This window comes from Solanum pennellii, chromosome 11 (genome assembly GCF_001406875.1).
Source record: "Solanum pennellii chromosome 11, SPENNV200".
In the NCBI taxonomy this organism is placed as follows: Eukaryota; Viridiplantae; Streptophyta; class Magnoliopsida; order Solanales; family Solanaceae; genus Solanum; species Solanum pennellii.
In genome coordinates, this window is record NC_028647.1 from 62,232,561 (window position 1) to 62,302,071 (window position 69,511).

At 35.1% G+C, this 69,511-nt stretch overlaps 7 protein-coding genes across 12 annotated transcripts in view; 6 read left to right on the top strand and 1 right to left on the bottom strand.

Moving 5' to 3' along the window:
- The window catches only part of LOC107004835 (UDP-D-apiose/UDP-D-xylose synthase 2), a 4,998-nt gene extending 3,011 nt beyond the window's left edge, over positions 1–1,987 (top strand). The window contains exons 4-9 of the mRNA XM_015203210.2: positions 492–606; positions 690–823; positions 921–1,022; positions 1,106–1,198; positions 1,308–1,443; positions 1,531–1,987. Coding sequence (XP_015058696.1) covers positions 492–606; positions 690–823; positions 921–1,022; positions 1,106–1,198; positions 1,308–1,443; positions 1,531–1,643 — 693 coding nt within the window. The 3' untranslated portion in view covers positions 1,644–1,987. The remainder of the gene's footprint in view (positions 1–491; positions 607–689; positions 824–920; positions 1,023–1,105; positions 1,199–1,307; positions 1,444–1,530) is intronic.
- Positions 1,988–4,852: 2,865 nt separating this feature from the next.
- On the top strand, positions 4,853–11,816 carry LOC107005161 (BTB/POZ domain-containing protein At3g44820). Of its 2 annotated transcripts, XM_015203672.2 has the most exons (4): positions 4,853–5,426; positions 6,505–6,574; positions 8,870–10,081; positions 10,694–11,816. In XM_015203672.2, exons 1-4 carry the CDS (start codon positions 5,377–5,379, stop codon positions 11,255–11,257), a joined length of 1,896 nt encoding a protein of 631 aa, XP_015059158.1. In that variant the 5' UTR covers positions 4,853–5,376; the 3' UTR covers positions 11,258–11,816. The 2 variants fall into 2 exon arrangements, with proteins under 2 accessions (XP_015059158.1, XP_027768880.1); XM_027913079.1 differs by lacking the exons at positions 4,853–5,426; positions 6,505–6,574 and adding an exon at positions 6,606–6,829.
- A 1,614-nt stretch (positions 11,817–13,430) lies between these two features.
- Positions 13,431–19,136, top strand: LOC107003233 (protein RETICULATA-RELATED 1, chloroplastic). Its single transcript, XM_015201531.2, has 7 exons — positions 13,431–13,942; positions 14,506–14,604; positions 15,169–15,389; positions 16,071–16,140; positions 16,446–16,525; positions 17,265–17,329; positions 18,569–19,136. The coding sequence occupies exons 1-7, from the start codon at positions 13,520–13,522 to the stop codon at positions 18,760–18,762; spliced, it is 1,152 nt and encodes a 383-aa protein (XP_015057017.1). The 5' UTR covers positions 13,431–13,519; the 3' UTR covers positions 18,763–19,136.
- A 4,586-nt stretch (positions 19,137–23,722) lies between these two features.
- Positions 23,723–41,869, top strand: LOC107004770 (AP-2 complex subunit alpha-1-like). 3 transcript variants are annotated; one of them, XM_027912953.1, is made up of 28 exons: positions 23,723–24,170; positions 30,035–30,166; positions 31,038–31,163; positions 31,264–31,326; positions 31,424–31,521; positions 31,603–31,810; positions 32,070–32,141; positions 32,275–32,367; positions 32,889–32,990; positions 33,096–33,193; positions 33,557–33,638; positions 33,745–33,833; positions 34,315–34,420; positions 34,506–34,571; positions 37,250–37,315; positions 37,630–37,670; positions 37,756–37,860; positions 37,972–38,092; positions 38,288–38,467; positions 38,562–38,807; positions 39,435–39,515; positions 39,601–39,765; positions 39,847–39,933; positions 40,162–40,287; positions 40,467–40,547; positions 40,645–40,716; positions 41,130–41,209; positions 41,302–41,869. In XM_027912953.1, the coding sequence occupies exons 1-28, from the start codon at positions 24,039–24,041 to the stop codon at positions 41,444–41,446; spliced, it is 3,063 nt and encodes a 1,020-aa protein (XP_027768754.1). In that variant the 5' UTR covers positions 23,723–24,038; the 3' UTR covers positions 41,447–41,869. The 3 variants fall into 3 exon arrangements, with proteins under 3 accessions (XP_027768754.1, XP_015058609.1, XP_027768755.1); XM_015203123.2 differs by lacking the exon at positions 37,630–37,670 and having other exon boundaries at positions 37,250–37,356; XM_027912954.1 differs by lacking the exons at positions 23,723–24,170; positions 30,035–30,166; positions 31,038–31,163; positions 31,264–31,326; positions 37,630–37,670 and having other exon boundaries at positions 31,418–31,521; positions 31,608–31,810; positions 37,250–37,356.
- LOC114074876 lies at positions 35,433–36,283 on the top strand. The gene is made up of 2 exons (XM_027912955.1): positions 35,433–35,521; positions 35,597–36,283. The coding sequence occupies exons 1-2, from the start codon at positions 35,468–35,470 to the stop codon at positions 36,125–36,127; spliced, it is 585 nt and encodes a 194-aa protein (XP_027768756.1). The 5' UTR covers positions 35,433–35,467; the 3' UTR covers positions 36,128–36,283.
- Positions 41,870–42,755: 886 nt separating the features above from the next.
- Positions 42,756–56,052, bottom strand: LOC107004681 (DDT domain-containing protein PTM-like). Its single transcript, XM_015202984.2, has 10 exons — positions 55,859–56,052; positions 54,748–55,723; positions 52,754–53,458; positions 51,425–52,592; positions 45,997–46,291; positions 45,715–45,839; positions 45,135–45,592; positions 45,027–45,055; positions 44,458–44,919; positions 42,756–44,352 (listed from the first exon to the last, which is right to left on the bottom strand). The coding sequence occupies exons 2-10, from the start codon at positions 55,572–55,574 to the stop codon at positions 43,310–43,312; spliced, it is 5,112 nt and encodes a 1,703-aa protein (XP_015058470.1). The 5' UTR covers positions 55,575–55,723; positions 55,859–56,052; the 3' UTR covers positions 42,756–43,309.
- A 6,213-nt stretch (positions 56,053–62,265) lies between these two features.
- The window catches only part of LOC107002900 (DNA repair protein RAD5A), a 10,073-nt gene continuing 2,827 nt past the window's right edge, over positions 62,266–69,511 (top strand). For 2 of the 3 annotated variants that reach the window (XR_003575284.1, XM_015201105.2), the window contains exons 1-14: positions 62,267–63,076; positions 64,329–64,462; positions 64,576–64,711; positions 64,906–64,959; positions 65,126–65,275; positions 65,352–65,503; positions 65,573–65,657; positions 65,755–66,027; positions 66,189–66,335; positions 66,461–66,616; positions 67,592–67,659; positions 68,281–68,403; positions 68,531–68,630; positions 68,731–68,843. Coding sequence is in view for 2 of the 3 variants with exons in the window: in XM_015201105.2 (XP_015056591.1) it covers positions 62,414–63,076; positions 64,329–64,462; positions 64,576–64,711; positions 64,906–64,959; positions 65,126–65,275; positions 65,352–65,503; positions 65,573–65,657; positions 65,755–66,027; positions 66,189–66,335; positions 66,461–66,616; positions 67,592–67,659; positions 68,281–68,403; positions 68,531–68,630; positions 68,731–68,843 (2,354 nt within the window). In the remaining variant the exon portion in view is untranslated. Of the gene's footprint in view, positions 63,077–64,328; positions 64,463–64,575; positions 64,712–64,905; positions 64,960–65,125; positions 65,276–65,351; positions 65,504–65,572; positions 65,658–65,754; positions 66,028–66,188; positions 66,336–66,460; positions 66,617–67,591; positions 67,660–68,280; positions 68,404–68,530; positions 68,631–68,730; positions 68,844–69,511 lie in introns of all 3 variants that reach the window. The other variant, XM_015201107.2, reaches the window with a different exon arrangement.

Genomic DNA, 69,511 nt, shown 5'->3' on the forward strand with positions numbered 1-69,511 from the left:
TTTAAGATGTCTGTGATACGAAGTTGTGGACTTGTGGTCCACTTCAGATTTTAGTGCTCTGTACATTTTGTCCTGGCTTCCTCCCCACACTACACCCACAGACCAAAAAGAGAGAAACAAGATCTCTCTGTTCTCCAAACTCCAGGGTAAGTGTTCATGAGATTTCTCTATATGTACGATGTGTGTGCTTATGTCATATTGATTACTGAAAAGTTGGGCATTGATAAATATTTGCTGTGGTAGTTGATAAGTTGGTGCATGGTGAGCCCTAATAGCAATTTGATCTCATCTCCATTCGAAAGTAGGACATTGTTCATTAATTCTAAATGGTATGCTTTGAAGTTGAACGGAGAAATCAATGAGAGTTTTGTTTAGTCCACACTCCACACTCTGTTTAGCTGCTGTTGTGGAATCATGGAGAATGTCATTATTTACCATTTACTTTACATTGTTCGCCTTTGGAAATATTTTAACTCTTTGACTTTTACTAGGATCCTGCTTATTATGTGCTTAAGGAAGACACCTCCCCTTGCATCTTTGGACCAATTGAGAAGCAGCGGTGGTCCTATGCATGTGCAAAACAGTTGATTGAGAGGCTGGTCTATGGTATGGGAAATTTTATTTTATCTGTCTGTTTCATAGTTGAATCTCTTACCATATACTTTACATGTCGTGTGTTATATTTACAGCTGAGGGTGCGGAGAATGGCTTAGAGTTCACTATTGTAAGGCCATTTAACTGGATTGGTCCTAGGATGGATTTTATTCCCGGCATTGATGGTCCTAGTGAAGGTGTTCCAAGAGTATTAGCTTGCTTTAGTAATGTATGTGTACTTTTATCTTTGGTTGACCTTAAAACCTGTATCGGATGTTCACTTGTGAGTCTTCATGTTTTCATCTTCTAATATTCCCTCTTCTCAGAACCTTTTAAGACGTGAGCCTTTGAAACTTGTGGATGGGGGAGAATCTCAAAGGACCTTCATATATATCAAAGATGCTATTGAAGCTGTTCTTCTAATGATCGTGAGTTTTGACCTCCTTATCCCTTTATGTTTGTTTTCAGAAATGCATTAGGATTTATGTTGATTCAAGTAAACACAATGCAGGAAAATCCTGCCAGAGCCAATGGCCATATCTTTAATGTTGGTAACCCTAACAATGAAGTTACTGTCAGGCAGCTGGCTGAAATGATGACTAAGGTGAAATAATCTTTCAATGTCTTTCTCCTACGCCTACTCCTTTGTCCTAAATTTCATGCATCATATTGTCGATACCATGTTTTTTCTCAACTCCATTGGATAATAACAGGTGTATGCAAAGGTGAGTGGAGAGTCTTCTATTGAAACACCCACCATTGATGTAAGTTCTAAAGAATTTTATGGTGAGGGGTATGATGACAGTGACAAGAGGATTCCGGACATGACCATAATCAACAGGCAGCTTGGTATTAACCTGTTTCTTCGTCTATTGACTATTTTAATACTTGCAGAAGTTGAGAATAATCTGACTGTTAAATTGTGTGATGGACCAGGTTGGAACCCAAAGACTTCCCTATGGGACTTGCTAGAATCCACACTCACATACCAACACAGGACATACGCCGAGGCTGTCAAGCAGGCCATGTCTAAAACAACAGCAAATTGATTGTTCGCTGCTTGTTGGCAGGTCTTTCAATATCTTGTTACGATTCTCCTGAGTAAAAATCTACATAGTCCTTCACCTCATACACGTAATTTTACGTCCCTTCTGTAATCAATCATGTATTCTATTTTGTGACAGCATATTTATTAAGAAATTTGTGTCATAGGCTGGGTGTATTATGTCACTAGAGCTTCAAAATAGTTATCGGGGTATTAGATAAAGGAAAAGCTGTCCTGTTCTTATAAGATCTGTTGTCGTCTATATATTTATTCCTATGTATGGAAACATCTTGTATCATTTTGATCGACCTGTTGATGGGGCTATAAATTTTCCTATTTAATCATTTATGTGATTGTTCATTCTTTACTTGTACTGATTTGTCATTTATGCTGGATTCCAAATTTTTATGACATGATTGCTGTTCCAGAAGTCAACCTGATGCCCTGCACTATGTTATAATTCTCCTAAAATATCGAGTGCATTAACTACAAAGAAGTGTTGCATGATTGCATCACAAGTTTGGAACTTTGATAACATAGCAATACTGTCATATACCAACTAGAGTTGTGATAAGAGTGGGAAGTAGTCTTTTGTAGTTATCTTTGGGTTCGAGTCTTCTTGGATATGAAGTTCTTTGTTAGACGTCTTGGGTTTAAATGTTCCGGGTATGAAGTTGCCCTTTGTTAGTTCTTGGATTTGAGTCCTTCGGGATATAGAATTGCTTTTCTTAGAGAGTGTTTTACTCCACAATGCGAGATATATTGGGTGCAATTCAAATTTAATCTGGCCGAATGGGGAAGAGACATCGGATGGAAAATAATACTCCCTCCGTTTAAAAAAAATGAATTTTTTTTTTTTAAAAAAAGAATGATGTCTTCTTTTTTTGGTTAACAATTTTCCACGTGGCATGTTTAAGGCCATAAAATTGAAGGACAATTTTGTACATTTGACATAACTTTAATTTAGGATCATATGATCAAAAAATTTCTTTATTTTTTTAAACTCCGTGTCAAATCAAAATAGACATTTCTTTATGAAACGGAGGAAATAATAAAAAAAGCAATAACGTCATATGTAGTACTCTGGAAACAACAGTCATTAGTCTCAGAGGTGATGGCACATTTAAGTTTATGGGTTGGTAGAGCCCATTACCAAAATATCTCAATCATTTTCCGAACTATTTAATTTCAAAGATTATAAGTTCATGCTATGATTTTGAAATAATTTAATCCATAAATCAAATAACCTTTTATAGAACTATTATTATTTGGAGAGCATTTATGTATAACAAAACATGTAACCAAAAAGGGAATTTTCAAGAGATTGTGTTTAACTGAATTTTATTTTTAATATTATAAACTTATAACTATCTCGAGTTATTTTTGTGTCCTTTTAATTTTATTTTACATATATATAGATCACTTTATACATGGTCATCATAGTTTGATTCTTCTTATGGTCGCAAAGTGCAAATATTTTTTTAAAAAAAAAACGTTTATACATTAAGACGGTGAGAGAACTTATGTTACACATTTGAAATGTATTCTAATATTATAAAATTACAATTATATAAAATTGTTTTTATGCCTTATTTTTAATATATATAGATATGTCCCTCATATATTCGCTTGCAATTTAATCTTCAATCGCGAATGCACTAGCAAATTGTTTCATAGCATATATTAGACTAATCGAATGTGGTGCAAATATAAATTTTTGGAGAAGAGGTAAAAATTATTCTTGAGAATAATAATAATTTAACATTCACAATACTATTCATAAATAGATAGACATTTTTTATTTTATACTGTGATTAATTAATTATTAATAGATTAATTAATTTTACTATTTTACCGTTTGTTCATAATAAAATATAAATTCTTAGATTTTCAAAACTTTGTATAAACTTTTAAAGGTCATATTAATTGTAAAGACAAATGAGAAAAAAATTTAATTATTTTTATTCTAATTAATTAAGTAATTAATTAATATAAAACAAATATTTTTACTACTCTTCTAATTAATTAATTAATATAAAATAATTTTTTTTCATTAATATGAAACGAAAGAAATATTTATTTCATAGTATGAGATGAATATCACTACCCACATGACATGCCACTTAAACTCTCTTAAATATACTTTTGTCTTCCAACCTTTATTGATGTGTAGTTAATTAATGATTTTAATTTAATGTCCTAAAATTATTATTTTTTCTATCTTGTACACAAAGCAAAGCACCAAAGTAATAAAAGGCAAAAAGAAACAAAACGCATTCGAACATTAAATGATTGTAGTAACGCTTTTAAATGCGATTTTTTTTTAATTAAATTATAATATAAATTTAAATTTCAATATAAATATTACGATATGTATCGAATTTTAATATGAATGTTCAAATAGATAAAAATAAAAGTGTAGCTCCTCACAGAACCCGAAGCCACATACATTCTCATTGGATCCATGTGTTTTTCGATTAAAACCCAAAACGCACTCCACCTGTTCGACAAAAAGCGTCAACCAAAACTCAAACAATCATATTTCCCCTTTCTTCATCATTAGCCATGTCTTCTTGTCTCCATATCCTTCTAGATTATCCTTCTTCGCCGGCCTGTAAAACCCCTTTGTCTCTTTTTCCCTTTTTCTACGTCCATTTGTATGATCTATAGTGGTATATAGTGTGTACTTGTACATGTAGTGCCGGGTAATGTAAATGTAAAAAAGATAGTACTAGTCAAAAACCCAAATGAATATTGTAATGGGTTTTTGCTGAAAGGAAGAATCTTTGGTGGAATTTGCTTCTTTCTTTTTTTTTCAAGCTGGTTGCTTGTTGGGTTTATTGTGGGTTCTCTTTACACATATGCCACAAGTATATAATATATACTGTATATATAAAAGTAATGTATTGTATATTATGGACCATACCTGTTGCTTTGCTGTGCTGTTTCATTAGTTGGGGGTTGTTGTGACCAGTGAATTTTGTTTTCTTTTAGATTACACAAGAAGAGAAAATGGTGAGGGGTTAATAAGCTTTTCTCTCCTTTTTTGGGTTTTCCACCCAGTGTTCTATAGCTGTATTGAGGCTTGACTAAATCCGAATTCGCAACTGCAAGTCTTATACCTGTTGCTGTGCTGTTTCCTTTGTTGGGGTTGTTGTTGTGAGCAGTGAATTCAGTTTTCCTTAGAAACACAAGAAGAGAAGGGTGGGTTTGGGGTGAGGGGGTAAAAAGCCTTTATTTTTTTTGGGTTTTCTGTCCTGTGTCCAGTAACCGCATTGGGGTCTTACTAAAAGTATTATATTTGAGCGCGTATTATATTTGAGGTGAGCGCTCGCTAACAAAGACGACACCGTATCCAGGGGCTCGAACCCAAACCCAGACATCCCTTATTGGTAGGGGGTTAAGAAGCTTAGCTGTAAGAGAGGGGGGGACCAATGATTATGATTTTCTTTTTGGTGTCTAATTAATTGAGTGGATTCTTATGACCCCTTAAGGTTTGACTCATGTTGGACTTCATTTATGTGGCTCCCATGTTTGGTGATTTTGCTTTTTTCCTTTGATGGGGGTTTGTATAATTTGGTAATTAATTGCCAGCATCATATAGGTTCAGATGCTTTCAATTGAATTCAGTAGAATTTGTGTCGGAGGAAAAAGGTGTGTAAGTTGTGTTGGAGAAAATACAAATTGAGTGAAGGGGTGAGAAACAAAGTTGTTGTGTTCTGGAGTTTGGATCATTGATGGCACCCGCTGCAAAGGTTACTGGATTCTACCGTGAGGGAAATGACTGGTATGTTACATTATTCCTTTTGATATGTTTTTACTTAAAGCGAGGTCTATCAGGAACAACCCCTTTACCTTTGGAAGGTAGGCGTAACGCTACGCAAACGCCACCCTCCCCAAACCCTACTTGTGGATTACGCCGCGTATGTTGTTGTTGTGTTGTGCCTGTTTTTATTTCTTTTGATATGTTTTTACTTGAGCCGAGGATTTATTGGAAACAACCTCTCTACTTTCAGAAGGTAGGCGTAAGGTTGCGTACACCCCACCCTCAAATCCTACTTGTGGATTATACGGGTTATGTTGTTGTTCCTGCATTGATTTCTTTTGATATGCTATTGCTAGAGCGAGGGTCCATTGGAAACGACGTCTCTACCTTCACAAGGTAGGGATAAGGCTGCTTACACCCTCACCGTCCCCAAACCACACTTGTGGGATTACAGTAGATATCTTGTTGTGTTGTAAATTTGTTTTAGGGCTAAAAGGACAGAATTCTGCATCCGGCATAGATATTGTTGAAGAGCTGAACGTTGGCTCTTGCTTATAAGCTTACTTCCCAATTTGGTGATGTGCTTAAGATTTTGAGGCAATATTGGGTCAATTTTGATGGTAATATTGAGGGAGGGAGCTATCTATTTTCTTGCCAGGAGGATGTTTATGTTTTTGGCTACCAATCTATTTAGTTTCAATGCCAGTTGAAATTTAACTGTATATCAATACCAAAAGATCTGTTGGCTCGGTTTAAGTTCGATTGGAGTCTCATTCACATTTTGTTATATTTGTGAAATCTTCAATGGTTCGAATTCGGTGGTTAATGGGTCTGCCCCTCTACTCTTCTCTACTTAATTGCCAGGCCTTTGTATGTGGCAATATTCGAACACGTTATCACAAGTTGTTCTCTTACCACTAGAGTCCTAGACCAAAGCCCGGGGGGGTGGGGGGGTGGGGTGAGTCTCATTCATCTTTCAGAATGAAAACATCATGATGTTTATTAACTCCGAAAGTTTTGATTGTAGATTTGGATAAGTTGGAATTATTTAGCTGCGCTTCTTTTTCTTTCTTGATTCATAATTTGATGCACATGACAGGTTTTGCAATGCAAGTTTGGTCAGTGATTTTACGTTAGTTGTGGACGGAGTAAACTTCCACCTTCACAAGGTACTTATTCTTCTTTAAATTTTTAAAATTAAGGGATATGCAACTTAGCATGTGACCTTTTGTGCTAGGCAATTTTGAGGTGAAGTGTTTTCTCATTTCCTTTATCATGCATTTAAATAAACCATGTTTATAATGGAGATGTTGCATTCCAACTTTTTTAATGTTTTTTGCTGTAAGTTCTTAAGTTATATAGAACTCAGTTCAAGAAGCAGATTGCTCAATATTGGCAAATGCTGAAGGAATAATACTATGAGGGTTAGTATTTATGAGAGATGACAATTTTCTACTTTTGAGTTATGCCCTGTTAGATTGTTACATAGCTATTATACCATTAATTTTTCTTTTTGTTGAAATGGCACCTGATGAACATAGAGTTTATAGTCTTTCCTTTTTCCTTGTGAACCACTCAGTCGAATTGCGACCCATTGTCAATATCAAACGTAGCCCTACCTTACTGAAGTAGATTCAATAAGTACAAAATGGAGTATCATACTTCAAAAATAATGCCGTTTTTATTGCTTCCTACTTGAGAAAAACATGGCAGTGCTTGTTCAAGAATGAGTTAATGTTTTTACAATTTACTTTAAAGCCTACATGTGTTTCGTGCATGGTACAATGGTTATCACCGTTTGCTAGTTTTTTTGAGAAAGTTAACATATCACCATTTGCTAGTTTGAATGCGATGGGTTTCTCATCTTTCCAAAAGAGATGGTTATTGTAGGTGTTAATCCAGCCTGGTTGATGAATCCATTCAACTGGAGTCCTGAAAGATTGGGCCTCGGTTTATATGGGATAAGAGAATCCATATGACTCATTTTAGGCCTTTAGATTGCTACTTGGACACATCTTTTGAAGCATCATTCCCTCTGTTATAAAAACATAGTCTAATTTTACCTTTTGAATTGTCCCTAACAAATATATACTCCCTAAATTTGAATATTCTTTTAAAAATAATTAGTAACTACATATTGTAGGCTATTACGGGAGTTATAGGAGATGCTCGTTTCTATGTTCAAAGTTATAGACTTATTTAAATGAACTTCCTTTGAGAATCCATTAATCCAATTTGCTTTGGACCATCACTTTCTGAGTTATCATCTACTGTGTTGGTATATTTTTTATGGAATAGCTACAAGCAAATGAGTTTGAGTAATAGGTCTTGGGTAAGGGTTAATGGACATGGTGGTAAGAATTTATGAGGTTGTTCAAAATTATTTCTTGTTTAGTAATAATAATCCAGTACTGTCATGATGTTTAATGGATATGTTGGCAATATATAATGGGGCTTGAGAATAGTTCTTCTATAGTAATGATATTCTGAAAAGTATCATAAACTTCATGGATTATGTAATACTCCCTCTGTATATGACTTATTTTCCTTTTCAGTCTGTCCCAAAAAGAATGACACATTTCTATCTAGTAACAATTTAACTATTAATATACCTATTTTACCCATAATATAATGATTTATAGCCATACAAATATCTATGACTTATTTTAGACCACAAATTTCAAAAGTCTTTATTTTTTTCCTTTAAATTCCTTGCCAAGTCAAAATAACTCATAAATTGGGACGGAGGGAGTAGTACTTTATTCTAAACATGTTGGCATATGGTCAGAATGATGAGAATTATATTTAGGTTATTCATGACATCTAATACTGTTTGGAAATTGTTACTTCCAGCATCTGAAATATCTAAATTTTCTGATAATTCCTCTTGATGTGCACTAATTGTGAGAAAGAAATTATTGTATTGGCTAATTATCTCCTTTTTTTTTTTTTTTCATAAAGAGTAGTTTTAATACCTTTGCTGTTCATTTATTCATTTTCATCATGTCCTTTTCAATTCTTGCCTTTTTTTGATTAGTACTCAAAATTCGAAGTATGAAGTGACTCCCCGATGCTTTACTGGAAGAACCGAAATAAACTGGAATGCTAATGTTTGTGGCAACTCAGTTTCATCTAACAGAAGTTCTCATTAAACTTATGCAAGCTCCTGTTAAGAAGTGATGTGTGTGAAATCAGTGATCTATGGAAGATGACTATGGTGTCAAATCTTCAAAATAACTGTACTCTTCTCAAGGGTGATTTTGCATGCGCTTGCTTTGATTTTTCCTCGCAATTATTTATGTTTGTCTTTGACACTTTTTATTTTAATGTTGTTTCTTGTCATGCATCCTATAATGATCAAGTATTGCTGACTTTATATGGAATCCCCAACTCACCTTTTTACAGCAAATTTAACTTCTCTATATCAAGTCTTGTCTAATAGCCAAAAAATGCTGTTTATCCAGTTTCCACTTATGTCGAGATGTGGAAGGATTGACAAAATACTAGGAGCAGTTCAAGGTCCACATGAAGGGACTTTCCTGACAACTTTAGAAGACTTCCCTGGTGGAAGTGACATATTTTTAGTCACAGTTAAATTCTGCTACGGTATTCGAATAGAATATACCCCAAGGAACATAGTTATGATTTATTGTGCAGCAGATTACTTGGAGATGACAGAGGACTATGGTGAAGATAATTTACTGTTTAAGGCAGATGCTTACTTTCATAAGAATATTCTGAAGAATTGGAAAGATTGCATATTAGCTCTCCAAAGTTGTGATTCTGTCATACCAAGAGCAGACAAGCTAGAGATCATTAGTAAATGCTCGCATGCTCTCTCTGTGATGGTCTGCACAGATCCTAGTTTATTTGGATGGCCTATGTTGTTGTATGGCTGTTTACAGAGCCCTGGAGGTAGTATATTGTGGAATGGAATTAACACCGGTGCTAGAATCCAAACCATTGAATCTGACTGGTGGTTCGAAGACATCTCATATCTTTCTGTGCCATTATTTCAGAGACTAATTCGAACAATGGAAGTCAGAGGTATTAGACATGAAAATTTAGCAGGTGCTATGATGTACTACTGTAGGAAGTACCTTCCAGGACTTGGCCGGTGGCAGAGTGGGCAAATTGGTAAAACTAGAACAGTTGCTAGTTTCAGTATGACACCAGCTGCTGTCAATCAGAAAGTTCTTCTTGAAAGTGTTGCGAAACAGCTTCCTGAATTGAAGGGCAAGTCTTTTTGCCGTTTCTTGTTGGGACTTCTGCGAGTTGCCTTGATACTTGGTGTGCAGCACACATGCCTGGACTCGTTGGAGAGGAGAATAGGAATGCAGTTGGACTTAGCATCCCTAGATGGTTTGCTGATACCTTCCTACTCAGATTCTGATACACTATATAACACTGACTGTGTTGAACGAATGATTCATCATTTTATATCTTCTGAATCTGGGATCACTGCAATACCTAATCCATCTTCATTTGAGATAGGAACATCACCATCATCCCGCCCTTTAAGGAGAGTGGCGAAGTTGGTTGACAGCTATATTGCAGAAGTTGCATCTGATGTGAACCTAAAGCCGGAAAAAGTGCGTTCACTTGCTGAAGCTCTCCCAGAATCTTCAAGATCTCTGCATGATGGGCTATATAGAGCTCTAGATATATACTTCAAGGTTTGATTCGGTCCCTGATATTTCACTGTGTGCTTAGTGATGATATAGCTGATTTTTTGGACCAGGGAATCTTAGTAGCTTAATTGGTTGGCTACCTGAACTCTCACCGTGTTGGTGAGAGTTTGAATCCCCACCTTGTAATCCCCTTCCCATTTCCCCATCCCCTTCCCCCAAATTTTTTTTGGACTTCTTTTTAAGCTGATTGTTTGGATTAATTTATTTACCTGCTAGTTAACTGTCACATGATAGTTAGTCATTTCATTCTATTCCATCGATGTCTGCCTTTTTATATTTCATAGCATGTCAATTGCATATCCATTGTTGAAGACGGACTTAAATAGGAAAGAGTCTTTCATTTCTGAGGGTAGGCCTCTAGTAAAAAGTGAATGCATCTCGGAAAGCTGCTTAGTCTTTTTTATGCTAAATGATTTTCTAGCTTATTTCTTCTGCTCTCTTTTATGCCATATGTGTAGTCTCAACATGTATTCACCTTTTATATCTTTTTGCTTTGTTTGTTTTATGCTTCATCACTGACCTAGAGCTTAATTACTTCCAACTCTGCACTGTGGAACCTTGGTACACTTTTAATGGATTGAAATGAAAATTGTATAGGCGCATCCTTGGCTTTCAGCAAAAGAGAAGGAGCAGCTTTGCAACATCCTTGACTGTCAGAAGCTCTCTATTGATGCTTGCGCCCATGCATCCCAGAATGACAGATTGCCTCTTCGAGTTGTTCTCCAAGTTCTTTTCTTCGGGCAATTGCAGCTGAGAACAGCTGTAGCTGGTCGCTTCCAAGTCTTGGATACAGAGAGTGGTCCTGCAGCTCCCGTCACTGGCCCTAGTGACATGGCAGGTCAAATTGTACAAAGAGACGGATGGGTGACAGTCGTGCGTGAGAACCAGGGTCTAAAGGTGGACTTGGAAAGAATGAAGTCCAGGGTTGGTGAACTTGAAGAAGAATTCAGCAAAATCAAACAAGAGATGAGAAAGGTCACAAAGTCACATAGTTACCTCAGTTCTCCGCGCTTTCTTGCCCGAAAGTTTGGATGCAAGCTCCTTAACCGATCCTCGGATACTCAACCAGATGTGGTTGAAAGCACAGGTCCAACCCCAAGAGCATCAGTTGAGCAACCGAGAAGCTCAAGACACCGTAAAAGCTCCTCTTTGATTTCATGACGAGAAGACTCAGGTTTGATGTCTATTCCCCCTCCACACCAGAATTCTCGCCACTACATGTTTTGAATAGATTCATCCCTTGGTAATTCAGGGCACCTATATATCCCTTTGAGAAACCATTTCGAATTCATTTCATAAGATACAACTGTCCTGCTTGGCTGGCTGATTATATTTAGTACGTCGGTTGGACAACAACAAAAACAAAACAAAAATACTTATCCATCGGAACGATGGACTCCTGATGGAAGAAGATGAGAAGAAACCAAATTTATGGTTCAATCTCATGTATCTTGACATAAACATAGAATTCAGCTGATACTAGTAAATTTCTGTTCCTTTTCTAGGAACAATATAATGGGACTCTGTTGTCCACATTTCTCTCTTATACATGTACAGCTTCATGAAGAGTTTGTAAAGCTATATGATGAAGGTATTCATGTTTTAGTTTCAAAAGTATACTAGCTGTAAAATGGAGGTCTGGTGGTGCTAATTATATCTTTAGAAATTTTTGCATAAAGCTCTACATTCATTATCTTCAAGTTGTGTGGAATTCTTCTAATTGTTTGTACCAATTGGTTACATATCAAGTTTTGTTATATTTTCATACTATTCCTACTACACTGGTTATGAGATTGGTCTATATTGATTAGCAATATTGGTTTGTGAATAGTTCTAGAGTGAAATGGGGTAGTGAGTTTTGACTTGAGTTGGAGAAGTTAAATTAACTACGAGAACAATGTTGATGTATGCATTATTTTTGCTAATACATTCTATATAAAACGACCCTTTAGTGACTTAAAGTGATTTCGAGTCAAAAATTGTAATACGAAGGAGATGTTTGAGTCGAACTTTTAGTGGATGATAAAGTTAAGACTTTTTTCAATAAATCCACACCTTTTCCTATTATGAAATGATAAATATATAGATATTTAAGCAAATGTTATGATTATGAATGTTTTGGTTACAAGTAAAATATGCAATATGAAAATGAGATAATAGTTAAAAATACATCTGAACTATTATTTTTTTGCGAGTTTATATTTAAATTATTAAGTGTTTTGATTTTTATCTGTACTATTATCAATTATTTATCAAAACATATTTCGAAGCTGATTAGACCAGTGCATGAAATCATCAAAATACACTCGTCCATAAAATTTCATCCACATGACAATTTACTCATTAATTCCGAGGCATGTTTTGATAAATAGTTAGTCTAGGTGAAAGTTGCAAACACATTATAGTTCTCATATTTAGTCATTATCTCTAACTTTATTTAATTATCTCTAGAATGGCTTTTGATATTATTTTCAAACAAAAAAATAACATTCGCTATGCATAATAATATACTAATCAAAATATGGTTTGATATATAATTTAGATAACAAACACAAACATCTTATAATTTGGATTGAATAAAACTCTAAAAGAAATAAATTATGCTCATATTTTTACCATTATCTCTATATACAAAATTAGGTGGGTCATGCACACTTCACTAATTTAACTCTCCAAAGTTGTTGCAATTTCTCTAGTACTATTATTAAAAAGTTCCTTATTATCAAACGTACTTTATTATCTCATATACTATTATTATTTATACGTTTAATATTATTAATTTAAATTTTTTGCATTTTATATTTAAATACGTGTACTTTTACTACAACATTCCAAAAATAGAGAAAGATAGCGAGATTCGTTTGTATTCAATAACATGCGAATCACTATAAATACATACTAGATACATGAGAGAGTGACGAAGGAGATTAGATAGAGATGAGTGATACATGTAAAATCATTTGAATATATTGTATCGAAAATAAAATACGCTTTATTTGATTCATGCATTCAGAATACATGCATCTAGATACAGGGGCAGACTCACGTTGGGTTCAGGGTGTTCACCCGAACATCCTCGACAAAAAAATACAAGATATATATAAGGTAAATCTTTTGTATTTCTGTAGATGCATATTCATGCATTTTTTATTTTAAAAACGTTGCCAAAACTGTGGTAAAAAATTCAAAGGGCTCATTTCGAAAGACTTATTTACACGTTTATATTTTTATTTTTTAAATCTCCTGAACAAAAATTTTAAATCTATCACTGTCTGGATGTATGAGCCCTTAATTAGACTCCTCGAAAAATAACTGAATTTAAATTAGTCGAACTCGATGACAAAATAAATAAAAGAATTTCTGTCTTACGTTGTTGCTCCTACTATAAACTTGAAAGTGAATCTTGGCTCATTTCATCAAACAATGGCTCTGCTTCAATCATCACTTTCTCATATATCAAATCTTTCGATTTCTTCAAACAAAACCCAAATTCCACAATTCAAATGCTTAAATCTCTCAAAGTTTGTATCTTTACAACAATCGATTATGAAAACTGATCGATTTTTCAGAATTACATGTACTGGACAAGAATCCATCGTTAGAACTGTTGACGGAGGTGATGGGGGTAACGGAAAAGGTGGGTTTCCATCTGACAACAACGGCGGCGGAGATGACGGTGACGGCGGTGGTGATTATGAAGAAAAAGAGTTTGGGCCGATAGTGAAGTTTGATGAGGTGGTTAAAGAGGCTGAAAAATTGGGGGCGAAATTGCCTATTGATATGTTGGAAGCTGCTAAAACTACAGGGATTCGGAGATTGATTCTTAGTCGTTACTTGGATATGCAGGTGAAAGAAATGTAGTGGCTTCTTTTAATTTGTTTGTGTGGTTTTGATTTGACGTAGAGTTTAAGAAAGTACAAAAGATTTTTGCATTTTATGTTGTTAAACGTAAGATATAGTAAGCTCCTGTTGATTTTGAAATTGAAACTTGAAATTTTGAGTTTTGGGAATTTGAAGTTGTATTTGGATATGATAAAACTTGTGAAGTTTTGTGAGTGGAAGTTCAAAAATCCAAAATTAGCTAGTTTTGGGTACTTGGAAATATTTGACGATCGAATTCCATGGCCGAACAGATATTTGAAGATAAGTTTTCAAAATCTATGAATGCATTCTAGCTTAGAATAGATCAAAATGTCTTTAAAGCTTGTGGTCTTAGAGATGTAACGTGGAAAGTTAGAACTAAACAGTTGTCAAAAAGGGAAGAGATGTTCTTTTTTAAATGAACTAAAAGAGAGAGTAAGATAAATAAATTGAAATGGAGGGAGTACTAATTATGGTGCAAAGTGTTAAATTTTTTTTGATATATGTGATGTACTGGTTGCATTTTGAATTGGTATTTTGACATTCAGGGTTCAGCTTGGCCGCTGGGATTCTTAATGAGACATTGCTCAATGCTGAGAAATCGAATGCTTGCTGATCCGTCGTTTTTGTTTAAAGTCGGAACAGAGGTTAGTTTGATAATCTGGAGCTATATTTCTTTTAATTGTTGAAAATACTGAAATTGAGAGGTAGTTATGCCAGTACTTTATTATGGTTGATCACTAATGTCATGAGGAGTTTGGTAATTGGTATTATCAATTGAGTAGCGTGCCACAAATATTACGCTCAAGCTAGCTCGAACACTAAACTTTAAAAAAATGCCAAAATATTTCTTCTCTTTAAGAGTAATGATTGTGAAATGTGTTTGACTTGCATTTTTACCATATAGGGTACAAACCTACTAAGTAGCCACTGTGATCTGAGGTGTGCATGAATCACGTACAAAGCTTGTAATAAGTGATTATGGAATCAGTTGCTCTCTTTTACTAAGCTGTGGGGACAATCATGCTTATAGATTTTCAAGGAAAAACATTCTAAGTCGAGGAATGAGTTGTGGAAAATGGATTAATAAATTGTTTAACTGACGGGTAACTTTATACATCAGTTAAAGAACTGGTAGCTAACAAGCTTGATTGTTATAGAGCTTAAACCTGATAAGACTGGCAGTTTATGCGTAATCTGATGTATTGCAGATTGTCATCGACTCCTGTTGTGCAACATTTGCAGAGGTTCAGAAAAGGGGAAAGGATTTCTGGGCAGAGTTTGAGTTGTATGCGGCAGATCTTCTTGTTGGAATTGTTGTTGACATTGCATTGGTAGGCATGTTGGCTCCTTATGTCCGAATACGCAAGCAGTCTGTTTCAAGCAGCTCTTTTGGACGCTTTCGACATGCTTGTGGAGCTCTTCCCAGCAGGTGACTGATTTATTTTGTGCACCTTCATTTCTACAGCATTCTCTGTTTTCTTTGGCTTTCAAGTCATGTATGACTCCAACTTTGTGCTTTCTGTTCTCATGATTTTGAGGATGTCATACAACATCTAGTGCGTACACTAATTGCGTCAGAGTGACAACTGTCATGTTCTTCTGAGAGAGTTCAGTAAGCTAGATACAGAAAGTAATTATATGTTCATGAAATTGTTTCACTTCGTCTGTGCTGAAAACTCTCTGCTCATGCAGATGAACTTGATTGAGGTTGACCATCAGAGACTTAATGCTTCTTTTGCGTATAGTTTCTTCTCCTGACCATTAAGATTATTGTGGAAAGCTACACCATTTTAGGACTAAAACATGTTATGAAAAGTGAACAAGCTTCGTAGAAATGGACCTGGTTATGGCTATTATGGCATTCTTCTTAAAAAGTGTTAGCTGCCTTAAGTGCATGCCAGAACTTTGATTTTTGAAACTTCTCTTGTTCACTTGGGTTAGAAGTCAGATGATTTTATGTACCACAAGGGTGTGAGGTTCTATGTGAAAACTGGGAATAACACGATCAGCGCATCCTCTTTTTTTTTGTGGGTTAAGTTTGACGTCTGCTATGACAACTGGTAATAGTAGTGTTTCTGGTCCTGATTTCTGAATATCCATTTTTGTGCAGTGTTTTTGAAGCTGAGAGGCCGGGGTGTAAATTTACATTGCAGCAGCGTATTTCGACGTTTTTTTACAAGGTAAAAATATAATTGAACTTCTTTGTCAGTTTCAAAAAAATAAATAATTTGAAATTCTTTGTCAGTTTCGAAATTTTTTTTTGAACTTCTTTGCTATCTTTTAGATGATCTTGGTACTTCCGGACTACAGATGATAGATATTGGATGCGAGAATTTGTTTCTACGTGAATCCTTTTTCAAAGTCCTGATTCATAATCTGTTATTTTGGTTCCATTTGATTTGTTGTTCCCCAAGTATTGAGTCCCTGTAGCTCTGAAGCAGTTACTTTTTAGTGTTATAACCTATTTTACTTTCATGATTACCAGGGATTTTTGTATGGCTCAGTTGGATTTGGGTGCGGCCTTGTTGGTCAGGGCATTGCAAATTTGATAATGATTGCTAAGAGGTATGTTTGTGAAACACTCTCGTTCACTTGAATTGTCAATACTGTACACCTCCAACTCTCACTCAGCCATATTCAAGCTACAGTTATTGAGTGTTTCTTTCCCTTTGAAAGTCGCGCTTATTCGAGCCTTTTGGCCAGTTGCATCAAACGAATTTAGAGTTTCTTTGCTCTTCTGAATTATATCCTGTCACATTTACATACCAATTAGATCAATCCTAGAATTGGCTGGCCTTCTTTTTGTTTTTGTTTTGTGGCAGCTGAAAGCTACTTGACAAGAATTTTTCACTATTGCCGGCTGCTTTATAGCTATGCTCTTTCTTCTTAGTTTCCTTTTTTTTGGGCTACATTTTCTTTATTCATTTTTAGGTGGATCTCCGATATCTTTGAAGTTGGATTTCATGCAATGATATCTGCATTTAGTTTCTTTCATATTCTTCTTAACATGGATGTTATTGTAACTTTGTGGACTCTTTATCATGATTTCATGCTATTTTCCCTATGAGTACAGTATATAGAATACCTAAACATGGATCTTGTGTGTGCACAACTTCTCAAAATGTAGCTATTGGAATGTGTACATCTTTATTCACTCCAATGTACACATTTTTTTTATCTTCAATATGTGATGCTTAGTTTTTGTTTCTGATCGCCATGAAATCAGCTGCGCGTGTATTCAGCTAAATGGTGTGCTATTCATTCTCGTAATGGTTGATATTTGATATTCTTATGTGTCTAACAGGAGCATCAAGAAGTCAGAAGAGGACATACCTGTCCCTCCTTTAATAGGAAGTGCTGCACTCTGGGGTATGTGCTATTGCTTTTGAATTGTTATTTGTACCTTTGAATCTATGTAGCTAAATAATTATAGAGCAAAGGGCAGACTCGAACCCACCGTTCCTATTAAGAAGCTAAATAATGAATTCATATTTTTAAGGAGGGTTATTTAATACGATATACTTTTGATGGATTCACCTTTATGAGAGTGGAGCGGGGAGCTCCTATTAGGCCTAAGTCTTTAGAGCTTTCATGAATAACCAGACATATGCATTAAGGAAAGCACACGACCTATTCACGCAACATCGCGTTGAACAACAAAATTATGAGGGTCAAAATGTGATTTGAATTTGGGATACCAGACCTATTGCATTCAGACCATACAAATCTAGCAAGTCTTACTATATTAGTTCTTACTCTTTATTGTTAAAAATCTTTTAAAATATGCGGGTGTTTGTTGGCAAAATAATAGTGGTATTTCAATAGAACTTGGACAAATAGCTTCTATATAAAGGAACTTGCCCAAGTGTCTTTCACAATATGACCACATAGACAAGTTGCAACCACGCAAAGAATCAATTCTCAATGACATTCAATCCGTCATCGTATGACACATGGCATGACTAGAACCATCTTCCATCCCTATGTATATCCCCATATTTCTTCGTTAAAACATCAATAATTAGTCACTCCGTTACACCTACCATCTTTCATAACTTGCTTGATTTATTATTTAAATTTTGTTGTTCGTTCTCCCTAAGTAGAGAAAGGCTTGTTTAATCCCGGAAAAACTTTCACATAGGTGAAATAGTTTCGTAGTTCATTGCATGATTCATGCCCTACTTATATCTGCATTATTCTGTTATCCCAATAATACAAATTAAATTTTTTTAAGAAATATGAATTATATTCTGTCTGGTGTTTTTTGTTAGTTGGGTTCTTTATATGATAACCTCTGTGCTCATGAAGATTTGAAGCTGTAGTGTCAAAAGAAAACTGAATTATTGGTGAAGAGTAAATGACAAATTAATGGATAAATTTGTGTTGTGGTGGGACTTGAACATTTTACCTCACATCATATAGTTTTGAAAGGAGAAAAAGTAAAAAGTCCATAATGGACCATAGTTATGCAATCTTGAGTTAATTTGATTGACATGAATATTATTACAATTATTCCAAAGTGCTTTCTGCTGTCAATTCTGCATTTCTTGTAGCCTTTCTCTACCTTTTGCTTGAAATGACTCTTTCTCTTCCTCCATTTTCATTCAGGATTCTTTCTGGCAGTCTCTTCGAATACCCGATACCAAATTATAAACGGATTAGAGCGTTTAGTTGAAGCATCGCCTGTGGCCAAACGCGTTCCCCCTGTTGCCTTGGCCTTCACCGTGGGTGTACGATTTGCTAACAATATTTATGGAGGTATGCAGTTTGTGGAATGGGCTAAGCTAAGTGGGGTGCAATAAGAAAATGTGTTGCAAGGAATAAGAATTCCAATGCTGTTCAATTAGATAATAGGAGTAGTTCAGTAGAAAGGAAAAGATAGTTTATTATGCAAGGATTACCTAGCAAATACAGATGTTAGAAGCCTATTGAAATTATTGTATTCTACTGTTCTACATTGCTCGAACTCTTCAAAAATACTGTTATACTCATGTCGGATCCTCTAAAAATCCACTACTTGGGAAGCTTCGACACACACATGGCAGATATTTTTGAACAGTCTGAGCAACATAGAGTACTGATAGTCTTAGTCATTTCTCTTGTTTGATTGGTACTCAAAAGTGTCACTTTATTGGAGAAGTTATATTATCATTAATATTTATTTGAGCTTTGTAAATGAAAATATTATTTAGGTGGGGTGTATTTTTTTTTCTTCCTATAATGAGTTTTAGGTCGTAAAGATTTAAATTAGTCAGATTTCAAAGCAGATAGCAAACACCAAGTGAGAAATTATTTCGGAGTAATTTAGACACTATTGTTGATGTAATACAAAACAGAAAACAACAAAGGAAAAAAAAGGAATAATCCAGTTGTTAATGCTTATTAAAGTTGTCTTTTGAGGATAACAGAAAATTACAGCCTGTCTCAAACCTAATCCTATGGAGCAAAATAACTTAGTTTTATTTTCTATAAATTTTAATTCACTTACTATTGAGTATTATTATTTTTGTGTAATTATCTTTAAAATAAACTTAATAATACTTTCTTCGTTTGATATTGTCTGTCATGGTTTTTATTTTTAGAGTTAAATTATAAAAACTTTGACTAATAATTTAAGATATTTTTTAATCATATTAATATACAAAAAATTGTAATTTATAGTACTTTTCATATAGTTTTAGAATATCTAATTTTTTTATTCAAAATATCTAATTAATGTGATCTAATTTACCTATAAAAATTAGTCAAATTGACTTTTGATAAGCGTAACATGATAAATAATTTCGGGCGGAGGGAGTATTAAAATGTTTAGTGCACGATAATTAAAGAACATTTAGGGACTTTGCTTTAGGTAAATTTGTCTTTATGTGATTTATATGTCAAGAGTTTGAACCGTGAAAGCAATCATAAATGTTTATACTAGGATAGATCGTTACTTCACATCCTTTAGAGTGTGACCTTTTTGGAGTTTTACTTGTTTGTCTGAAAATCGATATAACTAAATTTGTCACGAGATCAAAAACACATGAATCGATTAACCAGAAATTAAAAAGATAAATTCATTATTAAATAAACTTATTAAGAATAATAGTGTACTAGAACAAAGAAGATCAGATGTTGCTTTGTGTTGTTAATTTCGGAATCAAAGGAATTTGTATGTATTCTATCGTGGGTGTCTGAATTAGCTTATTTTAAGTTATTTTCTTTTTTATGTTTTATTGGTTTTTGAGAAAAAGTTAGCCCGAAAAAATATAAAACAAAAGTCAAAAGTTTAGTATCTTCAACTTATAAGTTATTTTTAAAAGCCAATCCAAACTCCTCGATAAATATAAAGTAAAAGAAGATTTGGAGTGCAAGAATGTCAAATGTATTGTTTAGTATTGTCAAGAATCAATTCTAACTATTTATAGACAACAAATAAAACATGTCACATCGGGGTGAATTAAAAAATTAAATTTTTCGAAGCGGATCAATCTTCTCATCCAATAGAAACTATACACTTTGAAATACAATTTATAGGAAAACTTACATAAATATACTATAATAAAAAATATTTATTATTTATAAATAACATTTTTTTTCATTGACCACTTTTAGTTCATTTATAATACAAGTTTAATACATATTACAAAAATAAATTTATTATCCAAATATAATACAAGTTTTAATGATAGATAATATATTTATCAAACATTTTAATACACTTATAATACAATGTGATAATTTTTTACTAAACAAATATAATATGTTTCAAAAATAATTATAATTCAAATATATTGCATACATAATTTACTTTTAATACATATTACAGATTTATCACAATATTGCTATAAATGATAATAAACAAAAAGTATTACTAAAATTAGTAATTATTTTTAAAAATATATTAATTTATGTAATTTTTCCTTATGTATGACAACTATAAATCTCTAGTGATTCATAGGATCTCATGTGAAATTTATGTCCTTTTGTTTCTTCTAGCACATCGTTGAGTGTCTTTTCTTATCTCTTAAATATATTACTACAATCTTAAATATATTATATAACGTAAAAACTGAAATTAAAAATAATTACTAGGAAGAAAAGTTGCACTTCTTGAAACGCTTCACACTTCATAGTGTTAGAGTCTACCAAAACTCTCTGATACTTTTTAAATTTTAAGATTCAAATAAATTTATTTTTGATAATAAATTTTTCATAAAATTTAAATTATTAATTATTGTAATTTATAATACGTAATTTATAAATATATAAATTTTATCTCAAAAAAATTAGAGATTTCATACGCTAATTTCTGATCAAACTTAAATTGTTTGACTATAAAAAAAATATCAGATAAATAAATTAAAACAAACAGAGCATATATTTAAAAATATATATATATGTAGAGAATCGTCTTCTTACCCATAACCGACGGCTTTTTTCAAATTTCCTCCATTTCTCTCTCCACCTATACATACACAATTACACATCCATATATATATATATCTATACATTCCGTCGATTCTCATATTATGTTCTTCACAAAACACATAAAACTGCGCCGGATTCTTAAATCGGAGTGTTGCTGAGGATCGATCAATCATCGATTGATCGATCTGAACAGAGCAGAGCAGAACAGAGATGGCGTTATCCGGCATGAGAGGTTTATCGGTGTTCATCAGCAGCATTCGCAATTGCCAGAACAAAGAACTAGAGCGCCTTTGCGTAGATAAAGAGCTCGGCAATCTTCGTACTCGATTTAAAAACGAAAAGGTACGAGTATACGATTCATCTGAACTCGTTACTTTTAAATCGCTACATAATTTTAAAAATCAGCTTTAGCTTTTTTTTTTAGTTTCATATATGAAGTAGAGTTTTGTAGCGAAATTATTTAAATCATTTACAAAACTCATACTTATAATAGTTTACTTGTTACGTGAATTTTCTATTATGAATTATTTATTAAAACACAGGAAGTTTTATTTACTCGTTCTGTCTTATTTTATGTGACACTTTTCATTTTTTGAGAGTTAATTTTGATCGCGCATTGTATATGAAATTTTAAAAAATGAAATAGATATATTTGTAAACTACTTATAAAGAATATTATAAGTCGCAATAATTGATAATTCAAAATGTGTCTATGAAAAACTTATGGTCAAAGATAGATTTATTTGAATCTCGAAATGCGAAAAGTGCTACATATATTACTTTCTTCGTCCCATTTTATATGACACTTTCTTTTTCGAGAAGCAAACAGTTTAACTTTGATCGGCTATTTGCGTATGAAATTTTCAATTTTTTTGAAATGAAATTTATGTATTTGTAAACTACGTAAAGAGTGTTATAAGTAGCAATAATTGATAATTCAAAATGCTAAAATGATCTATGAGAAACTTATTATCAAAGATAAACTTATTTGAATCTCGAAATGTGAAAAGTGTTACATAATTTTAGACGAAGGAAATAGTATTTTAGCTAAGAATATTTTATTTAAATTGAATGATAATTGACAAGAGAAGGTCACATGAAGGGTGAATTGATTAAAAAGAGGTAGTAATTGAAGTTTTTTAACTTTAAAATGATGATTATCTACCTAATTACTCGTGAAAACATAATTATGAAATCTCTTTAGCACTTTGAGTCCCTCAAATTTAAACATAATTTTGATTTTAGCTCTTATATGCTTTAGTTAAGTAGTACTAATATTTACTAACTTTTAATTAATTGGTATGTGCATTTGATTTTGAATATATCTTTTTGGATTAACCTTCATCAATTTGATGAAATTATTAAATAATGAACCATTTAATTTTTAATATATTGTGTTAAATTTGAATTGTTGTTTTATATTTGATATTTTACATGGTTTTATTAAATAAAGGAAACAATGACCCACATTTTAATTAAAAATTAAAATTTAGGTATGCTTAAACAATTATCACAAGGACTAAAAATTGAAATATATTAACAATCGAGACATCAAATGTGCAATATATCCATCTTTATTTAAACATGGTTAATTGATAACTTTTTAAAATAGATTTTTACGATCAACATAAAGAGTTTATATTTTCACTACTTACATTCGCGTACGCTTATAAAATATAATAATCTTTTTGAATCTATAATTTAAGGTTATTTTTTATAGAGTCTAGACAAGTAAAAGCATTACAAAAAAATTCAAAAGAAAAGAAAATAACTTCAGAGAAGAAGTCAAGACAAAGTATGCTAAAGAAAACATGACAAAACATATTAAAATAGAAATAATCATTACAATAAAATTATTCTATGACCAATATATATACAGTAACACCGATGAAATAATAAGAAACTCTCAAAGTAATATTATAACTATGAAAAAATAGGCGAGACAATTTTCACCTACCTAACCATCTCTCTGTTCTAATTCGTATTCTGTGTAACCTTGTCTATACGCCTAAGTAAGCTAAAACTGCATCGTATCTTAGGAAGTTGGAATTGTATCATGTCTTCGATCTATCAATCTCTACCTCTCATATAATCATACATAGCCCGATCTCTACATCGGAGCATGCATACATATCTTGTCATCTCAATTCGCTTTTTGTATTTAATTTTATCCTCTATGAATGTCACTCTTACCTTATTCGAAATATCTTATTTTTTATTTAAATGGAGTAAATATTTTATTGTATCTTTTAAAGTCATTTATTTCGAAGCAACATTTTATTTTATTTTTAAAAGGAAAAGATAGAAACTCAAATAAATAGTGTTATGGTTTGTGTTCAATTCAATTCAATAAAAAAAATTAAACTAAAAATTAAAAGTCGTCTTCGTCCCAACTGGACGTCGGCTTTTCCAAATTTTCTCAGTCCACTTTCTCTCTCTAGATCAGACCTCTTTATCTCTCTACCTATACATACATATCCATATATCTATACATTTCGTCAAATTCCCAATTACGCTATCCATGAAACACGTAGAACCGCCATTTTCGTTCACAATTTGAACCTCGATCTTCGATTTTGAACCGTCGGATCAAAGCAAACCGGAGGTGCTGAGTATCTACGGGGAGATACAGTGAAAGAGACTTCTCGGCTGGATCTGAACGGAAATGGCGTTATCTGGCATGAGAGGATTGTCGGTGTTCATCAGCGACGTTCGTAATTGTCAGAACAAAGAACTGGAACGCCTTCGTGTTGATAAAGAGCTCGGCAACATTCGAACTCGCTTTAAGAACGAAAAGGTTATCAACTTTTTTTTTTTTGATAATTGCAACTCTGTTAGGTGTTAGCAGGATATTACAAGATGTTTAATGTGAGTAATGGTTTTGTTAGGAAATGGAAATGGAAAAATTTGAATTTGACGTTAGTGAAGTGTGATTGAGTTTGTGCTATTTCTACATTCGGTTCCGGCTTTGCTAGCTATACTAGATGCTTCAGTCATCACATTAGTTGGTTATTGTTATTGCTCTTCTCTGAATGATGTGTCCTCCTTACTTCTGTATTTTTCTTTTAGCTAGCTGCTCTGATGTTTGTTACTTGAGCTGAGGGTTTTCCGGAAATATCCTCTCTACCTCCTCGAGGTAGGGGCAAGTTTCGATACACCCTACCCTCCCCAGACCTCGTTTTTGGGACTACACTGGGTTTGTTTTTGTTGCTAACTATACTAGCAGGTTTTCTTGGTTGGGGGATGCCGGGATGGTATGCTAGGATTCGGTTGGACGTCCAGTAGTGATATCTTTAACAGAGTAGTTAAGTAAAGACTAACCTGCAGTAATTAAACCTGTTCTTGTGAACTGGTCTTTGACATAGTAGGTGGTTACTGCCAAGTTGAATACATTGTGAGAAACTGGTGGGGTAACTCAGTTATGAGACCAATCCTTGTAAAGCTCGCATCTTCTTGATGCCTTTAAATGAATCTGCTTACGTCATCCAAAAGAAAATCACAGTTATGAGACCAAGTTCATTTGCACCAAAAAAAAAAGGAGAAACCAATTAGTAGATACTTACGCTACATTCTTAGTTCATTTTTATGTGATGTGTTTAACTGAAAGAGTTTAAGATATTAATTCTACTTATACATATTTATAAGTGAGTATAATGAAATATTTAAGTTGTGGTTGAAAGTTAATAAGATAGAGAAAACATCATATGAAAGTTTACCATTTGAATTGTTTATGGGATCCGTAATCGGAGAGAAAATCACCCGTTTGATTGAACACGCTGCCAATCAAAATTTACCTCTTATGATAGTGTGTGCTTCTTGGGGAACGTGCATGCTTAATGTATTTGGTTTCTTGAAAATTCTGAAATTTGTGTAGAAAATGACCGTCAAATTAACAATAATAAAATTACAATGTCAAACATTTTGGATGTCCCGAAAAGGAAAGGATGCCATACAAATTGGGTCAATAGGAGTACTTTTAGGCAAACAACGTGAAGTTCTGGTTACTAAAAAAATATAGCAGTTTCAAGGTGGCACATATTTCAAGCTCTGTTAGATACCGTCAAGGGACCTGTCATAGTGGCAGTGATGGTATTCCAGAGAGGTGCTCAATTGTTGAAGGCATTGAAGTATGATTGAAAATGATTTGTGGTTGTTGACGATCCGACTGGTTTTAATATTCTTAGATTTTTATTAGGATATTCTGAAGTAATACAAAGTGTATACAACCAGGATGGTATTACCTTGTTTTCTACAATCCATTGATGCAAGGTGATGTTGTTTCTAGGCGTAATTAATTTGTTAAGGTGTAGGTCTTTTTCTTTTCTTCTTTTCCTTTTTTGCTTTTTGAAACAAGACCATCTTTTGGAAAGATAAGTGGATAGGAAACAGGAGTTTGCAGGAGTCTTTACTGACTTGTATGTTCTTGCTCAACACCAAAATTGGACAGTGTCAGAGATGTGGTGTCCTCAAGGGTGGGAGTTGTTATTCAGAAAATGCTGAATGATTGGGAAATTCCCAGCTGAACTCTACCAGCTCCTGGAATCTTTCAAAGGAATGCAAGGGGGAGTAGACTGCTTGTGGATAATTGCAAGGGTCTCTACGTGGTGAGTGAAGGATATAAGATTATGAATGTTCCAGAACTTCAGATCTCTAATTGGCCTTGGTATCATATATGGAGGGTAACGATACCTTACAAGGCTGCTTATTTCACATGGTTGTTAGCCAATGAGGCTGTGTTGACACATGAAAGAAAATGTGATAAAGAAAGGAATAATTTTATGGTCATGTTAGGGATGAGGTTGAGACTGTTGGTCATCTATTTCTATCCTGCAAAATCACAGATCAGTAATGGAGGATTTTTATCAATCTCAAAGGCATCTCGTGGACAATGCCTAGAAAGATTGTTGATACTCTATTTAGCTGGGAGGAAGCTTGAATTGGGGCAAAGGGATAGAAACAAATGGTGGATCGATCCCGCCCTTGTATGGTGGATTATCTGGAAAGAAAGAAATGTAAGATATTTTGAGGATAGAAGTAACACAATACAAAAGAATAAACTCAACTGTATTATGTTGTTTTGTTTTTGGTCTGACTCTGTAGATACAAAGACAATTCGAGAAGTTTTTGATTCCTGCTAGGATTATAATCTTTTCAGTTTTCTGTTTTTGTTTTCTTTTATTCTTATTTTTTTCTTGTAAATTGGGGTTTGAAGTACTGGGCTATGATACAAACTTCATTACCTGTTAAAAAAAATTTTAGAACCTAGATCACCAACTTTTAGAACTGTACATCAGATCAAAAATTTAAAGGAAGATCTAAAATGGTCAGAATTTGGTTGTTTTGTGAAGCTTTATCCATGCCATTTCGTTATGTCACTGTTAATTGGGGCTAGGTGAAAAGAGGGAATGAATCATTTGAATGGAGTTGCTGTAGACATTGGATTATCCATCAGTGTCAGCCGGTGATAGAGTGATAATACATCTCAATTATCTCTGTTCCAATGAGACGGGGATTTGATGGGAGTGAGAAATGTCTTTTGCTCTAGACTATTAAGTTCATATAACATTTACTTTATGAGACTGGTCACATTGTATTCCTCACTGTTAAGGACATGTTGAGGACCCAAATGAATGGTAAAGAAAAGAAAGATACTTACCGTGATCTTAAGAGGTGTACAATCTGTTATGCTTCCTCTACACAGTGTTCTTTACACCAAATATAAAAAGATGCATTCAATTCCATTAAACTTTGTGAATAAAATTGGATCTATGTTAAATACGCTTCCCATCTCTCCCTCCACAAAGTCCACCAAATATAGGCAGAAACTATTTTCCACCATTTCTTCTGGCTCTTACTTTCCCCCTTCTGATCTAGCAGCTCATCAGGTTTGTTGTATGCCCATTTTACCTCTATAAGGCTAATGAAGAGTTACCAAATCAGTGTAGTTACTTTTCATGGAGGAACAGGTGGCTGTTTGTCTCGTCTGCTTCTTTGCAAAGTCGCATTTGGATGCTATTATAAATCTCTTTTTTTTTTGTAAGACTTCATGTGTGAAATAGACTTTCCTGACCGCCAACCAGGCAAACCATTTTACCTTGGTTGGTGCCAAATTCTTCCAAATGCTTATCCAAGGACCTATTTCTCCTAAATTGTTCATTTAGTTCCCTTTTGTTGGCCCTTTTAGCTGATAAGGATCCATCTTTCGTCTCTTCACCTGATTGTGTCAAGTTCGGAAGAAGTTCCAGGAAGCTACCCACTCTCCCCACTCAATCATTCAAGTATCTTCTAAAGGTGATGTCCCATACCTGAGGAGTCCGATACTCATCCAGTGGCATACAGAGAACAAGACAAGAAAAAAATCCATCAATGGTTCCTGACCATTCCAATCATCTCTCCAGAAAAAGAATCCCTCTACCATTGCCCACCTTGTAACAGATATTCTCAGACAAAGTTGGCCATGATGCCCTGACAGACCTCATACACCAACTCCATAATTGTTGGAGACTATATTAGTGCACGTGTGGTTTGTTTAGCATACTTACACTGAATCACTTCCCTCCAAAATGTTTGATCTTCACCATTGTATCTCCAAAGCCATTTCATCAATAGGTCAGTAAGCTAGTGTTCTGTAACTTCACATTTCTAATGCGCAGTCCATCATGCTCTCTGCTTAGTTGAGCAGATTTCCAGTTAACAAGATAATATTCTTTGCTCTATTTAGTACCCTTCCATAAGAAGTCTCTTCTCAATTGATCCAGTTTCTTAACTACCTTAGTCGGCATAGGAAATACAGACATGTTTAAGTTGGGAGGGACTCTTACACAGGATAATTCTAAATGAACATCCTCAGAGACAAGTATTGTTACTTCCATTTTGCTAAAAAGAAAAAGTCCAGTTTTCTCTACAATGCCAACCCATATTTCTAATGCCTGGTGTTAAGAGCCCAAAGGCATGCTAAGATAAACTTTTGGAAAATTTCCACCCTGCATCCCAAAATGTTAGCGAGAGCATGAACCTGTATTTCTTTTTTCATTGGAAATTGACTGCTCTCCCTGCAGTTCCCACTCAAACCAGATGTTGTTTCAAATACTAATAGGGTCATCCTAATATATCTTCCTTTTTAAAAAAATGGAAAATTATTTTATGGCATTAAGGGTATGTTGGTCACCTCCAAAAGAGAGCAATTTCAAGCTTCCTATAAATCTACAATCTGATCTGCATCTTCTATACAAAGTTGTTTACACTAAAGAAGTAAAGATTCAATACAATTCCATTTTAAATTCCATTTTACTTTATATATGGATCTGGACCTATCTTTAAAGCATCTTCCATTTCTTTCCTTCCATATTGACCACCATATATTAGGATCATCCTAATATATCTGATCTGGTAGTTCTTGCTTTCTAGAAATCATTGTATCATCTGCATAAAGTAGGTGACAGATTTCCAACTCCTCTCTTTCTCTGTTGCCAATCTTGAAGCCTTTTAATCACCTGTTCGGAATTGCAATCCTCATCATGTTGTTAAAACCATCCATAGAGCTTCACCCTGCCCCTGTCCCCTTCCTGATGGGAAAAAACCCATTCCATGTCAACCTGATTTCCAACTCCTCTCTTTCCCTGTTGCCAATCTTGAAGCCTTTTAATCGCCTGTTCTGAATTGCGATCCTCATCATGTTGTTAAAACCACCCATAGAGCATCACCCTGCCTGCGTCCCCTTCCTGATGGAAAAAAACCATTCCATTTCAACCATCTATCATCAAACCCTGTCAAGTATGCTAAGTAGGAAGTCCTAGTTTAAATGGTCGTATGCTTTTTCTGTGTCTGGCTTGCACATAACTCCTGGAACATCCCCTCTCAACTTGGAATCCACATATTTACTGGCTATCGGTGCTAAATGTATGTTGTGTCTCCCCTTCATATACGCCATATGATGGTTGTTCACTAGCTTGCTCACTATCCTTTTCAACCTTTATAGTGCTTAACTATTAAAAAAAAAATTAGTTTAGACACAGTATGAGCTGCAGGTATTTGGTGCTCTTCCATACGCTGCTCAATTTAAGCAACGCTAAAGCATTAGCAGATTTATAATTATTAACTCAATCAATTGTATCTAGTGTAACATTTAAAATCTCCTTGCAGTTAAATGTCAAAATGGTAGCCTACCTAAGAAAAAAATGAACTTGAGATAGGAATATTGCAGAAATAGGTGTGCTATTAACTTAGATATATAATTATTTATCTGTAGTAGGGGCTATTTTTATTCCAATATTTGCATTATCATTTCAATCTGCATAGGATTTGAATTGGCTGCACTTCAATTGCATTCACTCTACACCTTAATGAATTTTGTAACATAGCTTCTTCTTCTCTTTCTCTATCTATCTTTTCTATCTTTTGCTTGTTTCCCTTTTTCCCCCTTTTCTTCTTTTAACCTACTTTTATTCAGTTAAACCATAAGTCTTGCAAACTGTGCTTAGTCATCCAGGACCAGGCCCAATACCCTATTTTTTCACTGCTCTCCGATGTTTGCTTTGTATAAATTTTTGTTTTTTTTCCTCTTTTTTTCCACCTAAATCGCCAATCATAGACCTCCCTCATTGTATGTTAAATTAACATAGACATTGCCCATGGTTATTGAAATTGTATTGTGTTATACAGGGCTTGACACCATATGAAAAGAAGAAATATGTCTGGAAAATGCTGTATATTCATATGCTAGGTTATGATGTGGACTTCGGTCACATGGAAGCTGTATCTCTGATTTCTGCTCCAAAGTATCCTGAGAAGCAGGTACCTCATTTTTCTTCTTTTCATTTCTAAAATGGATAACTTGTCAAAATTGGTTTATGTGAAGTGAAGTCTTTCATCATTTTTGATTGAATTGATAATTATGACTAGTATATTGAAAATGTATGAAAACACAAGTTGTGTCGCATCCAGGAGGGGACCCGCGTTGAACCAAGTGGTGTCACCTGACACTGCAAACCACTTCATCAATTTTTTAAAAAATTAAACATATATATTAATACCATGCATAAACTGATATATAGAAGACAATGATACCGCTTACTACGGTGCGTCACTTGGCGTGCTGATTCAGCGCATGATTTGTACTGGAGGTCGGAGGTTCAAACTTCAGTCTAAGCATTTTTTAGGCAAATATAACCTCTATAACTTAAGATTGTTGTTAAGTAGTATTGAACTCACGACTTCTTGTTGCTTAAAACTAAACTAAACCAATGGGTTAAGGCTATATCCTACCTATAAATATGATAATTGATATTTATGTTGTCTCATCTATAAATATCGACACCGCTTATGGAAAATTCTGCGCATGCCACTGGTCACATCTTGCTTTTTATGCTAGCATTTTGGTGACCGTATCCATGCTGAATGAAGCACCTATCTGTTTGGTCTATTCATAATAACTCTTATCCTTCCAGAGTTCAATATTTCTCATAAAACCATTGTTGTCATGGCTTTACATTGATTAAATTGGAGGTGGTTGCAGTTTAAGATGTCTTATTTTTACATGGTAATTTCCATGCATTCATATTGATATTTGAGCGAGTATATGCTACTCTTTCTTGTGCTGCACCTTATGTTTAATATGTAATTTAACAGCATAAAGATGTTGACTGGTTGTTTTGATGTTTTGCAGGTTGGATATATAGTGACATCATGTTTGCTCAATGAGAATCATGATTTTTTGAGATTAGCAATTAATACAGTACGCAATGACATAGTCGGACGCAATGAGACTTTCCAGTGTCTAGCGTTGACATTGGTATGAATTTCAGATCTTTTCTTCTTTCTCTTCCTCGAAGCAGATCTGTTGTTCTTTGTTAGCTTGTTACAAGTTTCAACTGTTTGATATATCTGTGCAGGTTGGAAATATCGGGGGGAGGGAATTTGCAGAATCTCTAGCTCCTGATGTTCAAAAGTTACTTGTAAGTCAATATTTTGTAGTAGCCATCCAGTATCCCAACTCTTTGACTGACGTGGGCTTTCTTTTCTTTTCTCCTCTTCTTCATTTTGTTGAGTCAGATATCAAGCAGTTGTAGGCCACTGGTGAGGAAGAAGGCTGCATTATGTCTCGTACGTCTTTTCAGGAAAAATCCTGATGTCATGAATGTAGATAGCTGGTAAGTGTAGTTACTTAGGTGGACGGTTTATTAAATGATTTCATTTGTATCCCAACAAATAAAGTTTTCCTCATAATCCAGGTCAGATCGGATGGCACAACTGCTAGATGAACGAGATTTAGGTGTTGTGACATCTTCCATGAGCCTTCTAGTTGCATTAGTGTCAAATAACCACGAAGAATATTGGAGTTGTCTTCCCAAATGTGTTAAAGTATTGGAAAGGCTTTCAAGGAACCAAGACGTACCACAAGAATATACCTACTATGGGATCCCATCTCCATGGCTGCAGGTTTATTTACTTTCCTGTGCAATCTGCAGTAGCCATTACTTGTTGCAGAGACGAAATTGAATATGTTGTCTTCGGACCTTTAAACAAATATATGCTTCACAATTGCATGAATGACCAATCATGCACATTAAAATGCATGAATTTGTAAGTCGGTGCATGGATAGGATCTCAATTTTTTACATCAATGTGAAAGCTAGAATGTGGGTATCAGACATCTTTGCTTAAGCATTGTCTCAATTTTGACAATTTTTTATTTCAGGTAAAGGCTATGAGGGCTCTACAATATTTTCCTACTATTGAGGATCCAGATACTAGAAGATCATTGTTTGAGGTATGCTCACCAGCTAAACAGAAATATCCTTCTTTAACTGAGAGCATATCCCCTTTTATTATCCAACTTCACTTGTCCAAAAGAATCTGTAGTAGATTTCAAAGATGTTCTGGATTTCATTATGATCAATCAGGTTTTGCAACGGATATTGATGGGAACCGATGTGGTGAAAAATGTGAACAAGAACAATGCGTCACATGCTGTCCTCTTTGAAGCGCTTGCTCTTGTAAGTTTCTGCATGTATCAACCATTAGCCTTCCTTATAAGTTTGTCTGCTACATGAATTGCTGATAGTAATGGCATCTTACATTTGAGTAAGTTAGTTCTTTATAAATAATGATATTCCTGAAGTAGAAGCATGGTGATTTGTTAATCAAAACCTATGTGGTACTTCTGGTAGCGCCTTTACTTGGACATTTGTGATGATGTTGAGTACAAACTCTTGTACATCTTTTTTATTTCCTTTCCAGTTTCCTGACAAATTCCGGAGTTATTGCTACCTGTCAAGATTTTTGTTTATTTCTGCACATTCTTTCCAATCTTATTACTTCCCTCCTAACAACTTTTTTAATCACATAATCGTTGCATCTTCTTCAAGGAAATAGAGAACAGTTCACCTTTGTACTCTCCATATGCTAAGATGGACTTCTTGTATTATCTAAAGCTTCAAAGCCTGGATGCTGTTTTAAATTATTCCTTGCTTTCTTGTATACTTATTAAGTTTGACTTCTCATTGATCTGCTGCAGGTCATGCATCTTGATGCCGAAAAAGAGATGATGTCTCAGTGTGTTGCATTGCTTGGGAAATTTATTGCTGTACGTGAGCCAAATATTCGCTATCTTGGTTTGGTAAGTTGTAGAAGCATACAGACTAATATTCTTTCATACTGTTGGAACTTGCAAAACAGATCCAGTTACCACTGTCTGATTTCCTCATCTCTGTTTTTCATGCAGGAAAATATGACTCGGATGTTGATGGTTACAGATGTACAGGACATCATTAAAAGACATCAAGCACAGATTATTACCTCACTGAAGGATCCTGATATCAGGTTGATTTGGAGCCTTTGCGTTTTCCTTATCACCTATTTCCCTGCTTTTGTTTCACAGCAGAAGTACATTAAGTAAAATGTGCTGCTGGAACAACCAAGTTAGTAAAGCTCAAATTTTTCTGCCCAAAAGCTTTCTCAGTGTGACATGTGCATGATTACTCCTTAAAAAGAAAGCTCTCTTTATCAATTTGATGACATTGGAGCTGAGCTGGACATTCAATATGTCTGCTGTTTTATTTATATGTCCTCTTTTCTGGTGAAATGATGGGAAAACATCGGCAGTAGCCGCTTGTGTGTCTGTCTATTGAGTTCCACTTAAGTATTCAAATTGCTTTCTTTACTGACGTCAAGTACTTCAAACAGTATAAGGAGACGTGCGCTTGATTTACTATATGGAATGTGTGATGTTTCAAATGCAAAAGACATAGTGGAAGAACTGTTGCAGGTATCAGGATTGTTTCTTTTCATGGATATTTAATTTATGCCCTTTATAGAATTTTTAAATTGTTGCAGAGTAAAAAGGTATGCCACTGATCTTTTGTTTTTGTCAGTATCTTAGTACAGCAGAGTTCGTGATGCGTGAAGAACTGTCGCTCAAAATTGCAATTCTTGCAGAGAAATTTGCTCCTGATTTGTCGTGGTATGAAATAGATATGGACATACTGAAACTTCACTTTTCTTGAATGCAATATTTGGTTGTCTTTAGGAGTTTAAAAACTTTGCATATATATTCCTGCTCAAAAAAAGAAAAACATTTTGCTCATATATGCTGACTATGCTGAATCAAGGATATTTCCGTATTTAGCGAAGTTCCATCTCCTGCTTTTGAAGTTATTGAAATTCCAAAATGTTGTCTCTTAGAAGTTCTCTCCGGCTTGATCTTTCTTCAGCCTTTTCAGGGGATTTATTTTGTTCATCGTTATCAAAGAGGGCATCATGAGAAATCCACCATACACTGAAATGTTGCTCTCTTTGTGCATATTTCTAACTCCAAATCTAGCGGTTTTAGTAGCTAGCAAGTACTCAGAATTAGATTTTACTTGCTGAAATTGTCTAAATCTTGTTTTACAGATCTACAATGTGATAACAGCTAAGAGTGTGTCTCTTGGTTTGTCATGCAGGTATGTAGATGTCATCCTTCAATTAATTGACAAGGCTGGTGATTTCGTCAGTGATGACATTTGGTTCCGTGTTGTGCAATTTGTTACAAACAATGAAGATCTACAGGTAACTATAGCTGCTCTGTGTATATGCTAGCTTGATTTATTTATTTCTAATGGAGCTCACTTTATACATTCAACCTCTTCCTCAGCCTTATGCAGCTTTGAAGGCCAGAGAATATCTTGATAAACCCGCCATTCATGAAACGATGGTCAAGGTGCGAACGCTCTCTTTTAATACTGGGAATCTCTAGGGGTGTGTGTGCAAATGTTATGAACCCTAATGGGATTATGTCTGCATATTATTCATGCTAGATTTGTTGCTGGCTGATAATTGGAATGGGTCGTCCAACCGAAGTCACTTTGACATGCAATGATTTCATGAACATTATTTGTTATTGGCATATAATTAACTAGAGAATTTTTCTTGGAGGTTGACAGTTTAATTAGAGACGTGTGCATAAGAAAGAAAACCCAAACTGTGGATATCTGACTGGCGACTTCCAAGTGGAAGAATGAATAGTTACCTTCTGAACAAGTTTGGAAGTTATGTTGGCTTGAGCTGTTGTTAAGACAGAAATAGCTTGCATCTTGATTTAATCAGGACCGTATACCAAGAGCGAGCTTGACTCTCAAGGATCACAATTTAAGTCATGTTGTCAAAACTTTGAGACTTGGCTTGACTTGACGCCTCCATTTTACAGGGAGGCCTACTGTTTTCTTGTTAAATGGAGGGAGGCGTACTGTTAATCCAAGTCATTTGATTAGTTCATTTATATAGAAAGGCTTCCATTGGCTCAATCTGACCTGGGTGTCCTAAATTTATCTTCAAGCTAGATTTGCATCACCTTATCAAAGAACTTCTGTGCTATTTCATCTGCTCTTCCAGTTCTAATGTTTAGTTGCCATACAGCCAGAGATAAGCACCCAAGAGCTAAATAATCTTCTTTGTGATTTTTGTTTTGAATTTAGATATCCGCTGTCCTTTTATTGTCAATTTGAAAAAGGAAAAAAAATATATTGGGAAAGCTAATTGAAAATTTTAATTGTGCCATCTGCTGGAGTAGGTCAGTAAAGGGAAGGATTATGGTCGAAAAGTAGAAAAGGATTGCAAATGACATGTGGAAATTGCAGTGCTGTAGGTCATAATCGAAGAAGATGTCCCCTAGTAAGTCATGTTTTATCAATTTTTAATTACTTTCAATGTATAATTATTTATCTTACACTTTGAAAAATTTTACAGCTTCAAGAAGGAAGACAAGTTCTCCCAGATGAACCAATCTTGATGCCAACTCTTGAATTTGTTGCATCTTCAAGTCGACAAACTAGCCATCAATCAAGTGAAGAATTCAATGAAGTTGCTGGTTCTTCAAAATCAAAGAGAAAAAATGTTTCAAAGGACAAAGTTGATGCACTACCAAAGAGGTCTAAAAACGATGGAAAAGAAAAAGTTATTGCACCTTTGATTGCAATTGTTGATCAGGATGAAGTTGAAGACAGTATTGAATCTGAGGATGAGAATACAATCCTTGCACCTAGAGTGATATCTGAAGAAAAAACTAGACTTCAAATGAAGAAGATGCTACAACAACCAATTGGTTCAAGAATGATTAGTTTTAAGGGTGATGAAAATGGTGTTGTTGTCCCTACTAATTTACCATACTCACCAAAAAAGCTAACTTGGAAAGGCAAAGCATGTGTGACCTCAAGTCAGTTGAAAAAAGACGAGGAAAAAAAGATTGGCAAGCTTAAGGCAAAGAGGGGCAAACATTAGAAAGTAGTTGCTAAGTATTGGTTTAAAGAGTTTTTATTTAGTATGTAATGGCACAATGGAACTTCTTAAACTGCTATTTTTGGAGGGGCAAGCATTACAAATTAGATTGATAATGTTTTGTGGGCTGAAAATATTTTGTGACTTGAAAATTTTATGAATGCATTCTATTATTTGGTGGCTTTGTGGAACTGTTGAAACTTTGTGGTTGTGGAACTGTTGCAGTTTCGTGGTCTGTGGAACTGTTGCAGTTTCGTGGTCTGTGGAACTGTGGAACTTTGTGGTTGTGGAACTGTTGCATATGATACATTGTGGCAAGTGAATGTTTGACTCACAACTATGCATATGATACTGTCAGTGTGGCAAGTGAATGCTTGGTGTTATGTGTTTCAGCTTGAGTTTGGTTGGTATCCTCGGAACTCTATTTGAAACTGATGGCTTTTGTTTCACAGCAGAAGTACATTAAGTAAAATGTGCTGCTGGAACAACCAAGTTAGTAAAGCTCAATTTTTTCTGCCCAAAAGCTTTCTCAGTATGACATGTGCATGATTACTCCTTTAAGAGAAAGCTCTCTTTGTCAATTTAATGACATTGGAGCTGAGCTGGACATTCAATATGTCTGCTGTTTTATTTATATGTCCTCTTTTCTGGTGAAATAATGGGAAAATATCGGCAGTAGCCGCTTGTGTCTGTCTATTAAGTTCCACTTAAGTATTCAAATTGCTTTCTTTACTGACGTTAAGTACTTCAAACAGCATAAGGAGACGTGCGCTTGATTTACTATATGGAATGTGTGATGTTTCAAATGCAAAAGACATAGTGGAAGAACTGTTGCAGGTATCAGGCTTCCATTGCCTCAACCTGACCTGGGTGTCCTAATTTTGTCTTCAAGCTAGATCTGCATTACCTAATCTTAGAAATTCTGTGCTATTTCATCTGCTCTTCCAGTTCTAATGTTTAGTTGCCATACAGCCAGAGATAAGCACCCAAGAGCTAAATAATCTTCTTTGTGATTTTTGTTTTGAATGTAGACATCTTCTGTCCTTTTATTGTCAATTTGAAAAAGGAAAAAAATATATTGGGAAAGCTAATTGAAAATTTTAATTGTGCCATCTGCTGGAGTAGGTCAGTGCATATATCCTTGGAGAATACAGCCATCTTCTGGCCAGAAGGCCTGGATGTAGTCCAAAGGAAATCTTTAGTATCATTCATGAGAAGTTCCCTACTGTTACGTAAGGACATTCAGTGTTGATCTCAATTTCTTATTGCTCTTTTTTCTCCTGTCTGTTATTTTTACCTCAAACTATGCTATCAGGACTTCAACAATGAACAGAGGAAGCAACAATCACTGAATTACTGCCAAATTGATGAGAAATTAACAATGAAATAGTAGACATAACAATCAAAACAAATGTAGCTTTGCCAGAAAATGCACACACCAATGTATCATTAGTAATAACAATATTGCATAATTCTTCATTAGTAGACACAACAACAATNCAAAGGAAATCTTTAGTATCATTCATGAGAAGTTCCCTACTGTTACGTAAGGACATTCAGTGTTTGATCTCAATTTCTTATTGTTCTTTTTTCTCCTGTCTGTTATTTTTACCTCAAACTATGCTATGCAGGACTTCAACAATTCCTATTCTTCTGTCAACATATGCTAAGATCTTGATGCATACACAGCCACCAGATCCGGAGCTACAGAATCAGATTTGGGCAATATTCAGGAAGTAAGAGAATTATTTTATGGTGTTGTAATTTCTGTTCATCCTGTAAGGTTGTTTTTCTTCTGTGGATATATCCAAAGATATAATAATTGCTAGAGCTGCATAATACCCCAGGTATGAAGGCTGCATCGATGTAGAGATACAGCAACGGGCTGTGGAATACTTCGAGTTGAGTAAGAAAGGTGCAGCTTTAATGGACATCTTATCTGAAATGCCAAAGTTCCCTGAGCGACAGGTATGCATGCAGAACTTCTTGACTTCTATTATTTATATCTGCAGTGTTCTACATAATTGATGCATTGGTTCAATTTGACAGACCTCCTTTTGCATCATATAGTGTATCTTTCAACTGTTAAGTATGGTATTGTCTTTATTTTGTTATCATTTTTCATCATTGATGTTAAGCCACAATATTCTCTTTACAATGTAGTCGTCACTGATAAAAAAAGCTGAGGATACTGAGACTGATACCGCTGACCAAAGTGCAATCAAGTTGCGTTCACAACAGCAAAATTCTAATGCTTTAGTAGTGACAGACCAACACCATGCTAATGGAACTCCACCAGTCAACCAGTTAGGTCCAGTAAAAGTTCCAAGCACGAGCAAAGTGGTAATTTGTCTCTCCGACTATTTTGTAAAAAATTGAGTATTTAATGTCTATGTTTACAGTATTAGATGGTAATAAACTATTTATTTATGGCCAGGATTGTGACTCAGTGGATCAAAGGGAGGCTCAGTCAAATGGAACTTTGACCATTGTGGATCCTCAACCCCCTTCAAGCGCTTCGCCTGATCTCCTGGGTGATCTTTTAAGTCCTCTGGCTATTGAGGGCCCTCACTCTGCTGAGAACCAATCTAACCATAGTTTGAGTGCTGGTGTTGAAGGTGCTGCAATTGTGGAGGAGGCGCTAGCACTTGCACCTATTGAAGAACAGATGAATACCGTCCAGGTACTGCTTTCTTTAATGATTGTTAATATGCTTTACCCTCATTCTTTCATATTTATAACTCCTAATTTAGTGGTATGAAGATGCTGCCATTTCTTTTTCAGTTTCTGTTCCATTTGATTCTTTTACCAAATTCAGGTCTTCAATTCATCATATTTTCCTATTCCTTGAAAGTTTTAAGAGATATGTTGTTAATTTGCTGAAGCTGCTGGGATAAGCTTTAAAAAGTGTTTGTCTAGTATCACTGGCACTTTCTCGCATGACCCTAAATACATTTTCATTAAAATTTGCCCGTAAAGAAGCACTTTCATTTCATGCACTGCAAAATTAGCTTAAGTTGTCACCTTTGCAATTAAGGGAAAATTTTGCTGCACTAGAGATTTTTATTATGGTGCCTTCACTTGTTCAGAAACTCTCACTGATTCTTTTTCTGACCTGCTTTTGAAATGTTTTTCCTTGAGCTGAGGATCTACCGGAAACGGCCTCTCTACCTCCCAAAGGTAGGGGTAAGGTCTGCATACACCTACCCTCCCCAGACCCCACTTGTGATACTACACGGAGTATGTTGTTGTTGTTGTCTCCTGTTCAGAATTAAAATTATTTTGACAGCCTTACTTTTCCTGGTTGTAGCCAATAGGAAGCATTGCAGAAAGGTTTCATGCCTTGTGCTTTAAAGATAGTGGTGTACTATATGAGGATCCATACATTCAGGTAGATGAGCAATCGAGAGTCATTGTTTCAACTGTCATGTGATGAACTTATATGCACTTAGTTATTTTTGTTGGCACAATTCCAGATTGGCTCAAAAGCAGATTGGCGGGCACATCATGGACGACTTGTCCTGTTCTTGGGAAATAAGAATACGGCTCCGCTTGCTTCAGTGCAGGCTATAATATTGTCTCCATCTCATTTGAGGACGGAACTATCATTAGTACCTGAGACTATTCCACCACGTGCACAGGTCAGACAGTTCATTTTTACTTGTCTAACCTATTTGATTGTCACTTCATCTTCTGATCTCCAATTAAATTATTTTCTGCAGGTTCAATGCCCACTTGAAGTTGTTAACCTACGTCCAAGTAGGGATGTCGCTGTTCTTGACTTCTCATACAAGTTCGGAACTCATTTGGTACTGATTCTTTATGAATTTTGTTTTTCAAATGGTTTGAGATAGAGGAGTGATAGCCTGGTTAAGGGCCCGCCACCTTCAATCATGAGATTGGGGCATCAAGCCACCTAGGGAACAAAGTGAAAAAGCCTCTCTCCTGGGTAGGGTTGGGGGGGTTGAGGTTGGAGTTCAATCTTTCATTGTTAAGTCTGTTTTTGTATGTTTTTAACTTGGCTGTGCATTTTACAGGTTAATGTCAAACTTCGCCTCCCTGCTGTCTTGAATAAGTTTTTCCAGCCTATCACAGTATCTGCAGAAGAATTTTTCCCACAATGGAGATCACTATCTGGACCACCATTGAAGCTCCAAGAAGTGGTCTGTCCACTTTCTTTGTTGAACTTTTGCAATACACTTGCATATGAAAATTTTCTCTGAAGTGTGTATAATTAAGTGCATCATAAATTACGAACGCATACCGAGATTGCCATCTCAACCTTACATGAGCATATCGATATCTGAAACACGACCTCAACTTATTTTTCTAATTTGACCAGGTTAGAGGTGTAAGACCAATGGCACTTCTTGAAATGGCAAACTTGTTCAATAGTTTCCAGTTGATTGTTTGTCCTGGACTTGTAAGTTTCTGATCTTTCATATATTTTGGTTTGTTACCTTTTGGATTATGACCCTTCATATTTCCTCATTATATTTCACTTCTTGATTCTTATTCAGGATCCAAATCCAAATAATTTGGTTGCTAGCACAACTTTCTATTCAGAGAGTACGCGAGCCATGTTGTGTTTGGTAAGTTATTGATCTTGTGGTACCTGCTGCTTGATGCTCTAAAATACCATAATTTTATTGGTTTTTAGATATAATATGACAAAGTGTCAAGTTTATAGCAGTATAGGAGTTTGTATATCATATCGCATTACTTTTCTTGGGTCTTTGCCTTCTACCTGGATCAAGTAGGAGCAATTTGTCCACAAAGAACTTAAATTACAGTTGTCATTGGTCCATATGAGAAGATGGAAATTGTGGTTTCCTGGAACAATATTTTCATCCAAAAATGAGGAACCCTCTTGTTTTCCAAGATAACATATTCCCTTGTGCCAAAGATACCAGTCATCTTTATTCATCTTTATGATTTTATCATTTAGTTTAAAATAGAAATTTTCTGTAGAAAGTTATCTAAAATCTTTAGTTGTGATATTCAGGTTAGAATAGAAACGGATCCAGCTGATAGAACTCAACTGCGTATGACAGTTGCTTCTGGAGATCCTGCACTGACATTCGAGTATGAGCTAAAATATGCTTTCTTATATTCTCTTCTTTGTGTTCATTACTGACTTATCAATCACCTATGGAATCTCTTCTAACTATATGTAGGTTGAAGGAGTTCGTTAAAGAACAATTGGTTAGTATCCCTACAGCTGCTCGGGCAGCAGCACCACCCGTACCTCCACAACCTCAGCCAACAAGTCCACCACCGCCAACATCAGATCCTGGAGCATTGCTTGCTGGTTTGCTATAAGTGGTTTTAAATATGGTGAGAATTATATCCACAGTCAGCGGTTGTAAAATATGTTCATATTACAAAAGGCTGAAACGTCCCAAAAGACAAGATTGGCACCTAACAACACGATGCAAGGGCTGGCGGAAGCAAGGGTTGACATAGCACGTGAGTGGAATTTCTGGGAAGGGTTCAGTTGAAATTTTTGAAATTCTTTTGCACAAATATTTTGTGCTTTGTTGAGGTTTTTAAGTTTAGATAATAGGGCCTATTTTATTTTACCTTTGGTTCCCTTTAAATTTTTGTCTTCATTTAGTCAGGCTTTTACACCATTGGTTTATGTAGTGTCAATAGCGCAAGTCATTGTAAGTGCTGCTTTGATATGCTCCTCCCTATGTATTCTACAAGAATTATAATGAGGAAAAAAGAAGTATTTGGCGTTGATTTTTTTTTTCTTTCCTTTAGTTTAATAGAAGGGTATAGAGAAAAAAGTGTTGTGAATTTAAAATTCACACAACTTATTTCAACAACATACTCCGTGTTATTCTATAAGTGGAGTCTGAGAAGTTTGGTGTACATGTACACTAAGTTGGAGATCGAGAGGTTGTTTTAGATTGACCCTCGACTCAAATTACACAATCCATTTCATATCCACACAATAGTTTCTTATTCTATTTTGATTGAAGCAACGGCAGCACCCTACTCCAGCAGTCATCTGTCGTCCACACGCCTACTGTTATACCTCAGTGCAAGTTCTGGTTAAAAAATTATGTGATTGTTAAAAAGTTAGTGTTATGTTGAATATGCAATCGAGACTATGCTAAGTATAAGATTGTTCTAAACTGATTCATTTTTACAATTTACAATATTCCCTGACTTATTAAATTTTTCTTCCATCGAAACATTTGATAGACTAAATTGGGCTCCAAAGTCATGGCAACAAATGGTCTAGTGCCAACGTTAGTCTATCTATTTTTTGGTTTCCACCCAGTGTTTGGCCACATTGGAGCCCAACAAAGTCCAGATTTACACCGAAAAATCCTACATTGGGATAAAGCGCTCCCTAACAAGTCAACTCCGTATCCAAAGGAGCTCAAACCCAAGACCTCTAGGTTAAGTATGAAAGAGTACTTAACACTCCATCACAACTCTAATTGGTTCAGTCCATCTAATTAGTCTATAAAGACATGCTTTCCTAACCATAGTACTACTTATCCAGTCATTATATACACTCTTTGCCTAAATAGATTCATATCCCTACCAATATCATGATGCTCCCCTTTCAAAATCACAAGGTATAGCCTAAATCTGTCAACTCCATTCAGTGAAGTTTTAAAAATGCAGAAGATGAAAAAAGAATTTCCAACTGATGTCCTACTTTTTTTTTCCTTTTTTGATGAAGTAACATCTAATGGCCTCTTTATACAGTCAAGAATATCAGATAAGCCCAACAAAAAGAGTTGCTTATCCGCCAAGGTTGGAGCAAATACCACAACCTCCTGCTAAACCAATTTCTACATGTATACTGCGCATGATTGCTTTCCTATAATCCAGCTATACTAACTAATTCGAAAGGAAATACGAGACTTGCAGATTACAAAAGGTTTCAGATCAGATGGGGAAATTTGACAGGTTGCGAAATTGCAGCAGCCTCATCACTGAACCTTTAATGTGTAGACATTCTCCAGCTGTGCTTAGCAGAATAATTACCTGCTGGCATCATGAGTAACTTCCACTTCCTACTCTATTTGCGGCAAAAGCTGCAATAGTACCTTGTATCATCAAATAGTCTGCACCGGAAACTGCATCAAGAATCCAACTATCCAGGCTGATGCACCTCTGGCTTCAATCGATAAGATCACAAAAGAATGATATAAGCATCGACTATCTCCAGTCCCTGCAGTGGCCACACCTCCAACCGGTTTCCCCAAACGACTCTTCAACCCAAGGTGAACAATGACTGTGTATCCATATGCCACACATTTGACAACAAAGATCAGGGCATGGCTCAGAATGGGAACACATCTTACAAGGGACAGTGACAGCAGCAGAATCTATGCTAAGTGCATGCTCATGCTGAAAGTAAGACATATCAGAAAGTCCATCTGATGGAAACCCCAACGATGTGTCAACATTGTCTGTTAAATTAGCAGATCCATCAGGAGGGCCACAATCATCAGATGCAAGTAATTCATTGAAAGAGAAATAGGTCTGAGGTTCAAACTCCATATCATCATACTGGAAATCATCATATTCAAACATTATGCCTTCCTCAAAACCATTTCTGGACGTATCCCATTCAACCTCAACAGGTGTGGATAATTCAACATTAGTGGGGTTGTTGGCAAAAGGAGTGTCTGAATCCTTATCCATTCCTCCATTTCTTCTTACTGGCAGTTTAGCACCCCGTTCTACATTAGCTGGTATTTCTTCTGCAGAAATCATTATGTTTCCTCCAAAAAAATCAGCATTGGAAGGATTGCTTGCAAGAGAAGAATCCAAATCATTCTCATTCTTTACATGCCTTCTCACAGGCAATTTTTTAGGACCCAGCACAGACATTGCTGCAGCATTCCATTCACAATCAGCTTCTGGGAATTGCTCACTAATTTCTTCTGAAGTAGAAACAAAATGAGAATAATCATCCTCTTGATATACGTTGTCCTCCGTTGAAGGCACCACTTGAGTAGACATCTCGTCATCCATGTGTAGCTCTGAAATCATCCCAGAACCAAACTCCATATCTTCTGAATTATCTATCTTTAAAGCCTTTGTGCGCATTCTCTTTTCTTCCAACTGTTTTTTGCTTTCTGGATTCAAATAAGGACAGATAGGTATTCTAGTCCTACGGCATCTAGAACATTTGAACCCCATAACGTCATTAACTTTTGACTCTTGAAGTCCAACAGCATCAGCATGAAACCAATCTGCAAACTCCCAATGCATCAATTATTGCTCTAAACCTAAAAAGAAATGTAACATATATTCAAGATTAACAGAGTAAAAATAATTCCTCCCAGGAACAAACTTACTTGAACAGGTTTCACAACGGATGTACATCAAATAAGGATCGTACGGATTGCGACAAAGGTGACAAGTAGGTATGAGAGATTCCCCGTCTGGATTGCCTTTCAGAAGTATGTTTCTGAATCTAAAATCAGTGCCAGCGTCTTCACTCTTCTTTTTCCAAATGACACCTAAGTTGCGGCTGTTGCGCTTTGTTTTTGCTGTGGAGTTCGAGGAATTGCCATGCTTCATCGCAGAAGAATGCTTCAAAGTGGCAACGGAAGCTGATGGACGATTAAAATTACTAACATTTACTCCTTTGTTGGCTGATATTGGCTTTGGAAGGTATTTTCCTTGCAGGAGTAAAGGACTTTTTGGAGATTCATCAATGCATTTAGCTTGAGAAAGGGCTCTATTTTGGTTACACTGTTTGCAAGTGTTTGTAGCATCAACTGTTGAACTAACTGTACAGTGCTCATGACAGAGACCTGCAAAAAGAGATAATATGGATTAACTTCCAGACCAACTAGCTAGACTGCATGACAACATGATAGTAACTGATACAAAAAATATATATATATATATATTATAGTACCTTTGCATGTATTGCACTTGAACGCATTCCTGAGAAAGTGAGATCGCATAAATAAGCGAACATGAGAAAAAGAAGAAAAGAAACTTTGATAAATGCATAAATGGATACCTGAATAGCACATCCGTTTGACATGAAACACAACAATACTTATCATTGCCATCTCTCTTCTGTACTAGATAAGAGAAGATATCTTTACAAGGAGCCCTTAAGGGTTTTTTCTGCATAAATGCGCTTGTAGGTTTGTTCGCGGAAGGCAGATCTTTTCCCACTTTTTCTTCATACTCTTTTATAAGATACAAAGGAATCCGCAACTCAGAAAACCAATATTTTTCCTTTCCATCCTGTGTTTGCTCTACTTCTACTACACTCTTCATCACACGAGATGGGAGATGTTTCTGATTCCCAAAAAGAACACCATACCTAATCTCATTTTCAACAACTCTTTTGTCGCATATGTAAGCATTTCTAAAAGCTGAAGCTTCTGTTTCTGGACCTTTCCCATCTTGGATGCTCTGTTCGGGACGAACAAGGTCACTCCATCTCACGTGCATGTCTAGATACCTCACCTGCAAGGGAAAAGAACAACTTTTTCACTAAGATTAAACATCAGAAGAAACACTTGATCAGATGCAGCAAAAGCTTGTCACATAAAGGAGCTTAAATCTCTTTATCAATATATCTCAATCACCTGAAGCGCAAGCTGTGATGTGGTCTTACACATATCAACTGCAGCCCGCCAAACAAGCTGCCTATTTCTTTTGGCAGTCTCAGACCCTTCAGCATAATAAATACCAGGTATCTTTCTTACACCACCTGCAAGAGAATAAGCTGTTTAATGTAATCTCGTGGCATTTATATTTGTGTTCCACTGAAATTATGGTAAGATGTAATGGGATATTCCTTCTTTTCAACAAGTGAAAAATTGAAGATCTGCAGTACAAAAAAGGTAATGGGGGTATCTCAAAGACACCTTGAAGTGCAGCTTTCTTCACCATCCTTCGGGGTAGAGTCCCTTTCTGGAATATAAACTTAGAAATCAAGCCACCTCTCCACCAAGTGAAATCAGTTGGTATATCCTGGCTCTCATCAGCAGTGGCTTCAACAATAGCAGCCATTGGTTTCCTACCACGTCTCCCTGGTTTACGCTTTTGAGTTGATCCAGCAGCACCAGCAGCTGAATGAGTGATAGAAGATTCAGATGGTCCACCGTCAACAAGTTTTGTCCAATCCATAGAAAATGCAACGAGGCGGATATTCTCCTCAAACTACAAACATAAATCCATATACTACATTCATCAGCACAAAGAACATGACATTCTACAGATAAAAGCATATGTAGGAAGTAATAGATGTCAAATGTTAGGCATATAAAAAGTATCTATTTTTTGAATTATTCTAATAGCACGATGCAGTTAAATGCAGAGTTCCCAAATAAAGCCACAAATGGTTAGCCCTTCCAAATTCTATAGCAGCCTATAATTGCAAAATTCTGTTGGAATTCAAATAATGTGCAACCAAGAAATCAAGGCTGCAACTTAAGCAAATGGAATTTTCCGTTGGTTTCTGGATTTCATACTTCAGACCAAGATTGATAACCACAAACATGATCATAAGCACTTAGCCCACTTGCAGCAGAAAGAATACTCACTTAATGAACCAACGACGGGACAGAAATTACATGTGCAGATATCATGTATATCCTGCATCACATTACTCAAAAGCTGTTCACTGCTGATCCCTGATGGCAATAACTCCACATCCCCCTTTCTCTTTGCCATGCAAACCTTTCATTATTTTACCAAGTTACTTTGGCACAAAAGACAAAAGGCAAATTAAGATAAATTGGTTTCTTCAGTAATCCTCCACCAACTCTTATGGCTTTTGACCTCCCCTCCTAATCCAACAGCTTAGAATTTGTTGTATGTTTAGACATGACCCACCTAGTGTTCGTGGGACTAAGAAAAATACCCCATAATTAAGCAATGAATTTGCAATGGAGGAACAGATGGTTGTTCGTCTCCCTGAGTTGTTACAAAGAAAGCACCTAGACACCAATTGCATTCCTTTCATGAGTAAGGCAAACCCTCTTAACACCATCCACGTAAAACACTTCACTGTCGTAGGTGTTAAGTTTTTCCAAATGAAGTTGCATTGGTATAGTGGCCTCCCAGAGATCATACATTTCTCTTTTGAATGCACTATTAAATGTGACACATCCTCCTTTCTGTGCTTCCAAAAAATCTCTGGCTCTGTTGTGATACCATTGGAACCATCTAGTTTGCCAAGTAATGTTGTCACCCCCTCCACTTCCCAATCATTCAGAAATCTCCAGAAGGAAAGGTCCCGCCCTTGGATTGCAACACCCACACACTCTTGCCTTAGGATTGTTGCATATAGTAAACAGATCAGAGAATGGTTCTTATACTCACTAAGAGGAGCTTGATCAACCCATTGTTCTTTCCAGAACTGAATCTTACTACCATTACTTACCTTGAAGTTTTGTGCTTCCAGCAGATGCCACAAGGTCCCTGATAGATTTCCATACTCCAGCTCCAAAGGGTTCTGTGATTGTTTTAGTACACTACGAGCTTGTCTCACAAAACTTTGCCTTGATTACCTCCTTCCAAAGGGCATTTCCCTCATCATTATATCTCCAAAACCACTTTATCAATAAGCTATTATTCTGTAGCCTTAAATTTCTTATTCCCAATCTACCCTTTTTTGCGAAGTAATATTATTTCCCAGTTTACCAAGCAGTACCCCTTCCCTTCTTTGCAGTCTCGCCATAGGAAATTCCTCCTCAACTTATCCAGCTTCTTTACAACTTTGGAGGGGATGGGGACATCACATATGTGATGAGAGAGTCTAAAACAGAGTTTATTATCTCCTAGTGACAAGTATTGAGCATTCCACCTAGCTAGTTTTCATCTCTGTTTTTTCCACTATGTCTACCCAAATCTCCACTGCCTTGTGCTTGCTTGAGAATGGCATGCCAAGGTAAGTTGTTGGTATATCCTCCACTCTACACCCTAGAGTATATTTGCCAATTCTTGAATTTGAGGGACCTCCATGATGAGAAAAAGACTGTTTTCCCCCATTGACCCTCAAACCTGATGATGCTTCAATAACTGGCAGCAGTTGGCGTTTTCCCCTTCATTATTGCACATAAAACATCACCTACATAATGACATCCCTTTTTTCTTTAATTTGCTTTTAGTTAGATAAGCATTATGTGTGATCAGCCACATAAAACAGCATACCTTTGTAAGGTATCTTGATGCTTCCCTGACCAGTAAGTAGGGGTGCACCTCTGGCTATTAATTGCCTTATAGCATTAATCAACATGGAACTAATCATTCTTTTGCCTAATCCAGATAATGATGTCAGGTATCACATCATTTAAGACCACCTTGTCTAAACATTCAATAAGAGTCCTTCAAGGAACCTCTTAATCAAAACAATTTCGTAAAAGGCTTATACTTCACTTTGTTCCATTCCAACATCTATAATAAAGGTCCTATATTTTATCATCAAAGTTGTGTTTCCAATCCAAGTGTCTTGCCAAAACCTTGTAGGTCTGCCATTTCTGATCTTGATCTTTATGTTGGTTCCAAAATCTTGTTATAAGCTGCAAATGTGTTTCCTTATGCCTACCTGTGTTTCAAGTATTAAAAGGGCTAGCAAATCACTGGGTTTTATTCTCTATATTTTTCAGAGATCAACATTATCCACTAGCTTTGTTGCTTCTTCGCCATATATCCACGACCACTTCATTAGCGAGCAACACTTATGTGTTGCACCCAAGGATGTGGCCTAGTGGTCAATGAAAAGTGACTGAGTTGAACTCCCAATGGAGACAAAAACATTAGGTGATTCTCCTCATTTGTCCTAGCCTTGGTGAACAGAGTTACCAAGTACCTATTGTTGGTAGGAGGTGATGGGTATCCCGTGGAATTAGTCGAGGTACGCGAAAGCTGGCACGGACACCATGATCATCCCAAGAAAACCATATTTTCTCAATTATGTACGTCAAGCAGAGACCTCCACTTCTTTTCTCTTTCAAAATCATGTTCCACTTTACCAAGTAAAAATCCTTCCTTTCCTTGTTGCCATAACACAAAAAGTTCTTCCTTGTTCTACGGAGGTTTTTCATCACAGTAACTGGTATTTAAATTAAAGACCTCGCTGTTGATACGAATCCTGCCTCCCAAGGATAAGTAATGTATTTTCCACATAACATGTTTCTTTTCACATTTCTTCAATCTTTTGCCACCTGTTTTTCCTTGAATGTAGACCCTAATAAAAGGTATTCTAAGGAGATCATCAGTCTGACAACCTAAAACATTACCAAGTCTGTATAAATCTAGCACCTCGTTAGCAAAAACATGAGTCTTTTCTCTAGTTAATCTTCAAACCATCCACAACTTCAAGAAGTAATAAAATCAATCATAGATAACTCAAATGTGACTTCTCTGCTCCACATAACATGAGAGTATTTTTTCCTGCAAACTGAATGTGAGAGACTTCCACCCAGAATAGTCATAAGCCCAAGCTCAAAAATGCTTAATCATCGGTAAAGAAAAACCTTATATACTAATAACCTAAGACCATCATGATCTTCCATAACCAGGTTTTTTTGTTGTTATCTGTTATTTCTTGTACTTCAATAACTTTTTTTTCTGGACTGTTTTTCCTTGATCCGAGCTAAGGGTCTATCAGAAACAACCTCTCTACCTCTAAGGTAGGGGAAAGCAGGGGCAGACCCATGTTGAGTCCAGGGTGTTCACCCGAACACCCTTGGCAAAAAAATACACGATATATATAAGGTAATTTTAAGTATTTCTGTAGATGCATGTATTTTGAACCCCCTCAGTAACAAATAAAAATAGATGGCTCAATGGTAAAACCCCTAAATATTAAGCTGCACGCCCCAAGTTTGAATCCCTGCAACAACATTATTTATTTTCCTTTATAGTTTCAATTTATTTTTGTTTTAAAAAATCAATTCTGTTTTTCAAGCATTTTTTATTTCAAAAACGTGCCAAAAGTGTGGTTTATAACCCAAAAAAATTCAAAGGGCCCATTTTGAAAGACTTATTTACACATTTTTATTTTTATTTTTCGAACCTTCTGAACGAAAATTATGGGTCCTCCACTGGGGGAAAGGTCTGTCTACACTCTACCATCCCTAAACGTCACTCTGTGGGACTACACTAGTATGTTGTTGAATTTATTATTACAAAAAAAAACGTAGAGCTACAACATTTACTTCACCCAATTCATTTGTTGTTGAACCCCATGCCTTTCACCAAACTAAGAAAGTATGAGCAGCTAACATGATCAAAAGCCTACTCTAATGCCCAGCTTGCATATAACCCCGCCTCCTCTTGTCTCATTTTGCTTCTTAGGCATTCATTTAAACGAGTACTGTATCCAAATTGATTATAGACTACTTTTTTTGGAATCCTACTTCCAAAGGTGATTTCTCTTTTGGGAGCTGCCACTCCTCTTTGACAGGCTCCACCATCTTTTCCTAAAACGGGAAGTTACTATCTCCAGATAGACGCATTTCACTAAACACTATATGCTCCCTTCCTAAAGTGGATGTGGAGGATATCAATAATCTATTCTTAAAATGTAATGTTACATGTGTAATTTAGCTTTTTTTTCCCTTTAATTCCCAGGGCATCAAATGAGCTTTGAGCTCCCCGGATTTCCTCCTCACTTGGCAAAAGACAGACATGACAAAATCTTCCCACAAAAGAACACTATCCCTGTTGTTATATGATGGGGTCATGTGAAAGGAAAGATATTCTGGAGTCCTCAAAGAAGGGTCAATATTGTGAACCTTAAACCTAAATATATAATTCATATGATGAACATGGATGTACATTTTTGCTAACAATGTTATAGAGTCGGTTGTCAACACATACTTTTCTTAGCTCTTAATACTCAGTACAATATTCTCTTTATGAACAAACTTACTCCAACATTTTGCTGGCAACATCAATTAAATATTCATATTACCTACCAAAATACATAAAGAAATATCCATAGAATCGGAAAAAAATATGATCGACGCAAAATATAAATGTGTAGGCTTTTCAACATGAGCTATAACTTATTTAAACATAGTTATGTCACATCAATTGTCAGCCATTTTCAGATTCAATTATAAGTGCATCTTCAGTTAAATGAATTACGCTACCAAGAAGCCCCTAATACTACTAACATAAAGTACTATTCAATGCTCAAAAACAATAAACAAAATACAATTCTTATCAACTAGTATGGTGAATCGAGAAGTGGCAACAAACATTTTAAGAGAAACAATGGGAAAAAAAGTGGACATCACACTAGCTAACACTAACATATACAAAATTCTGCAAAAAACTTACTTCGAGCAAAAGAGACTTTATCAGACTGCAACTAGAAGCTTGTTCTGACTGTTTACGCCATTGCTTTCTAAAAGCTGCACTCTGAAAAGGGCCACCTGTCAGGCCAGTTAAGCTCTCCTCCATCAATATAATATATGTGGCAATACCAAAAAGACTTCCCTCACCACCCTTTGCAGGACGTAGACCACTAAGTATCTTCACAGCCCCCTTAATGGCATTTGATGCTGCAGCATTCAACAAGCACCCTCTCTTACTAGCCACAATAGCCTTACAACTAAGACACCAACTACATCTTTCCCTTGGTACTTCCACGAGTTTCTTTTCTGTATTCGGCCAAAAAAAACGCACTGCTACTGCTGAGAAAGCTTTAGCTTGAAGCAGAAAACTTGCAGATATTTGTTTACGCCTATTGTCTGAAACACGAGTTTCAGATCCCTGATTTTCTTCAGAAGAAAGGATAGCTAGACTAGCAGCAGCAGATGCCGCAAATTCTCCATGCAGGTAACTATTTATATATCCTTGAGGTTTGAAAGATGAACCCATGTATAAGCAACCTCTTCCGTGGGACACCATGACACCAGCATAAGTACCATTAATTAGTTCCAAGTAGTTACTGTGGCTTGAAGTATGTATAGCAGTCTTTACCAAATTTGGGCCATCTTGTTCAGTCCACTCAGAAGGCATAAGTTGATGGTCAGCTGAACCAGTACATGCAATGGATTTCACTTGAATTTGTTCAGATGGAAACGAATCCATAGGTGTGTTACTCTGTCTTGCTATAGAATCAATATTTGCTAGACAGAGACCATCAGGTCGGGAAACTGCACCGAGATTCTCATTCTGCATAGGTTCCACCGGGAAGTTGCCTAGAAGAGCATTTCCTGGACCATATCCAGTGACACAACTTGCAGTATTCTCCACCCCAGGACTTTGTGATGACGTAAGGCAACCACCTGTTGTGCCTTCTCCTTGCCTCCTAATTTCAGAAAGTCCATCATTGGGGAATATGATATTGGCTGGAAGTTTCCAGTACTGAATAATTCCTTTGCATATTTCCAAATATAAGGAATAATGCTGCACATTGGCATTGAGTGCATGTAGGACCTTGGGTATGTCTTTGTCATAGTAGTATCTGACACTACAGTCTGACCCAGCCAAAGTCTTCAACCTACAATAGACGATTAAAAATTACATTAAAAAGAGAACCAGAGGAAGATTTCAGCATGAACTACTTAAGATTAAGGGATTTATATATCTCCACCGAGAATAACCCATAATCAAATACTGCAATTTAACAGAGCCAATAAACATAGAAGTTGAGAGACGTACACAAGTAGATGATTGCAAGTACCCATAAAGACTTGTCCATAGGAATCAACACCAAACACCTCTGATCCTTTCAGAGTTGTTCCCCTTGTAATTTTGGGCTCAAGCTCATTGACTGTGCACTCAGGGCAATACCATGCTCCTTCAGGTATATACATCTTGCAAACACCAATGCACCTACCATGGTAAGATGATGGACAGCCATCACAGCAAAGTAATGTTCCATCCATACCGCAGAGACGGCACTCATCACCATTACCATCTTGATCAACATCACGAATGGAATCTTGTCCACTAACTTTGAGACCCAAAGAAATAGTATTAGAAGAGACATTTGTTTCACTGTTTTCTTTACTAAGCTTGATGGCTTCCTGGTCCTTGCAAGCAGAAGTTTTAGAGTACCGTGGATGCACTCTGCGTGGTCCAATAACTGGGGCAAAAACTGTACCACCATCTGAATCAATTCCTACCTCTGATTCCTCGCGCATATCAATTTCTTCTCTTAGCTCTTCAGAATCTAGGACACTGTCGCACAAGATCTGCAGAACTATGAGTTTCCTGCCAGCAGACAATGAGTAGTATTCCTTCTCCAAAGTATGGGGATAAAAACCTTTCCAACCATGTTCATCCGTGTACCCCATTCCCGTTAAATAGTGAACTAGATAAGTAGCCCAAGTCATTGTATCAAGCAAGCTCCAATCAATGTTCCTACGACCAGGCACAATAGTTAAGCTCCCAAAATGTAAACTACTATATTGTATAATCATATAGAAACCTAAATAAGAAATCCTGAAAGCACAACTACACTGGCTATTGCTTATACTGAAATAAATACATTAATTACGCATTTCAAGATCTCCTCCATGAAAAATACAGTGACAAGAAAATCAACAAAAGTGAATAACTGCTACTGCTTGCAAAAATGATACATAATCATCAGAAAAAATATTCAAGCACAAGGGCAGGACAAATTGCAGTGGTTGGGGAACAGTAAAGAAATTTCAAAAGTAATTGCAGCAAATGGAAGTTGAACCACCCAATCATGCAGGCACCCAAATGGCCTGGAAACACATCTAGATTCTGGAAGGCCAAGATACCACACAAAGTGGCCTGTTTAATGTGGTTACTGGCTAAGGAAGCTGCGATGACACATGAGAATTTGATGGAGAGGGGGATTCCACTATGCGCTGGACGCTTTTTTTGTGGGGAACCTGAAGAGACAGTCGATCACGCGTTCATCCATTGCAAGGTCACTGGCCAATTGTGGAATCCATTTCTAAGGCTCAAAAACATCTCATGGGCCATGCCTAGTAGTATTTCAGAGGCCTTGTACAGTTGGGAAGAAGCAGGATCACAAGCAAAGAAAGAAGCAACTGGAAAATCATTCCTACTGCGATTTGGTGGACTATATGGAATGAGAGAAATCTTAGAGTTTTTGAGAATAGGAAGAGTAATATGCATCAAGTAAAACTGAATTGTATTCCAACTTTGTGTTTTTGGTTTAATCAGATTTACTCTAATGACACTGTATTATTGATGTTTAAGACTCATTATAGGGATAGGACAGTGACTTTAGAGTTCATAATGTAAATATGGTTTTCAGTACAAACTACACCCCACGAGCAGATCCCAAACATACAAACAATGTCATACCACGATTAATTAAGACAACTAAACTGTCAGGAAAGTATGTCATTCAATGCCTTAATACAGGCAAAGTCAAACTGCATAAGGACATACTGTAATGGAACTTCATGTCATAAACCATCATTTGTATTCTTCTTCTGACAAGTTATATAGCTTTTAGTCTATTTTACTATGTCGGTGTAATAATCAAGGCATTCTTCAAGTTCAGTGATGTATTTTTTGGAAGGACAGCATGACAGGAAGCACCTCCCAAAGGATTCAAAACCAAAAAAACATTTAAGTAAAACTGACTAAAACTAGGTCCAACAGATTTTCAAAGTACCCTAAATGAAATAGGCAAATATACTCACCTTAGGCATTTTGATGCAAACTCAGAACCATCAGATGACAGCTTCTCAAGGTGACGCCTCAAAACACGCATTAGAGCAACATGAACAGAGTCCAGCAACGAGTTTGGAACAGAACAGCTGAGTGCACCCACAAAGTCATCAAGCCCGAAGGGACTCAGAAACAATGTGGTACTAAATGTCCGTAAAAAGCTATAAATGGACAAAAGGTGTGGTACATACTCCTCTGGAATACCAATATTGCCAGAAGATGGAGGCAGTTCAGGTGCAGGAACAATAGGTTTTTCCACCTCGGAACTTAAATCCTGCTCCTCGTCATCTTCAGAAAAATCGCTCAGTGAATCGGCATCAGTATATACTTGCATCTTCTCAAGTTTAACAGGACAATCATTCCTCAAGTCACTCGAAACTGGCACTTCTACAATCCTATCAACTACAGCACTTATCGGCTCAGCCTTAATCTCAACCTGAGAAGCAACATCCTTTACCTCACTACCTGTCAACATTTCATTCAACTTTTTCTTCCTATCCAACCAATCACCAACCAACTCATCCTCGTCAACCAAAACCTCTTTCAATTCATCCGTATCCAAATCTTCACTATCACCATCATCATATTCAACCCTATACAACCCCGAATCATACAAAATAATCTTCCCCAGAAACAACCCATTTCCCTCAAATTCCTTCCTCACATACCTACCCACCAATGATTTAGGCTTCAACCCAACAGCCCTTTTCTTTCCATCCTGATCAACCTCCACATTTGTAACATCCTTTCTTCTCCTTTTCCTCCCTCTCCGTTCTGATCTCACCACACCACCCTCCATTCCACAAACCAAACTCGAATTCCAATACGATTCACACCATACACCAAAAAAATCCACCAAAATCAAAATCTTGGGTTCCTTCCCCTCACTCAACAATCGCACTTTCCCAACAAAAATCCACTCAAATTTTACCCTTTCACAAATTCTTCCTTCAGATCGCAAAAAAAAAAAAGATCAGCAAAATCTTACCATTTTTTACAAATCTAAAACTACCCTTTACAGAAAAAAGAAAGTTCAACATACATAAACACACAAACACCATATAAAACACATAAAAATCTTACCTTTTTAAGAAAAAACCGCAAGCACCGCCATTGAATAGCCAAATGGGATAATGAAAATGTATAGATAAGAGAAAAGGGGAAAAGGGGTTATAGCCCTAAATACCAAAAGGCAAAATCAAGATTCTTCAGTAGCCAAAGTTTAATGGTGTGGGCTTTCTGGATATTATTTTCATTACCCAAAGCGTTAACTCAGTGAGTCAATAATTCAAAAAAATTAGTCATTTCAATGTTTTGATTGTTTTATGAGGAAAATATTTTCCACTACCTAGTTATTTTTCGTTTGTGATATTAGACGATAATTATTTTTGAAAAATTACTTAAATATTTGATTATTTTACGAGAAAAATAATTTTCACCGAATAGGGAGGGAAATGACTTTCCTCGCTTTTTCGGCGATCGTTATTTTTCATTATAACTATCATAGTCCTGACGATAGTTATTTTTCGTTGCAGTTATTATAACTTTCGTGCTACGTACGACGGTTTCAACCAACATTTAAAAATTATTAATTTTTGGTAATTGGTTTTTTTAGTTAAGTGATAATTAATTTATGAAACGTTATTATTGATCATAAATAAATAAGTAATTACAAATGTTTATCATGACTCAAATCATATCTATTACATTATCTGACTCTATAGAAGTCAAATTGACATTTTTTATATACTTGTTTTAATCAAAAAATATGTTTATCATTTGACTGGGCGAAATGAAACTTTTGCTTGTTAAATTGTATCTGTATTTTTAAATATGAAAAAATAAATACATGCTGATATGTTAAACGGTAAATTGTAATACTTTCTAATGAGTATCATTCTTGAGTAATGTTAAAGTTGTAATTGTGAACGATTCGTTAAAATAATTCAAACATAATTAAAAAAAAATTACAATTCGTGACTTTAAAAAATTTCATAATAACTCTCAATTGTATACAAAACATTCAAACAACTTACACAATTATATCGTAGTATTTATAATAACATATATTCAATCATCAAAAACTCTACTAAATATATGTTAATTCTCGTAAGATTAACTTTTATTTCACTGCACTAATGTATACATAACGAATACGTGGCATAATTATGTATTATTTTGTATGTCGTTAAAATTCACAAAAAAAATAAAATAATATACATTAATAACTTAATATTGAGAAAAAATAATTATCATCCATAAAACTCTAATAATACATGTTAAAACACAGTTGTCGACAACTGTATATATTTACCTATATTAATTACATTGGCAATCGTTGAAATTCATTCACCATTAATCAAATATCTCAAATACAAATTTCTATACATGCATACTTACCTTATAACGTAATGAATCTAAATCTAATCGACCTTATTATAAATATCTAACAAAAAAAAAAATTTAAGTAATTGAAAGGGGGTGGGGGTGGGGGGACAAAAAAAGGGAAAAAACTAATCACCATATAGTGAGTCAAATTTCCTTTTTTTTTTTTTTTAAGTTCTCAATTTACACCTACCAAATAACAGGAAACTAATTGGCGGGAATAAAATGATTTAATAATTTTGTGTTACCCGCCAAACATCTTTGTAACTTAAAAAATAAAATAAAATATTTTGCAAACAATTTATATTCTTTTGGAATTTTACAATGATTACCATATTTTATTAATTGAGTATTAGTATGTCCTATGCTAAGTAACAATTACTACTCAATTAAAATATGTTTAAATTTGTCCAGAATTCTTAAAGGTATATTTGATTTAAATATTTAAATTACAATTTATTTTAGTTAATACATGATAAATTGTTTATATTATCTTGTCGAGTTGTGGTTATTGATCAATTTGACTATTTAATAGACGCTTCAAAATATGTGTGAGAGTTCTTTTTTATGTGTTTAACAAAGAAATTTCATTTGGACCCTTGAACACGTCATAATTAGTGTCAGAGGCGTATCCAAGGGAATGTCATCGGGTTCACGTGAACCATGCATCCCTCCTTAAATCATATACAGTAAAAAATATTAAAATATACGTGAATCCATACTCGGAGTATCATTTAATACGATGATGACTGGGTGCTCCTCTCTACGTGAGGTTAGAAATTTAAATTTTATCTTTATCTTGTTTTATTTTTCTTTCTAAAATTATATAATACCTCCTTAAGTGGTTATTGGTAGCACTTTCGACATTTTAACTAATTTTATATTTATGTGTGTGTGAGAGAGAGAATTCATTTTGGACCTATAATATTAAAAATCAACGTTTTTTGTAATAAGAACCTAAATATCGAGCCGATCAAATTTATATCTTAGGCCAATCTTTTTATAATAGTGTGTCCATCATCTTGAAATTCTGAATACGCCTCTAAATTAAGTGTTCTTTTTGGACATAGGGTGTCGATGGATTAAGTCATTAAAATGTTACAATTGTATCTTATTTATTTTTATGAAGATCAAATGGTTTAAATTAGTAATCACATAAATTTTAAATATAAACAAGAAAACATATTTGACACATCAACTTACCGATTTCTTAATAAGCATTCATTCCTGGACTTTACAAGTAACAAGTTATCCCCATATGGACTCCACCCAAGGGAGAAATCCAATCCAATGGGTCAATGGGACCTGGCTTGACATCAAAGACAGAGAAAAGCGTATAAGCGCAAAAAAGGAAAATTGTCTGGGAAAACAGTCTCAAGGGAAGCTTCTCGCTAGTGCTTTGCCCCACCACTGGACATTGCGTTGCTACGACAAATCCGGTCCGATGGCAGTTCTCCACTAACCATAAGGATATAGGGACTCTTTTTTTCATCTTCGATGCCATTGCTGGAGTGATGGGCACATACTTCTCAGTACTGGTTCGTATGAATATTAATATATATATATATATATTAGAATTTAGATATTAAATAATAAGAATGGTGATTAATTTTTTTAATTGTCTTTATTTGAAACTTAATAAACAACATAAGATTCAACAAAAAACAACATTTTTTAATACCACGTATATGTCAATTGATGGTGGATCGTGATTCAAGATGGTGGTTGTGGATGCTAGTTGGAAATGACATTGGCTAGTAAAGGTGTCGAGGGTAGTAATTAATGGCGGTGGTAAGAAGTGATATTGTGAGTATGGTGGTAGTACGTAGTTGATAGTAACTATTGAATAGTGATAAATGGGTGATAATCAATGGAAGGATGAATGATGATGATTGACAACATATCATAACTATTAATAGATGTGTTTGTTGTTACTGATCAAAGATTGTTACGGTGATAGTATTGGTGCAAAATTACAAATGATAGTTAGTGATGGAGATTACTAGTTATAATGATTGATGATGATGGTGATTGTGATCGATAATGATAGTTATGGATGGTAACAACTAGTAATGATTGTGTTGATAACAATAGTTGATAATTAGAGGCGATAGATGGAGTGGTGAATAGAAATATTTGCTTTACATTAAGACCTTCATCAATTTAAACTAATAAAAGTTTTCATAGATAACTTGTTTTTTCTTAACCCTTCCCTCTCCCTTAGAAGCCTATAGCCTTTTTTTTTTTTTTTTGGTAATTTGAAAATCCACAAACTTAGAGATTGATGGTGAAATGTAACTCTATTATCTGTATAACTCACTCTTATTTGATAGCTTGCTTGGATAGTTGTTAATTGTTATATATGTATGATTGTCTTAAATGTAATTCCTATCCTAATTGTTTTTAAATTTAATTGTATTATATTAAAAATTAGTTGTTAAGTAGCGATAAAAAATGTGATTTATATAATAATTTTAGTAAATTTTACGAATAGCAAACATAATAATTATATTTGTGTTTTGTAGCTATAATTGCGCTCCATAGCAAACTACGTTTGTTGTGGAGCATCTCATTTGTATAAATCGAGGGTTTGTGTCTCTGAAAATTGTGTTTATATTATGTATATGTTCTTTTGTTATGCTAGAACGACGAGTGAGATTAGGATCTAGAGGAGAGAGACGAGTGAGAGAGGGCAGAGAGTGGAGAGAGGTGAATTGTATATGTATATCGATTAAATAATTATATATATGCAATTACCATGTTCATGTATCAATAAATGTGTTTGTTTATATGCATAAATTTGAATTTGTATACATTTGATTTGAGATAAGACATTTGTATTTGTATATACAATTTATCTCGATGCATACAAACACAATTAAATGCTAACAAATTTAGAATTTTAAGTTATGTTATGAAGTTGATAGCAATTATATTTTGATGAATGAAACAAATTAAAGAAAACAAATAAACATGTATAATATAATCTACGCATTGCTTGAATCTCAATTTTTTTTTAATTACATACTTGAATTATAATCGATTTTAATTAAATAGATAAACATATGACTTATCATTTCTATTAAATATTTTTCATTATTATATTAAAAATATTTTGTGAGTGATAGTTCATCAAATAGATACACTAATCGATAAAATATATCATATTTTTTAATTATACACATCAACATCATTTGAGTCATCAATAGTTTTACAACTTAATCTAATAAATCATAATAAAAAAGTTAATTCTATTAATTTATCCCAAATTTTACAAATTTGTTTACATTTAAAAAAAAGTGCTTTACAAATTTGTGACAACTACTTTTAGTAATATGGATAAGTGATAGAGTAAGTAATATGAAACAAATTATCTATTAAGTTTAACATATATAATTAAATGAAGTATATATTTTTAGTGATCCATATGAAAATACACATAAAATTATTTCGAAACACCTTATCGTATATTTAACTGGTAGGAAGTTGGAACATAACTCCTGGGGTGGGCATAAATATTGAAAAATTGAAAAATCGAATTGAACTAAACTGATTTAGTTCTTCGTTTTTTCGGTTTAATATCGTTGTTCTTTTTCAAAAGTTCGATTCTTCTTCAATTCGATGTTCGATAAGGGTCTAAGAACTTCGGTACATCAAAGAACCAAACTTTTATTTAATAAATTAAAATTTAAAAAATAATTTTATATATATGTTGGTATTCTCTTAACTAAAAATAAAAAGTCAACTAACAATTACTTAAATCATTCATGAACAAATCAAAATAATAATAAATTTACAATTTAATAGTAACTTCAAATATGAATCGCCAAGAGGAACCCAAACATAATTTTATCAATGTACATTATGTAAAGGAACCGTCTTTGTCGTTGTTTTTCTCGAAAAGTAGTTGGAAGCATAATGCTCTTGACAAAGATAAATATAGTCTTTTAACTGGCACAATAAGTGTTTCATAGGAAAATTTTTATTATGAATGAGATACAATTTAGACTAGTTGTATGAGAGAGTATTTTATTATTATTATATTTAAATTCGTAGGACCTACACTTTTTTTTGCCTCCTATTTCTCTTTCTTGTTTTTCTCTTTTTTGTCATTTTCTTTTTTTTTCTTCTTAAATTTATTTTGAAATCAATTTAATTACTATCTCATTTTGTACATATGAAAATAATTATTTACCTATTTTTTTAATCAATTTTTTAAAAAATTTATTTTATCATTAAAAATAAAAAAGGCACGAGCATACAAAAGTTCAAGTTTAAAATAGATTGTACTAATTTGTTTTTTAAATTTGAAGTATACCTTCAAGTTGAAAAGTTATATTTTAAATTTTCATGATCAAACATCAATTTCAAATAAAGTAAAAATAAGTTTTACATAAATTTTAAAAGTAGAAATAAAAATGATACGAAATATGAAGGTGAAATTTTTTAAAGTATTATAAATGAAAAATGAGAAAAAAGAAATAGAAATAATTTAAGTGGTCAATATATATGATATAAGTGACCGTTTAAAAAATTAACTTGAATTTTTGTATGTTGATGCCTTTTTATTTTTACTGAAAAAATATATATTTTTTTTAAAAAAATTGGTTTAAACAAATAGATAAATAATTATTTTCATATGTACAAAATGAGAGAGTAATTAAATCAGTTTCAAAATAAATTTAAGAAGAAAAAAAAAAGATAATTAGAAAAAAAGGAAAGAGAAAAACAAAGTGTAGATCCCACGAATTTAAATATAATAATAATAAAATACTCTCTCATACAACTAGCGTAAGTTGTGCCTCATTCATGATAAAATTTTTCGTTCCATAGAGAGATACATCATTCCTTAACAAAGTTTTAAATTTTTAATTATCTTATATTTTAACTTTGTCTCGTTTTAGTTTTCATTATACGAAAAATCAATCTTAAAACACCAACTAAATTGAACCGAAGTAAAGAAATCGAATCAAACCAAATTAGTTTGGTTTGAAATATAATATATACTTTTTTACAATAAAAATTAAATAATTGTGATAAAATCGAATTGAAAAACCGAATGCAGAAGGACTTTTGTAGCGGGAACTTGTAATATACCGCATGCATTTCTATTTTCGTACCCGCCATTTCTAAACCCGTTTAGGGTTTTTCAAATTTTCACTATTTTCTTCAACAAATTCAAAAATTCAATTGGGGATTTTGGGAATTCACTGTAATTATAGGAGTTTTTTTTTTCTGTTGGAATTCAGTGTAATGGCGGGGATCAAAGTCACGGAGGAGCTTGTTTCAATGGTGCGTTCAATTGTTGGCGATGAATATACAGAGATGGACATAATTAGATCACTTCACATGGCGAAAAACGATCCTACAGCTGCAATAAACATCATATTCGACACCCCGAGTTTTAAGAAAACTGAAATTCGCAATACCCATTTGAATTCGGAAGCTGGGAATGTTAGTAGTAATAGTGGTAAGATTAAGGAAGCTGAGATTAGTACCCATTTGAATTCGGAAGCTAGGAATGTTAGTAGTAATAGTGGTAAGATCAAAGAAGATGAGATTAGTACAGTTTCTTTGAATGAAGGATTGGATACTGAAAGGGAATTTGGGGATAATGGGTTGGTGGGTAAGAGGGCTGGAAGTGATATGGGTAGTGAATGTGGGAGTAATGATTTGGTGGGTAAGAGAGCTGGGTGTCAAATGGGGAGTGAATGGTGGTATGTGGGGTGTGGTGAGGTTGCTGGTATGTCAACTTGTAAAGGGAGGATTGTGAAGCCTGGTGATGAAGTTGATTTTACGTTCCCAATGGAGAAGAAATTGAGTTCACCTTCACCTGGGAAGTTTGGAGGTGGACGAGGGCGTCAAGCAGCTGCGTGTTCTGAAATTGTAAGGTTTTCTACAAAGGCTTGTGGAGAGGTATTGGTTTCTTCTTTATGTTCCTTCCCCTTAAATCTATCTCTTTTTGTTGTATTTGATGGAATTCCGCTAGACAATTGAACATATAAAGAAAATGGGAGAAGGAAGCTGCCAAGGTTTTACAGTAGTCAAGTTGCATTCAAAACCAACGTGGAGCTAGGACAATGGTTGTGTCTTGGAGAGGATGGTCTAGTGGTTGAGGCTGGTGGGGGATGTAGAAAGCTTCTGTAGCTCAGCAAAGACCACAACTTTAGGCTTCGAACCTTTACATATGTATGAATGAATATATATATAGTTAGAGATATATATTGGAACCACCAAAAAATATGATGAGATGAACGTTCATCCTCTACCCTTAACCGGATGTCTCGTGTTGGAGCATGGGAATGGAGAATCCGAGAGTCAGTCCAATAGGTACCATGAATGGTTAATTTGGATTATTAGGCCAGTAGGTACCAGATACCGGACGGCTATACCAAAAAAAAGTTACTCCCTCCATTTCAATTTGTTTGTCTTACTTTCCTTATTAATCCGTTTCAAAAAGAATGTGTCTTTCTGTTATTGATAACTCCTTAATTCTAACTTTCCACATGACATGTTTATGACTATAAGATTAAAGGACATTTTGCTACATTCTACATATCTTTAATTTTTTTTTATCAGGATTCTACATATCTTTAATGTTAGACCATAAGATTCAAAAATCTTCTTTACTTTCTTGAACTCCGTGCTAAGTCAAAACCAACCAACCAAACAAATTGAAACAAAGGGAGTATATATTCCAGTATGCACCGCTTCTAAATCCTGGATCCACCACTCATTGGGGCATGTGAGTGATAACTTGGAGATCCCACGTTCAAATCCAAACTACAACACTTGCTATAAACCATCTATTCCAGCCTTGGTGGGTAGAATTACCTTGGCAACTTCTGCTCTTGGGCTGGATAAGCTGCCTGGTGGATCAGTTAAGATACGAGCAAGTTGGTCCGAAGAACACCCATATCTGAAAAGAAATAAGAAGGGGTTAAATGCAGTGGTGAATCATTTTAATATATGTTCTCTTACACATAATATTGTTTGAGCTTGGGGCAGTGGGTGCGCCTGCTTCTGAATGTGGAGTGAATTGGTCGGAAGAAATAATTTATTGACAATTAGTTTCTTAGGGCGTGACAGAGGGGAATGCTTGAACTTTCTTGATGAAATTCTTTTTGATAAGCCTAATTTTTTGTGGTTTTTTGTTGTGGAATGACAGATTGGGCGTATTCCAAATGAATGGGCTCGATGCATTCTGCCGCTGGTGAGGGATAAGAAGATCAGAATTGAAGGGTGTTGCAAATCAGCCCCTAATATATTGGGGATTATGGACTCTGTTCTTTTGTCTGTCAGGTACTCTGATAGTAGTTTTAATTGTTGTAGTTTAGCATTTGAGGTGAGGAATCCAGTTTCACGAGACGCGATACAGATGGTGGTGATTTTGATCAACTTTTCCTTATATGCAGAGTGCATATTAACAGTTCCATGTTTCGTAAAAGCCATCAGACATCACTAAAGGCTAGAAGCAATCCCGCAGATGATACAGTTGTTCATCCCCTTCCGACTTTGTTCCATTTGGTTGGGCTTACTCCTTTTAAGAAGGTGATAATTTTTTCATTGGTTCTTTATGCTTTAGGAAATAGTGATGCTTTCTGATCTTAGTTATTATGAATTATAACCCTCTTACGACAACTTGTTTGTCAGTTGGAATCAGCATATCCTGCCTAATTATAAGAATCCATCTCATGGATGATTGAGTGAGATTAATTCACCGTTTCTTTTTTGATCGTCATTAGGCAGAATTTACTCCAGCTGATTTATACACGAAGAAGCGGCCTTTGAACGAACAGGTTAGACAAGAAGAGAGTTTCCACTTGTTTTTCTCTCCCTCTTGCTCCGCTTTATCCTATTAAAGTAGAGTAGCAAGATGTTGTTCTAGGGTTGCACTCTCTTAGATTAGCTGCGACCTACAATTGATTAAAATGTTGAGTTTTAATGCTTCATTTGTCTCCACAGGACAGCTCCATAGGTCCTGCCTCATTATTGCGTGCAAACTTATCCAAAAGCTCCTCATCTGCAGATGGAGATAAAGTTGACAATGATGAGTCAATTTCTGATACTGATCTTGACTATATTGTTGGTTTAGCTGATAGCTCGAAGCTACAGGTATGGCCAACTCAACATTGTTCATTTGCCTATGGTTTCTTTGTGCTTATTAAATACTTCCACAATCATATTTTAGGAAATGGAACCACCAAGTACGCTCCAGTGCGAACTGCGACCCTATCAGAAGCAGGCACTTCATTGGATGACGCAACTGGAGAGGGGAAGAAACACGGATGAAGCAGCAATAACTCTGCACCCATGTTGGAATGCTTACTGCCTGAAGGACGAGTATGTGAATGTTGGCTTACATGCTTTTACCATTTATTTCACATTCTGTATTCTAAATATACATTTCAGGAGGGAGCTTGTTGTTTATTTGAATGCATTTTCGGGTGATGCAACCACTGAATTTCCGAGTACCCTTGAAATGGCTAGAGGAGGAGTATGTTGATGCTATGCTTCTTTTGCTTTTTTGGGATATTTTGTTTGTTAGTGGTATGTATGCACTTTCCACCTAATGACTTGAGAATATTCTGAAGATTTTGGCAGATTCCATGGGGCTAGGGAAGACTATAATGACCATATCGCTCCTCCTCAGTCATTCTGAAAGAGGTGGATCATCAGGAAGCCAATCTACAAATCAGCTGTCCAGTGAAAATGGAGAAGCTAGTAATATCTTAGGTCATTCTCCAACTTTTGCGAAGAAATCAGCAAAAGTCTCTAGTCTTGATAAGCTTCTAAAACATAAGCCGAAACTTATCTCTGGTGGCAATCTGATTATATGTCCAATGACACTACTAGGTCAATGGAAGGTACATATCTACTTGAACTGGAAAATTAGTATTACTATGTTTTTAGGAACTAATCTGGTGCATTGGGCATATTCAGCTCTACACAATTGTCAAACCAAAAGAAAATAAAAGGGATTCACATATTACATATAGATATCTGAAGATGAATCCGTCACTTGTAGGCAGAAATTGAAGCCCATGCACAACCTGGGGCTCTATCTGTTTATGTTTACTATGGGCAGACAAGATCAAAGGATGCAAAAGTGCTTGCTCGAAGTGATGTCGTGCTAACAACATATGGGGTGTTGGCCTCCGAATTTTCTGCCGAGGTATATTTTTGATTCTTCGAACTGTAGTTTTAGTTTCTGCGTTCAACTTGTTTGCGTATGGTTACTACTTTGTGCTAATTTGGTCTAGGTCCTTGTGTCTTCATTTATGTTCTGTACTCATGTAGAATGCTGAGGACAGTGGGGGCCTTCTCTCTATTAGATGGTTTCGAGTGGTGCTTGATGAGGCACATACTATCAAATCCTCCAAAAGCCAAATCTCAAATGCTGCCGCTGCTCTTATTGCTGACCGTCGGTGGTGTCTTACTGGTACCCCTATCCAGGTATCCAGTGTTACAGTTGTAAAATTTGTTAATGATGAATTATTAGCATTATTTGGAGATTAAAGTTTCTTTTCCCTATGAAGTAAAACATACTGTTTTGCTATTTTCATAGTTTTTCTCAGAGAGGTAAAAGCTGTTGGATTCAATTATTGGTTAGATTCATACAAATGCTACATTATTAAGGCTTTGGTCCATCTCTTTTATTGCTAGATTGGTCGTGTGTCTTATTTTAATGACTTTGTAAGTTTTAAGCGTGCCTTGAATCTTGAGTATTTGTCCTGTTATGTTTCAAAGCTGAACCAGATGTTCAAACTTAAATTGTCTGAACTGATTGTAGATGATAGTTTTTCTCTCTGTAAGTTGAGAAACAAGTTCATGCCGCTCTTCTTTCCCTACTTTCCAGAGGGAAAACAATATAGATCTTCTGAAAAACTGATGTTCTTGAGTACTCTACATTTTATCAACTGTCCGGATATTCACCTCTTTTACACAATATGCAGTCATATTCTTTCAGATAGATCCTTCTTGGCTGGTCCTGAGCCTGTTGTTGGATCTCTATGGTACTAATGCTGCAGTTTTAGAATAACATCTTAGTTTAAAAGAATTATCTTATCAAGACTCCATAGAGCTAGATACCTAGTGAAGTACTAAGCGGTTTTGTCGGACAATGTCTTAGGTAATCAGACCCTTTAGCAAGCTTCACCATACATGAGATTGAGATACCTTTTGCTCAGTTAGGTGTCCATCAGCTGATTATTACTAAGTACACTTGAGGATACCACTAATCTGATCAGGTAATCTTAGCTATATACTAGTTTCCCCTTAATTTGATTCAGACATTTTCTGGATATATCCTTAAATATAGCATTTGTTGCCGTCTTATAGTTTTTTACCAGTGCTCATATGCTTTTTCAAGAGAAGGTATATTGATATTCACCTCATTTTGCTACGGGACTTACAATTTTCCTCTGACAGAACAATCTGGAGGATATTTACAGTCTACTAAGATTTTTGAGAGTCGAACCATGGGGAAGCTGGGCATGGTAAGATGTGGATCCCTTGCATATAACCTTCAAACGTGTTTGTTTTCATGAAGCTTATCAGACACTGTGGTGGGGTACTAATTGTTTGAATGAATATATAATTATGTTTCTAAAATGTCATAGGCGGGTGTTGAATTGTTGATGACTGATGCTATTTCTAAGATTCTCTACCTTTCTGTACACTGGGTATGTTGTTGTTGAGTACACCTTGCATTAGATTGAAGGCTGTAGAAAGTGTAGGCTGTAGCATATACCTTTTTATTGTGACTTTGCAGTTTGCCCCCATCTGTCAAATGATCTACAGCAGCTTGATTTTTCATTCATATGGTCTTGTTATCTGATTAAGATTTGAAAATGACTATTAAATGACCCCGTTTTGAATTAATTATCCATTGATGTGACTTCAACTAAAACCTCACCAATCTTGCTGGCATCAGTCTTGATCCTTACCATTTTGGTATGAGGAAATTGGTTGTGGTGCTGCAACAAGTGCTGTTCCTTCTTGTATTTGGGGAAATATGAAGCTTAGTTCTCGTGAGAGAGTGATTTTCACAGTTGATTGAATTTTTCTCATGTTACTGTAAATGACATTCAACCTGTTGTCTGCTTGATCATATTTAGGTGGAACAAGCTTATTCAGAAACCTTTTGAGGAGGGAGATGAGAGGGGGCTAAAGTTGGTTCAATCAATATTAAGTCTGATTATGTTGAGAAGAACAAAGTCTAGTACAGATAGGGAAGGAAGGTTAGAATTATCCCTGGGATTCACTAATCTTATATCTTTGTTGTCTTCGTTTGTTTGGTTTCTTTTGTAATGGTTATTTTCAGGTTTATTGAAATGTTATATTGCATCTGGTATTATTGCATCGCAGACCAATTTTAGTTCTACCACCAGCAGATATTCAAGTGATATATTGTGAACTTACAGAAGCAGAGCGCGACTTCTATGATGCTTTGTATAAAAGATCCAAGGTTTTACCAACATTGATCACTCTGTCCATGAAATATTTTATCCTTGGATACCCTTTGCACCTTTATTTCCTTTACAATAGTTCTATATCTCCAATATCAGGTGAAGTTTGATCAATTTGTTGAGCAAGGACGGGTTCTCCACAACTATGCTTCTATATTGGAGTTGCTTTTGCGGCTTCGTCAGTGCTGTGACCATCCGTTTCTTGTCATGAGGTTTGGACTTTTATTTATGCGCTTATCTATCTTTTTAGTTTGTTATTCTGTGGTTTCTTCTTGTCTAAATGAACTTATACTCCAGAAAATTTATTGTGTAACTCTTTCCAATAGGCACTTATTTATTCTCTGTTGATGAGTTCAAGGTTTGGTTTTGTATTCAAATTTTTTCTGAATGTATGTGATTCTCATCACTCCCTCTGTCCCTAATAGATATTCCTATTTCTCATTATTGTCAACTTGACCAATTTTTGTATTCAGTTAGACCAATTAATTCACATTATAAACTTGGATTGAAATAGTCTTTTTGCTAAGGAAATCTAAAAAAAATGGAAATAAATTGAAAATTATCTTCTTGGTTTGATAATGAATAGAGTTCAGAATCTTTTTATATTTGTTATGGTTTATGAATATACATGTGAATTTGAAGCAACTATGTAAAGTAAAGTACTAGTACTAAGTTGCATATCTTAGTCAAGGAACATTTCAGACTATAGGAGGGTGATATAGGACATAGACAAAAGGGAGTGTTTGATTTATATGATTTTTTCTGAACTTCAAGCTGTGTGATAGACTGATAGCTCTTGGATTAGCGCATGTTCCATATGGAAATTAAGAAAAGTAAGTTGCATGCTTATTCGTTACTGAAGAACATTTTTTGAGTTTGG

What these genes read in the sequence shown, in the direction of transcription:
- LOC107004770 (XM_015203123.2), top strand. Translation starts at nt 24,039, where the DNA reads ATGGCGTTATCTGGCATGAGAGGATTGTCGGTGTTCATCAGCGACGTT. An exon ending in CTAGAAGATCATTGTTTGAG is followed by an intron (nt 32,142 to 32,274) that starts GTATGCTCACCA and finishes ATGATCAATCAG; the next exon opens with GTTTTGCAACGGATATTGAT. An exon ending in GATCCTGCACTGACATTCGA is followed by an intron (nt 41,210 to 41,301) that starts GTATGAGCTAAA and finishes AACTATATGTAG; the next exon opens with GTTGAAGGAGTTCGTTAAAG.
- LOC107004681 (XM_015202984.2), bottom strand. Translation starts at nt 55,574, where the DNA reads ATGGAGGGTGGTGTGGTGAGATCAGAACGGAGAGGGAGGAAAAGGAGA. An exon ending in CATCACAGCTTGCGCTTCAG is followed by an intron (nt 45,593 to 45,714) that starts GTGATTGAGATA and finishes TTTCCCTTGCAG; the next exon opens with GTGAGGTATCTAGACATGCA. An exon ending in CAAGTGCAATACATGCAAAG is followed by an intron (nt 44,920 to 45,026) that starts GTACTATAATAT and finishes CTCTTTTTGCAG; the next exon opens with GTCTCTGTCATGAGCACTGT.
- LOC107005161 (XM_015203672.2), top strand. Translation starts at nt 5,377, where the DNA reads ATGGCACCCGCTGCAAAGGTTACTGGATTCTACCGTGAGGGAAATGAC. An exon ending in TACCGTGAGGGAAATGACTG is followed by an intron (nt 5,427 to 6,504) that starts GTATGTTACATT and finishes TGCACATGACAG; the next exon opens with GTTTTGCAATGCAAGTTTGG. An exon ending in CTCTAGATATATACTTCAAG is followed by an intron (nt 10,082 to 10,693) that starts GTTTGATTCGGT and finishes AAAATTGTATAG; the next exon opens with GCGCATCCTTGGCTTTCAGC.
- LOC114074876 (XM_027912955.1), top strand. Translation starts at nt 35,468, where the DNA reads ATGACATGTGGAAATTGCAGTGCTGTAGGTCATAATCGAAGAAGATGT. An exon ending in ATCGAAGAAGATGTCCCCTA is followed by an intron (nt 35,522 to 35,596) that starts GTAAGTCATGTT and finishes AAAATTTTACAG; the next exon opens with CTTCAAGAAGGAAGACAAGT.
- LOC107003233 (XM_015201531.2), top strand. Translation starts at nt 13,520, where the DNA reads ATGGCTCTGCTTCAATCATCACTTTCTCATATATCAAATCTTTCGATT. An exon ending in TTGATAATGATTGCTAAGAG is followed by an intron (nt 16,526 to 17,264) that starts GTATGTTTGTGA and finishes TGTGTCTAACAG; the next exon opens with GAGCATCAAGAAGTCAGAAG. An exon ending in AGGAAGTGCTGCACTCTGGG is followed by an intron (nt 17,330 to 18,568) that starts GTATGTGCTATT and finishes ATTTTCATTCAG; the next exon opens with GATTCTTTCTGGCAGTCTCT.